The following is a 60,896-nucleotide window of genomic DNA, read 5'->3' as shown; positions in this document are numbered from 1 at the left end:
CAAGAATGCTTAAACCTAGGATCATGAAAGTTAATAAGAACGTTAGTTATAAGCAGCAGATGACCCCTTTTGATTCTGAGGTCAGTAGGTAAAAGGTCAAGGTCACAGTGACCCAGAACAGTTAAATGATTTCCGGATGATAACTCAAGAACGTTTGGGCCTAGGACCACGAAAGGTAATAGGAAGGTTTATCATGACTGGCAGATGACCCCTATAAATGTTGAGGTCAGTAGTTCAAAGGTCAAGGTCACAGTGACCCGGAACAGTTAAACCTTTTTTTGACGATAACGTCAAAATGCTTTTGCCTAGGATCGTGAAAGTTGATAGGAAAGTTGGTCATGATCAGCAGATGATCCCTATTGACTTTGAGGTCAGTAGGTCAAAGGTCAAGGTCACAGTGACCCGGAACAGTTAAACGGTTTCCGGACGGTAACTCAAGAACACTTGGGCCTAGGACCATGAAAATTGGTAGGGAGGTTGGTCATGACCAGCAGATGACCCCTATTGATTTTGAGACCAGAGGTCAAGGTCACAGTGACCCGGAACAGTTAAACCATTTCCAGAAAATAACTTGAGAATGCTTGGGCCTAGGATCGTGAAAGTTGATGGGAGGTTAATCATGACCAGCAGATGACCCCTATTAATTTTGAGGTCAATAGGTCAAAGGTCAAGGTCACATTGACCCAGAACAATAGAATGTTTGTGTACAATGACCAAATAATTTCTGTTCCTTGTGCAATAATGAATGCATCAATGGGGGCATTTCGTGTTCTACGAGCTCTTGTTTAAAAGATATTTCTTGTTATAATTTTTTCCACCTTAACTAACCAGTGCATCTCATGTACATAAAACTCAAAAGAGACGTTGATAATAATCTGTAGGTAGGTAGGTATGTAGGGAGGGAGCGAGGGTGGCTCAGCTAAAATGTTACTGTTCATGGGGGTGATGCTAAGCTAAAGTGGTATTTGCATGGGGAGTTTAGATTGTATTGTGTGCGTGACTGAGATATTAATATCAGGTTATAAGTGTTTACATATTTAGGTATGTTACATTGCTAGTTAGTAGTATAGTCATAGTTGTCAACACTTCATCTTATCTGACTGCCCGCTTACCTCAGGAGGGACAATGTAGATCTACGGATTGTGGGATCGCGAGTTCGATCTCATGACGAGGCGTGTGTTCTTGGCGATTCGATAGATGACATTTTGTCTGAAATTATTCATCTTCCACCTCTGATTTATGTTGAGAAGTTGGCAATTAATTACGGAGAACAGGCTAGTACTTATATAGAATCCAGGCTCACTGCCGGTCGTTACATAATTGAAATACTGTTGAAAAACGGCGATAAACTCAAAACAAACATCTTAGTCTATTGAATTTAGTGTTGGAGTCATTGCCTTTAAATAACAGAGCGCTAATAAAAAAAATTCTTATGCCTAACATTTGCACTTCTTTTGCAAATAATTTGAAAGAATACATGTAAACATAACATTTTATACAAGGACGTTGATGCCCATGTTTTATGCAAACAACTGTTTGATTTACAAAATCAAAGTATAATTCGTTCTGTGGCTAAATCTGTAACAGTATTCTGGCATATTACTAGAAGAAATACATACATGCTGTAGCAACATACACAGATTTTATGCATCTTGAGTCTGTTCCGATAACAAAACAAATAAAATGCTATATTGTTATCTTCAAACAAGATTCAATTCTCTCATCAGTGCTTCAGATGAGGCAAATTTTGTGTGCTATGTGTGAGTGTTTTACACATTTTCCCTATTTTTTTTTTTAAAGAGTTACATAGAAATCAATTATCTTTGGGTCTCCGATTCGTTTCTCATTGAATTAAAAGTGATATACATGTAATTAAAGAAAGGGTGATTTATTGCAATTTATTTTATTTTGTTGGGTTTAACGTCGCATCGACACAATTATAGGTCATATGGCGACTTTCCAGCTTTGATTGTGGAGGAAGGCCCCAGATGCCCCTCCGTGCATTATTTCATCACGAGCGGGCACCTGGATAGAACTACCGACCTTCCGTAAGCCAGTTGGATGGCTTTCTCAGATGAAGAATCCAACGCCTTGATTTATTTCAAATTTGTGATGTAGTTTTATTAACCACCCTTCAAAGAATCAGACTGTAAAGGAACTGAACATTTAAAAATGTTGTGAATTTTGTTCTGAGAAAAAGAAGAAAATGTATATATAAACTTTATCCTTAGGTTCCTCCTTTATCATCGATTGAACTTCCTTTATATTTCTACCAATGAATCAGACTACCTATGTATTGACATGTCGTCAGTTTGAACATTATTTACACCTCTTTACAAATAATTAGTTGGTGAAAATCAGGTTATATATTTGAACTTTAATGTTCTTTTTTTTTTTTTTGGGGGGGGGGGGGGGGGGGGGGGGGGGGGGGAGCATCTGATAGAGAAACGTATTAAATTTTTATATAAAATAAAAACAAAAATGGTCCTAAAATGCTAATTCACTCCTTAGTGTGTCCTTAAACTAAAGTATCTCATTATAACAAAACACCAATAGATGCAAATCTTATAGTGAAAAAGAAGAAAATGTATAAATGAAATTTATCCTTAGGTTCCTCCTTTATCAACGACTAAACTTTTTTATATTTCTGCCAATGAATCAGACTACCTATGTATTGACATGTCGTCAGTTTGAACATTATTTACACTTATTTACAAATAATTAGGCATCTTCACCGAGACAGCCAGTCAAAATATTTACTTGGTGAAAATCACCCATTTAATTTCGGTTACACCAAAGCAATATAATATCCATTTACGCTCCCTGTAGAGCCTTTGATGGTTGCATTATGATTATCAAGGTTCAGGAAACCATATGGTAAGCTAATGGTCGAGAAATACCCTGATTAAATTTATAGCCTGGCTGCAGTTCTTCTCAGAAAGGTGTTATAGTAAACATGATGTCCAATGTTTACCTTTTTACTGCTAATGCATGAAATAGAGGTTATATATTTGAACTTTAAAGTTCCTTTTTGAGGGCATCTGATAGAGCAAAGTATTAAATTTATATAAAGTAAAAACAAAAATTGTCCTAAAAATGCTAATTCACTCCTTAGTGTGTCCTTAAACTAATGTACCTCATTAAAACAAAACATCAATAGATGCAAATCTTTTTTTCGATGAGGTTATCAGACATTAATAAAATCTGTAAAAAGATCCTTTGCAAGCAAAGAATGCAACCAAGCAGAATAATAGCAGACTCGGTTTGATTGAGTCTGTTCATGAGAGGTAATGAAATGTGCAACAACTCTCACGCCCCCTGGCATCGGCGTAAGTGGAACTCTGTTACACATCAACTGATCCCAAAGGACCAGAAAATATAACAACACTGAAAAAATAGAAACTTAAGGTAATGGACCAGTACTCTCGGCAATTTCCGTGTGATTAATTACTCTCATTCAAAGCGATCCGGCATTCTTCAGACGCAAAGAAGCTCAGCGCACACATGCCATTCCAAAACAACTGTTAAAGGCCGAAATTGCATACAGAGAAAACATAATTTTTCCAATTGTCATTATGGATCCTCGACATTAAAATAAGCTTAAAAAGAAATTAACATAACAGTTTTGTAGTATTAAATAATTTAGAAAACAAACGTTCAAATTCATGGAAACTGACTAATTTAATTTGTATTTCTTGATGAGAAAGGCCACCTTGTAATTTCCTGTTAATTCCAACTGTCAGGTCCTCTGAAATCATTCAAACAAGTGAAAAAATCAAATTCACCTTTAATATAAGAAACCTATAAATATTGCATTACTTGATCAAAATGGTAGACATTTTGTTTCCACGGCACCTTATAACAAAATATGTTTAGATATTCATTATGTCTCCCATATTCAAAAAAGTACAGGGAACTTACTGGGAATGAGGTAAGTGTATACCTGGGAATAAGTTAAAGTATGTACCTTCTGGTTGGTCAGTCATGTAAACAAACCCAAGAAGTGATTTTTTTTTCAAAATTGATATTTTTACTGCATTTACAGTATTTTATCATACATTTTGACAAAATATGCTACATTTTATGTGTATTGAAAAAAACACAACGTTTTATCAAACGAATTTCTCCCGCCATACCAACGATGTAAACAGGGGGTCATCTCATTCACACGAAACTTTACTTAAATAAAGTATCACTCTTCATATGGTTTTTTGTACGATATTTTGGTAGAACTAAGATAGTTCTTGGAAAACATGTAATCAGATATACATGTTTCGATTTACGGAAGGCCGTACACGCCGTATATCTATGTTATACTGCTTATCAATCGTTTATAATAGCAGGCGCGTTGTCAGGGATAGCTTTTAAAAATAATAATAATACAGAGATGATGTGCATCTCAAAGATAAAGTAAAAGAACTATTTTACAGGTCAGGTTAAAAATTAAAAGCAGGAAGTTGAGTTAGAACTGATAGATGGGTGGTAGCTGCCCAGCAAATACTTCTAAGCTGGGACTAGCTTGCAAAGACACAGGGAGACTGTTCCACAGACGTATGCTTCTGGGAAAAAAGAAATTTGCATGATAATGTGTCTTTGAATACGGTATCAAGTAGTTCAAGTTTCTAGTAGGTCTAAGGTAACTGTGGTCAACAAAAACAAGGTGTTGTTGGATCTTTTACAACGTAGTAACTGTGCTGATCTTACGGCGTTGTTCTAGGGTTTGCCAGTTTAGTTCATTTATCATTTTGTAGACACTACTGGTGTAAGTGTAGTCATTATAGACATATCTTGCTGCAGATCTTTGAACTTGCTCGATTTTATGGGTTATGTATTTTTGCCATGAATGCCATATGGTGAAACAGTACGCTAACTGGGGTCTAACATAGGTTTTATATGCAACCTCTTTGACTCTTTTATTTGGGGTTTTGACATTTCGTTTGAGGAATCTTAGGGAATTTTTTGCCTTGGATGTTACGTTGTTGATATGATTGGTCCATGATAGGTCTTTACTAATGGTTACGCCTAAATATTTGGCAGAATCAGCCGATTTTAACTCGATGTCATGCAGCTTATAAGGGAATATTACAGGGTTTCTTTTGCGACTGATTCTTAGAACTTCGCACTTATCTGGATTGAATTCCATGGACCAATCAGACTCCCAGGTTTCGAGACTGAAAATGTCTTGCTGTAGAGCATCACTGTTTGATTTGACCGTAACACAGACTATTGTATCATCTGCGAACAGCCTCACCTTGCCCATAACACTTTCTGGCAGATCATTTATGTACGAGAGGAAGAGGCAAGGTCCAAGGACCGAGCCTTGTGGGACACCAGAAAGGACGGTGAGATTGTCTGAATTGTGACCTTCGACGACAACCTTCTGAGTGCGACTCTGAAGGAATATGACTTGACCCAAGAAGTGACCTGTGGATTGACACCTAGTCTTTGTAACTTGTGGACCATAATGTTATAACCGACTATATAATACGTATATGTTAACAAAATGTAAAATAGATACAAATAAGAATACATATATGAATAATTTAATGTTTGTAGATTTTTAATAATATTTTTTAACGGTTTTGGGGATATTTTATTCCAATAATTCTTATTAATTTACATACAAGCTCTACGACTTTTCAAAGTCTACATTAACATATTAAGACGTGAAACTACTTTTACAACAGTCCATTCAGCTGGCTGAAAAAGAAAATGAATTGGTTCGTTGGAGTACTGTACTAGTATTAATTATACAATGCGTTCTAAATATAGTCTTAATTTTAACAGTTTAGCCATTATTATAATTTATACTAGGAAAAATTCATATTCGAATTAATTACATTTTTGAAGCCGATTAATCTTACAACAACTGTAGAACTTATAACGAGTCAGTATTAAGCCGACGTAGATTTTTAATATTGGGTGTTTTTAGCAGCATCTTCTCTGGATTATGTTCCTCGAATTGGGGAAAGCTTATAATCAAGCACAACCAAAACAAAAGCGCTGAATTTCATTTTACACATATTTCTTTCATTTACAGGTATTTTTGTTAGTAAATCAGAATATTTTTGCAAAGAAGTAAAGATATTTTAATTTTTCTAAATGATTAAATAATAGTTTGTCAGTTTAATTCATATTCAAAGGTGTAAAATTTTTACGCAATATATTTTCGCGATGTATGTGTTGTTACACAGGGTGGTGAAAAACTGAGTCTTGCTTTTAAGGTTCAATCACAGGTGCTAGACACATAATCAAATATTTTACTTAATCAGGCCTATATATGTATATAAGGTCCTTATCGGAACAAAAACATCATGCTGAACAAACAAGAACACTGCTGCAAGAAACGACCAGATCACGGTTTTCTCTTTGTGGTCGCCACTTGAAAGCATCAATCCAAGTGTTAACACTTTTTATTTCATTAAAATACCACGATTTTCAATCTGTGTCGTTTCCGACATCCATTCTATACATGTATACAAAAATGATTTCTGGTCGATTCCTACAAAATAAATAAAAAACGGCTACAACTTCCATATACTTTCAATAAATGAACTCTTCCAGTCACCCACGAAGTCTAAACTGAAAGGCAACCCTCTACAAACATAATTCATCTGAAAATATCAGCCGTGGAAGCGCAGCTCAAGTAATGCTCGCCATTTTGATTCTGAAGTGACAGGAAAATTATGTGAAGTAATAAAGTTATACGATTGGTCAATAATGAAACAGGTAAATAATGACTCTCGTCTTAACCAATCAAGTCCTAGCATAATATTAAGTGCAGAACAGTATTCATGGTGATAAAATACCGTTACAAGTGAGATAACTTCGTACTTTTTCAGATGAAAGTATATGGAAGTTGTAGCCGTTATTTGTTTATTTTGTAGAAATCGACCAGAAATCATTTTTGTATACATGTATAGAATGGACGTCGGAAACGACATGGATTGAAAACCGTGGTATTTCGTGAAACTTTTCATCATTTATTTTGCTATTTGAGGGATTTTAATGAAATAAAAAGTGTTAGAGCTTGGATTGATGCTTTCAAGTGGCAACCACAAAGAGAAAACCATGATCTGGTCGTTTCTTGCAGCAGTGTTCTTGTTTGTTCAGCATGATGTTTTTGTTCTGATAAGGACTTTATATCTTATATACATATGTAGGTCTGATTAAGTAAAATATTTGATTGTGTGTCTAGCACCTGTGGGTTCAATGAAGTGTTTTGAAACTGCTCGATATGAATATTTGTTCTATGTCTTTATGTCTCGCTGGCCTTTATTAGTCCCCTACTGGTTGAAAACCAGTTTCAGGGACTATAGGAATGCACTTTTCCGTCATTCCGTCCGTCCGTCCGTCCGCAATTTCGTGTCCGGTCCATAACTCTGTCATCCATGAAGGGATTTTAATATTACTTGGCACAAATGTTCCCCATGATGAGACGACGTGTCATGCGCAAAACCCGGACCCCTAGCTCAAAGGTCAAGGTCACAATTGGAGGTCAAAGGTCAACAGGGCTTTTTTCCTGTCCGGTCCATAACTCTCCCATCCATAAAGAGATTTTAATATTACTTGGCACAAATGTTCCCCATGAAGAGACGACGTGTCATGCGCAAAACCTGGACCCCTAGCTTAAAGGTCAAGGTCACAATTGGAGGTCAAAGGTCAACAAGGTTTTTTTCCTGTCCGGTCCATAACTCTCCCATCCATGAAGGGATTTTAATATTACTTGGCACAAATGTACCTCATAATAAGACAAAGTGTCATGCACAACTTTCAGACCCCTAGCTCAAAGGTCAAGGTCACACTTAGCAGTCAAATGTTAACATAACATGAACAGGGTCTGTTTCGTGTCCGGTCCATAACTCTGACATTCATTAAGGGATTTTAATATCACTTAGCACAAGTGTTCCCCATGATGAGATGACGTGTCATGCGCAAATCCCAGACCCCTAGCTCAAAGATCAAGGTCACAATTGGGGATCAAAGGTCAACAGAGTTTTTTTCCTGTCCCGTCCATAACTCTGCCATCCATGAAGGGATTTTAATATTACTTGGCATAAATGTTCCCCATGATGAGACAACATGTCATGCGCAAAGCCCAGACCCTTAGCTCAAAGGTCAAGGTCACAATTGGAGGACAAAGGTCAATAAGGTTTTTTCCCTGTCCGATCCAAAACTCTGTCATCCATCAACAGATTACAATATTACTTGGCATAAATGTTCCCCATGATGAGACGACATGTCATGCGCAACACCCGGACCCCTAGCTCAAAGGTCAAGGTCACACTTTGAGATCAAAGGTCAAGAGGATTTTTTTCCTGTCAGGTCTATAACTTTGTCATGCAAAGCAGGATTTAGATATCAGTTGGCACAAATATTCCCCTGGATGAGACAACATGTCATGCGCAAGAACCAGGTCCCTAGGTCTAAGGTCAAGGTCATATTTAGAGGTCAAAGGTCAAATTCAAGAATGACTTTGTACGGAACATTTCTTCTTCATGCATGGAGGGATTTTGATGTAACTTGGACAAAATGTTCACCACCATGAGGCACCCTTGTTTTTAGAATTACGTCCCTTTGTTGTTACTAGAAATAGATTCTATTGTAAAAATCAAGACCACTTTTCTGTGGTACAGCATGCATGTTACATCCAATTTTTAGGTGTATTTTGACCTATCTCTACCTGGTAAAGAGTTTCTTGTGGACTTACATGTGTATATTATATAGATTTTTTTTTTTTTTAAGATTAATTTCCCTTTGTTGTTACTATAAATAACTTACATGATAACATTTTTATAATCAGCCAAAAAAATTCAATATGAAAACAGCTGTGGGTTTTTATATATGCACAATTTAATCCAAGTGTGTTGTTATAACAAATTGTATATGTAGTACAATATTGTTTATACATCATTGACAGATATCAGTTCATTTATGTTATACTGCAGTAGAGAAAATTAGGTGCCTTCCAGTAGGGGACTTTGTATTGCATGGCAATACTTCATTCACTTGTTTTTCATAAAATGTACACTGAACAGTTTGGAAGAAATAGAAGTGTCTTTCAACAGTTCAGCAGGGACCGTTCAGCAGATGTTGTTCTGTTAGGAATAATAAATTGGCAGTGGCTAGAGAACCGGAACCGGGCACGACTTGCTGAATTGGTAAATTTAATTTAGACAGTAACATGCATGATACTTACCAAAAGAAATGATGTGAATTTCGGCAGCTTTATGCATATAAATAAGCTTTCACCTGTTCCGGTTACCTAGCCAGACACATACTTCAGCCATGGCTAGAGAACCGGTTCTGGACGAATAAGTTTGCTGTCTAGGGAACTGGTTCCAGTTTTGTAGCCATTGCCAAATAAATTTCCTCATAAATCACATGCTTTGATACTGTTTTATATATGACAGTTGCTAGAAGTCCGATGTCTAGGGGTCAGGTTTCTGGACGTCTAGACAACCCGTATAGGGCTGTCTAGATGTCCAGTAATCAGTATGCATTTGAAAATGGTATTTGAAGAAGGAGACTATAATTTATCCATCAAAAACTCGAGATCATTTTTTTAAAAAAATGCTGTCCTTTTTGTTTGTTGTTTTATTGCAAGTGTTAGGAAACAGGAGACAGTGCACCCGTGCGAAAAAGGAACAGGAAATCCTGGGATTATCCCTGGAAGTCCCAGGACTATCCTGGGATAATGTCCTTAAAATATCTCAGGAATTCCTGGGATAGTCCTGGGACTTTTCTCGACGTTAAATGGGAATGGGACAATCCCAGGATTTTCCTGTGAACAGGAAAAAAACAGGACACCAGAACACCAAGAAACCTTTGCTGTCCTGCTATCCTGAAAATCCCAGGAATGTCCTGGGATTTCCTGATGTCAGGAAATAAAAGTATATATTGTCCTGTTCTCAGGAAATCCCAGGAATGTCTTGAGAATTCTTGAAGTCAGGATATCCCAGGACAATTGTTCTGTCTTCAGGAAATCCCAGGAATTCCTGATGTCAGGAAATTTCAGGAGAATTGTCCTGTCTTCAGGAAATCCCAGGAATTCCTGTTGTCAGGAAATCTCAGGACAATTGTCCTGTCTTCAGGAAATTTCAGGAGAATTGTCCTGTCTTCAGGAAATCCCAGGAATTCTTGTTGTCAGGAAATCTCAGGACACTTGTCCTGTCTTCAGGAAAGTTTCCAGGACATGTAATTGAATACGTTGTAAACACGATTTGAAATTCTCTTTGGCGGGAAATACAGTTAACAAATTGAATGAATGTTAAATTTCAATTGTATTTACAGTAAGAATAATAATTAAGGATTATCATTTCCCAATATTAAAAATATTTTCTTGTTAAAAAGTAGACATCATGTACATTGAAACATACAACCTGTCATAGCAGAAATATCAATTTATCAGTTCAAATATGTGCAAAAACACTAGGTGTAATATTTAGTCTAGAAACATCAAATTATGAGCTTCATATTGAGCAAAAAGTTCTTATCATTCTATGATCTGTTTACTTTTAAGAGTGAAACTGCCTTTGATCAAACATGTACAGATAATCTAAACATTACTAACATATTTCACTCTTCAACGCTCTGGTTGATTTTAAAGAAAAATACTTTTCTAAATAACTTACTGGTATTGTTTTGTAAAATCATTAAATGTAGGTATATATTAAGTATTATTTCTAAAAGTTTAATACAGAAATAATTTGCTAACTTACCACAGATATAGAATATATTCCTGTTACTCCAACAACACAACAGCACAAGTGCTTAATGATACAAAACACGGGTCTTCAACACCAGGATGTAATTAACTTACTAGACCATTACAATATCATGTTTCAAATTAATTACCATCTTCCAGTCTGTATCTTTTAGAAAAAGTCCTGTCTTTTTCCTGTGAACAGGACAATTTCCATCAAAAGTCCTGTCTTTTTCCTGTGAACAGGACAATTTCTATCGAAAGTCCTGTCTTTTAGTGTTAAAGTCCTGTCTTCAAGACTTTTATCAGGATATCCCAGGATAATCCTGGGATTTCCTGAGAACAGGAAAATATTTCTGCACGGGCAATTAATTTGTTTGCTGTAATCAGACTTAGCTTTATTTCTTGGGACTGAAGGATTAAAATAATAAACTTACGCTTTTCTTTAGTATTTTAGACTTTGATTGTGTTCTTGAATTTATAAAATCTTGTACTGATTGTGGGAATAAAGGTCACTTTTCCAGATATTTATGGGCTATTTACATCTTTAACTTGTTGAAAATGAAATATCAGATATTAGATTTAATCAATATTCGATGAAGACTTGAATCTAAATGGTTTGCAGAAAGCCGCTTTCTCTGATAGTTTATTTTGCTTTCGAAATGTTAACAACCAAGGTAAATTTGTACACAAAATAAATTACAAGGAATCGAAATGGCACAAACAGAGTAGACAGGATGATGTTAATTCACTTACCCATAGACACTTCCAGTTATAAGACAACAACTTCACTATTTAAAAAATCATAAAAATCTGCCATTTTCATATATTTCAGCCCACTTGCAGGAGTTTTGTTTTGTCCTCCTTAGCTATCATCACACGTTATGTAATATTATGTGCCATACCAAAATTCTGGCTAAAGCTAACACTGGTACTACTCACAGTCAACTTTTTTTAAAGGCATTAAAAATCATAAAACAAAAATTATTTTTTACTTACTTCAGACCAAAAATTTATAACATAATAAGATTATAAGTAAATATTTCATTATTTTTTCTTTGCAGTTCTAGTAGATCATGGGTCGCAGAAAGTCGAAGAGGAAGCCGCCACCCAAGAGGAAAAACATTGAAAAACTTGATGTCTATTTCAACTGTCCTTTCTGTAATCACGAAAGGTCATGTGAAGTCAAATTGTAAGTTTATTTTGAAAAAGATATAATGGTATTACTACTCAGTATTAAAATGTTGCTTTGTCACATTAATTGATTTATATGTTTTTCAACAGGAAATATATTTTGATGTTAATTGTTGTATTGTGTAGTCCAATATTTGACACTGTTTGGGTTTATGCTATGGCAGTTTCCATGTTATTGTTAGAACTTTGATTTGGTTGAATTTCAAGTCTGTCACCACTTTGGAGAATTTGTCTTGATATGTGACAGTAAAGAATGGCAAAGAAATCTTTGCTTTAATGGACTATGTATAGAGGATATTTGTTTGTTTCAGTGTAAGATTGAAATATCTTTCACAAATGAACACCAGATGTAATATTTTTTACGAGTGCCTGTGGCATAGCTGCAGGGGAAAATGTAAGATATGGTCTTTGTGAGTGAAAGATATATTGATCTTGAATGTAAAATAAACAAATTTATTTCATGTTTTGACAAAATTTACACATTTTACAGTTTCTGACCAGTAAAAAATAAAGATTTATTTGATATTTTTCACTGTGGAAATACCAAATATACTTCACTCTAATACTTTGATAATTCACAGAAAAACGTGTAATGTAGCTTCATATTACATTACTTTCCTGTCAATTTAATCACAGGTGTTTGAAGCCCTATCAATGAAATATATGTGCCGTTAGATCTCTTGAAGAGATCGTAGTATATTAGGTGGGTGGGATATGGTGATGCATATATTTATTGATAGAGCCTCAAGCGCCTGTGATTTAACTTATAAAGTTATAATAATACTCTGCACCATGAAAATATCTAACTGCAGTGGTATATTTACAGAGATCGGCAGCGGAATACAGGTATGATATCGTGTGGGGTATGCATGGAGGATTACCAGACAACTATTAATTGTATCCTTTGTAGTTAAGGAAGACTTCAGCTAAAATACAATTTTAGGAACTGTAGTTAAGGAAAACTTTAGCTAAAAAACAATTTTAGGAACTAGTTAAGGAAGACTTCAGCTAAAATACAATTTTAGGAACTGTAGTTAAGATATTAGAAGCGTAATAGAGTACCTCCTTTTTGAAGAATATTCAGTTCCTACAATAAACCTACTTTTACTGCAATTCTCAGGGGGGCGTAGGTTCAAGCCCTATTGAGACCAAATTTTTTTCCCTTATTTTCCTTTTTTTCTAGTAAGGTTTTACTTCTTTCATGACTTACAATTGATTTATTGTACAAAAATGGAAAAAAAAATAATTTGATGAGTGATTTTTTGCTGTTCAAAGTGAATTTACTACTTAAACAGAATGGGTAGAGTTACACATCTTTAAAAATATTGAGTTACATGCGGTAAAAGTTCTCTATTTTGCTTTCACTCTTTAGATTACATATCGTGGGAGAAATTTAGGTAGGTTTTACGTCTGCCCCAAGGTTATTTTTGAATGAAGTAAGCAAAATTCAAAACAGAAACACAGGATTCGACCTTATTTTTTCAATGTTGAAGTAAGAATTCTGTCTCATTAAATCCGTTTACATGAGGCACCCTAGAAAAAATGATATTGACATTTTTATTTTGTGTTTTATAATTGTTTACCAATAGTTTGATGTTTCTTTTATTAAAATTAATGGTCAAATGAGTTTTCTGCAAACGTTTTGGATAGCGGCCATCACTTTGAAATTTGTATCTACTTGAGCTTGAGGAGATACCATAAGTTATACAAAATTTATAAAAAACGGCACAGTAAAAGTTGTTTAAAAATTGCAAAACAGTGCAAAACTCGGTCACATTTAAGAATATACCAAGCAAATTATGCCATTTTGTAAACATTACTATTAGGCATCTAATACCTTAAGGAAAACTTCAGCTAAAATACAATTTTAGGAACTGTAAATACAATTTTAAGAACTGAAGTTAAGGAAGACTTCAGCTAAAATACAATTTTAGGAACTGTAGCTAAGGAAAACTTCAGCTAAAATACAATTTTAGGAACTGTAGCTAAGGAAAACCAGCTAAAACAAGTGAATGAAGTATTGCCATGCAATACAAAGTCCCCTACTGGAAGGCACCTAATTTTTTCTACTGCAGTATAACATAATGAACTGATATCTGTCAATGATGTATAAACAATATTGTACTACATATACAATATGTTATAACAACACACTTGGATTAAAATGTGCATATATAAAAACCCACAGTTGTTTTCATATTGAATTTTTTTGGCTGATTATAAAATAGGTCAAAAAACACCTAAAAATTGGATGTAACATGCATGCTGTACCACAGAAAAGTGGTCTTGATTTTTCTCTACCGCCAGTAATAAAAAAGTTACAATAAAATCTATTTATAGTAACAACAAAGGGACGTAATTCTAAAAACAAGGGTGCCTCATGGTGGTGAACATTTGGTTCAAGTTACATCAAAATCCCTCCATGCATGAAGAAGAGATGTTCCATACAAAGTCATTCTTGAATTTGACCTTTGACCTCTAAATATGACCTTGACCTTAGACCTAGGGACCTGTTTTTGCGCATGACATGTTGTCTCATCCAGGGGAATATTTGTGCCAACTGATATCTAAATCCTGCTTTGCATGACAAAGTTATAGACCGGACAGGAAAAAAATCCTCTTGACCTTTGATCTCAAAGTGTGACCTTGACCTTTAAGCTAGGGTACTGGGTGTTGCGCATGACATGTCTTCTCATCATGGGAAACATTTGTGCCAAGTAATATTAAAATCCCTTCATGGATGGCAGAGTTATGGACGGGACAGGAAAAAAACTCTGTTGACCTTTGACCACCAATTGTGACCTTGACCTTTGAGCTAGGGGTCCAGGATTTGCGCATGACATGTCGTCTCATCATGGGGAACACTTGTGCTAAGTGATATTAAAATCCCTTAATGAATGTCAGAGTTATGGACCGGACACGAAACAGACCCTGTTCATGCTATGTTAACATTTGACTGCTAAGTGTGACCTTGACCTTTGAGCTAGGGGTCTGAAAGTTGTGCATGACACATCGTCTTATTATGAGGTACATTTGTGCTAAGTAATATTAAAATCCCTTCATAGATGGGAGAGTTATGGACCGGACAGGAAAAAAGCCTTGTTGACCTTTGACCTCCAATTGTGACCTTGACCTTTAAGCTAGGGGTCCGGGATTTGCGCATGACACATCATCTCATCATGGGAAACATTTATGCCAAGTAATACTAAAATCCCTTCAAGGATGGGAGAGTTGTGGACCGGACAGGAAAAAAGCCCTGTTGACCTTTGACCTCCTGTTGTGAAATTGACCTTTGAGCTAGGGGTCTGGGTTTTGCGCATGACACGTTGTCTCATCATGGGGAACATTTGTGCCAAGTAATATTAAAATCCCTTCATGGATGACAGAGTTATGGACTGGACAGGAAATTGCGGACGGACGGAATGACGGAAAAGTGCATTCCTGTAGTCCCCGAAACTGGTTTTCAACCAGTAGGGGACTTATAATACAATTTTTGGAACTGTAGTTAATGAAGACTTCAGCTGAAATACAATTTTAGGAACAGCTTAGGAGACTCGAATTTCTCTAATAAAACAAGTAAAAAAATAAGGGAAGAATTTGTTTTATTGTAGTGTAGACGTAGTAAAAATAGTAAAATCTAAGATATATGACAAACTCCCTGCCCAGTCGTGACCTATATTTCAACTATAAGTGAATGAACTTTACAGTACAAAGCCATGAAAGAAATGATACATAAAATATATATTATTATTTATTTATTTATTTACATCTCATCAATGTACATGCATTTATAATTATAGTATTTATAATTATAGTAAAACGAGGTTAACATCATAAAAGTACAATGATATATATGATACATCAGAAATATTTGCACATTATATTTGACTAAAGGTTATAATTTTTCAAACATTGATATTTTAAAATAAAAAAAAATGTTAAACTGTTGGGACTGGTATATTATTGTCATATCAACTTTATAATTTCTGTTCATGTCTCACGATTCAGTAACTTTCACAAGCTTTTTCAGCTGACTCTGACTAGAGAAATTTTATGGGCAGTGTGAATTTATTGAAGCTCTGTAAGGTTACATGAAGACTATCAACTACAAATTATAGTTGTGTTATTAAAGAATGAATAGTTGTTAATCTGTACTATAAATGATAAAATAAATGACCTTGACATTATTGCCAGATTTATCGGAGCCTATAGATGTCTACAGTGACTGGATTGATGCGTGTGAACAGGCAAACCAATAGCACATGGACCAACTCGTTTTCATTATTGTGTTCATAATTAAGAACTGATACAAACAAGGTTTTTATAAACAATGAGTTAAATTGACGGAGTTACCAGTTTGTTTTATGATTAAACCATTTTACTGGAATAATGATTATATATATAAGATAAAGGCGGACAAAAAGTTTTTAGAGTACACTAATTGTGAAAGAGAAAGGTTATCTTAGCATTTAAATGTGATGGGATTTTAGTTATTGTGGATTATCAAAAAAAGTATTTTGATACTGTTATGCACTACAACATAAATATCTTGTTTAAATGAAATATTGAAATTGTAGTGTATAGCAATATCTTGTGTTGGACTAGTATTATTAAAAAAAAGTGTTGTTGAAATGGATGTGATATTTGAACATATAAATTTGACTTTGAAAATTTTATAATAATCATGTAAAATGAAACTTGGTAGGATGTAAAATGGTATATGAGTTTATGCCTTGTATGTTTGCAAAACTGAAAGAAGTTCCAGAAGACTTTGACCTTGGTGATACTGATGCATAAACAATAAATTCAGCAGTGTTTGAAAATAGAAAGATCATATTTTAAACTTTTTAAAGTGTTACAAAATGTACTGGATATCTGAAAATCTGCTTTTCATTTACTTATTATTTTACATTTTATCTTAATGTGATTTAGTCAAATCAAAATTTCATTCTTTAATATAGAAAGTACAAAAACTGAGGAAAATGCAAACTTAAGATTTAGTAGCATTTGTAGTAGCATTTGAAAAAGGTTCACAGTCGTTAGTGATTTTAAGGGGTTAATTTCATATAAACAGATGAGGCAGATTTTGTGTGTGTGTTTATTTTAAAGTGCGCAGATGAATCATTGTTTAATGTAGCTCATAGTTTAGTTTAATGGTCATTATACTTTGGCATAGTACAGCTTACAAAATCAGTGAAACTCAGAAACACAAGCTGTTGTAGGTGATAATACTTGCTATCTTCCATTTCATATTACTACAACAGTGTGCATGAAAAATGGAAGTTTCAGAGCTGAAGAGTTTGCTTGAGTTAGATATGCAGATGAGTTCATGAAAAAAAATTAAGAAGTTAGGGTTTTTATAGCAGTTGAGTATGTTCGTTTTAAAGCTAGGGTAGTATTCGAGTCGAGTTCACCAAAACTGGGGGCTGTAAACATATTGTATGAATTAGATGCCTTTATTTAGTTCATGAAATGTTTAAGTTTTAAGTCAGGGGTTTTGTTGTTAAATATGCATTTAAAGTTTATAAAAAGTGGAAGTTTCAGAGTTAGAGGTAAATAATGTGTCAAACAGACATTTAAAATTTCTAAACTGGGGTCGAATACGAGTTAAATACACACTTCTAGTCATCAAATCTAAAGATGCAGTTTCAAAACTAGGGATTTTTTATGGGTTAAACATTCATTTCCAGTTCATGAAAAGTAGGGAGTTTCTGAGGTAGAGATTGTATGTAAGTGTCACTGTCACTTCACATTGGTACCTATTGTTTTTAATCACAAGATCAGGTCTGAGAAATGTTTTATGTATGTGTACATCTAAATTTGGGTTTATTAGCAATGTTTTCAATTTTGACACCATGTATGGTCAGTGCATTTACATTGTAATTTTTAATTGAGAATCACCTCTGCTGTACATGGTATATTTGTCAGTTTGTCTCATGCATCATTTTAATATTTAAGTAAATCTTAGTTAAATAGAGCAAGCTTTTATTTTTCATTGCAAAATCAATCATGTTTATTAGAATAATGAGTTATATTTAGTGTATGACTTAATGAGTTGGGAACACAATGTTAGTAAATGAGTTCCGTTCAAGTTCCTGTGATTTTATACCTCACCAAACTGCGGATGTGTGGGAGGCTATATAGGAATCACTTTGTCCCATCTCTGTCCTGTCCCATAACCGTCTGTTGGACAGATACAGGTATTATATATATCATTTTGAAACTGGCAGTGTTTGTAGGCTCATAAGGCATGTTCACATACGAGGGCTTATAACTCTGGACTCGCTTTGACAAAATTGTCTCCCAATTTGGTCTTCATGTACATTTCCTTTTTCATATTTGAAACCTATTAATGTTGACAAGTGACAAGGTGAGCTTTTGTGATCACCCTTTGTCCGTCGTCTGTGCATGCGTGCGTGCGTCAGTCAACAATTTCTTGTCTGCACGATAGTGGTTTCATTTATGATTTTTTTTTAACCAAACTTGCACACAACTTGTATCACCATAAGATCTCGGTTCCTTTCTTGAACTGGCCAGTTCCTATGAGAGGTTCCAGAGTTATGGCCCCTGAAAGAGCCAAAATTAGCTATTTTGACCTTGTCTGCACAATAGCAGCTTTATTATGTCTCCCCCAGGAGACATATTGTTTTTGCCCTGTCCGTCCGTCCGTACGTACGTCACACTTCGTTTCCGAGCAATAACTGGAGAACCATTTGACCTAGAACCTTCAAACTTCATAGGGTTGTAGGGCTGCTGTAGTAGACGACCCCTAGTGTTTTTGGGGTCACTCCGTCAAAGGTCAAGGTCACAGGGGCCTGAACATTGAAAACCATTTCCGATCAATAACTAGAGAACCACTTGACCCAGAATGTTGAAACTTCATAGGATGATTGGCCATGAAGAGTAGATGACCCCTATTGATTTTGGGGTCACTCTGTCAAAGGTCAAGGTCACAGGGGCCTGAACATTGAAAACCATTTCCGATCAATAACTAGAGAACCACTTGACCAAGTTTGTTGAAACTTCATAGGATGATTGGTCATGAAGAGTAGATGACCCCTATTGATTTTGGGGTCACTCCATCAAAGGTCAAGGTCACAGGGGCCTGAACATGGAAAACCATTTCCGATCAATAACTAGAGAACCACTTGACCCAGAATGTTGAAACTTCATGGGATGATTGTACATGCAAAGTAGATGACCCCTATTGATTTTAGGGTCACTCCATTAAAGGTCAAGGTCACAGGGGCCTGAACATTGAAAACCATTTCCGGTCAGTAACTTGAGAACCACTTGACCCAGAATGTTGAAACTTCATAGGATGATTGCTCATGCAGAGTAGATGACCCCTAACAATTTTGGGGTCACTCTGTGAAAGGTCAAGGTCACAGGGGCCTGAACATTGAAAACCATTTCCTGTCAGTAACTTGAGAACCACTTGACCCAGAATGATGAAACTTCATAGGATGATTGTTCATGCAGAGTAGATGACCCCTAACGATTTTAGGGTGACTCTGTTAAAGGTCAAGGCCACAGGGGCCTGAACATGGAAAACCATTTCCAATCAATAACTTGAGAACCTCTCGACCCAGAATGTTGAAACTTCATAGGATGATTGTTCATGCAGAGTAAATGACCCCTATTGTTTTTGGGGTCACTTCATTAAAGGTCAAGGTCACAGAGGCCTGAACATTGATAACCAGTTCCGATCAATAACTTGAGAACCACTTGACCCAGAATGTTGAAACTTCATAGGATGATTGAACATGCAGAGTAGATGACCCCTATTGATTTTGGGGTCAGTCTATTAAAGGTCAAGGTCACAGTGGCCTGTTCATGTAAAATCATTTTTTGGAAATAACTCAAGAACCACTTGACCTACAATGTTGAAACTTAATAGGACGATTGGACATGCAGAGTAGATGACCCCTACTTATTTTGAGGTCACTTGATTAAAGGTCAAGGTCACAGGAGCCTGAACAGTGACTTGAGAACCACTAGGCCAAGAGTGTTGAAATTTAGCGGGATGACTGGACATGCCAAGTAGATGATCCCTATTGCAGCCAACCGTCAGTGTCTCTTTGACTTTCGCTCCTGACCCCTATTAACTTCTTGCCTATAGGACTTTGCATTGGGGGAGACATGCGCTTTTTTACAAAAGCATTTTCTAGTTTATGATTTGAGTTTTACCAAACTTGCACACAACTTGTATCACCATAAGATCTTGATTTCTTTCTTGAACTGGCCAGATTCCGTTATGGGTTCCAGAGTTATGGCCCCTGAAAGGGCCAAAATTAGCTATTTTGACCTTGTCTGCACAATAGCAGCTTTATTTATGATTTGCTTTTTACCAAACTTGCACACAACTTGTATCACCATAAGATCTTGGTTCCTTTATTGAACTGGCCAGATTCTATTATGGGTTCCAGAGTTATGGCCCCTGAAAGGGCCAGAATTAGCTATTTTTGACCTTGTCTGCACAATAGCAGCTTCATTTGTGATTTGAATTTAATAAAATTTGCACAAAACTTGTGTCACCATAAGATCTTGGTTCCTTTCTTGGACCAGCCAGATCCAATAATGGGTTCAAGAGTTATGGCCCCTGAAAGGGCCAAAATTAGCTATTTTGACCTTGTCTGCACAATAGCAGCTTCATTTGTGATTTGATTTTAACCAAACTTGCACACAACTTGTATCACCACAAGATCTTGGTGCTTTTCTTGAACTGGCCAAATTCCATCATGGGTTCCAGAGATACGGCCCCTTTAAGGTCCAAAATTTGCTATTTTGGCTTTTGCAACCACATAGAGACTTCATTTATGGTTTGATTTGATACAAACCTCTAAAATATCTTCAGCAACAATAAATCTTGGATTCCATGACGAATCTGTCAGATCCAATTGTAGGTTCCAGAGTTATTTTATATTTGATTACCTCCCCTGATTGTAATCAAACTGGATTTATATCAGTAAGTACTTATAGGACTTATTTGAAATTTCATTATTGTCATTAGTTGGACTGAGACAATCAGGGTAGCTAACTATGGACTGATTTTATGTCAAATTACCTCCCTTTATTTCAAATTTAAATGGTTATATCTCCATAACTAATGAAGATACTGATCTGAAATTTCATTTATGTCAACAGATAGACTTGGACAATCAGTGAAGATACATATTGACTGAATTTATGACAAATTACCTCCCTTTATTTTTTATCTAAATGAATACACCTTAGCAGCTTCTAATGAGATTGGTTTGAAATGTTATTTATGTCTTCCATGGTAAGAAATAGTCATATTAGATAATTCTTGATTGAACATTTATGGATATGAATACTTTACTAATATATTGTTGTATAGGCTTGTACTCTGTATCTTCTACATGCATATACCAATGCATGATTACCTCCCCTGATTGTAGTCAAAATGGATTTATCTCGATAAATATTTATAGAACTCATTTGAAATTTCATTATTGTCTTTAGTTGGACTGAGGCAATCAGGGTAGATAGCTATGGACTGATTTTATGTCAAATTACCTCCCTTTGTTTCATATTAAAACGGGTGTATCTCAGTAACCAATGAAGATACTGATTTGAAATGTCATTTGTGCCATCAGATGGACTCGGACAATCATGGTAGATAACTTTTGACTGATTTTATGACAAATTACCTCCCTTTATTTTATGTAAATGAATATATGTCAGCAGCGTCTAATGAGATTGGTTTTAAATGTTATTTAAGTCTTCCAGGGTAAGAAATAGTCATGTTCGTACAAAAATGCAGCATTTGAGCCTAGGACCCTCAAACTTGGTATGGAAATTGGCCCTGACTAGGTCAAAAGGGACTGTTACAAGAAAATGTTTATCCTGATGATATTTAATGTGTATGCCTATGTGCACTATGTCAAAACTTTCAAGATCATATCATTTTGAGCAATGGTACTCAGGTGAGCAATATAGGGCCATCATGGCCCTCTTGTTAGAGTTATGGCCCCAGAAATTGTAAAAAAATGCACATTGTCACCTTGTGACACGCCTAGCTCAAAAAGCATTTGATATAGATTTATGAAACCTTGCATGAGTCTTAATCATGATATGAACTTGCGCATCTCCTATTTTTAATCTGGGTCTGCGCCCTATTTCTAGATTTATGGCCCCTGAAATAGTCAAAAATGCACATTTTCACTTTGTGAAACGCCTAGCTCAAAAAGCATTTAATATAAACTGATGAAACCTTGCATGAGTCTTTATCATGATATGAACTTGTGCACCTACTATTTTTCATCTGGGTCTGCACCCTATTTCCAGAGTTATGGCCCTGAAATAGTAAAAAATGCACATTTTCACCTAATTATGTGCCTCACTCAGAAAGTATTTAATGTAAATTCATGAAACGTTGCTTGAGTCTTTATCATAATGTGACCTTGCACACTTGGCATTCTTCTTGAGAATTTTAGCATTTATTACAGAGTTATGGCCCTTGAAATAGCCAAAATAGTGGATTTTTTGTTTGTGATGCTCATAGCTCAAAAAGTATATGGTATAGAATAATGAATCCTTTTCATATTTTTTTTGAGGCTGTACCCAATTAAGACTGCAAACATTTTAATTATTTCCCCTTTTTTGTGACAAATGTTCCAGCAGGGGGGTTGGTGGGGGGCACACCCTGTGTCCTACAAACACATTCTAGTTTATTGAAATTTTACACAAACATCTGAGGTCATAATATAAAGTTACACATTAAATTCTATTACTCAGGCTTTTATTTTGGCACAATTATTCCCCTTTCTGACTAGAAAAATGTGGCAAAATTAATGTTTTCTTTGAACATCACTTCAACTATTGTAGATATTGCACTGGAAGTTCAACCAGGTTGAAAGAGTTGTAAGTCGAGTTCATTTAGCAGGTCCCGTAACTGTGACTTCTGCTTCAACAAAATTATTCCCCTTATTCACTTTGAAAACATGTCCGTTTGATATTTCAGGAACCTCTTGATATATCTTAGACTTCTTCATGTATCACACAAACCTTTACGACTATATGTTAGTTTAGATATCAAGTTCCATAATTCTGCTATTTATTCTGACAAAATCAGTCTCCTGTTTTACTTAGAAAGTAAGTTTTTATGCAAGAACATGCTTTTTTGTCCTTCTTTCCAGTAATTTAATGCAACATCTTTAACATGACTAATGTTAAATTAATGCTACTGCATAGTGAAAGATGACAATGGAATGAATTTAAAAACAGAAGAACCCTTACTGTCTTACTGCTTATTTACGGCGCTATTGCTTTTGTTATTCTGCACTTTTTCACATGAATTTAAACAATAAAGCAAATGAATTCCATGTTACTTGAAAAATGATGGATAAACTGCAAAGCATAAGACCTTTATTCATTTTTGTTCTGATTCGTTAAAAACACGGCCGCCAGAAGACGTGGTTTTTTTTCAACAATTTCTTTAAACAACATCTCCAAAACCACTGAATGGATTTTGATGAAACCTTACACAAACGATCTCTGGGTACCCTTCTTTCAAAGTTGTTCAAATGGTTCCGGTTCATCAAACATATGGGTCGTTTTGGTTAAAAATAGGTTATCAGCTATCACACTTTAAAAATCTGTTTCTCTTGAGCTTTGATATTTGGCATGTGATATAAAAGTTTAACTCGCTACAATAATTGACCAAATTATTTCCCTAAAGTCAAAAATGGCCTTACCCCTGTATGTGACATATGCTTACTATAGGCTTTTATATAAGAAACTTTGAAAAATCTTCTTCTCTGAATCAGTAATAGCTAGAGCCTTAATTTTTGGCGTATGATATTGAGTTGTACTGTCTTACTATTGCCCTAGGTTAAAGAATGTGTGTGACGGCTAACATAGAAGAAACCTATCAATACTGGTACCACTACGTTATACAAACACATTTAAAGCCTTAAACACAGGTGAACGCTTTAGGGTCAATGACCCTCTTGTTTATATTATACATTTAATGGGGCATGAATCACATTTTGTGATATCTCTCGTTATAATACTGTAAAAATATGATCATTCCATTGTAGATACTATATATACCTAATAGCCTTGTGGTAGAGCGCCCACTTTTCGTGTCATATCAAAGACGTGAAAAATGGTAGTCTAGTAGCGTTAGGATCCTCGCTTGGCGCTCAGTATTGTATTAAGAGGATAGTTCTAGGACTAATCAGCCTAGTGTCAGTATAATGTGACTGGATGTGCCTGTGCAATATGATTGTCCTCCATAACGACCTGACAGTAGTCAAAACACCAGAAGTCATCTGTTGTTTCTTGGAATATTGTAAGTTACGCCTAGAAAGTTAAGTGACCACTGCACACTGCCATTAAATGGCATTTCTAAATGTTGAAAAACGGAGCCTTGTATTTCAATGTGGTTGCGGCAGTGCCTCCCTGGGAATGAAATTAATGCTTTATCACTTTGATGGGTGGGGGCGGGGTGTTTTGTGATTAAAAATTTTAGAACAGACCGAGCTAGTAATATATATATTTTAATCTCTCGTATATAAATACACAACATAATATAAATATTGCACAAATGTAAAATCCACATAACCATGCTGATGAAAAATTACAAGAACATCACAAATAACTTGGTTATCACAAGAACGCCTATAAAATGAGCCGCACCATGAGAAAACTAACATAGTGAGTTTGCGACCAGCATGGATCCAGACTAGCCTGGTCAGGATCCATGCTGTTCGCTAACGGTTTCTCTAATTGCAATAGGCTTTGAAAGCGTCATTAAAAATATAGCAATAATGCACTAGATTTCAAATCGGAATAATTCTAAAGTTAGAGTGGGTTTACTTAAAGTCATTTCTAAATATTAGTAATTAGGATATAAAACACCCTTATTCAGGGAAAACTTGTTTTCTTTCTATATACAAAACATATACATGTAGTGAAATTAAATACGTGTAGTTAAGGACTATACTATATAAAACGTGGTCCTAAACTAAATCTTCAGAATAAAAGTCACTGCTATAAGGTGTTCCTGAAAATGTATAAATGTATTATTAGAGATAGGTCACATTTTTTACATGATACTGCAATTTTTCTTTGTATTCACGACATGCCTCGTAGTTGCAGGTCGGTTATACTAAAGCACTCCAGCTGTTATTTTAGATGTAGACTCCATCGTCGTCCGCCAACATTTATATTTTGTATATACTATTGAAACTTTTCGTCGGAATGAAGAAAGCTTTCTCCAATCTTTACATGGATATATCTACACTAGTTCATTGTAAAGAATCTTTCATAGAAAATTCGTAGAAATCATTTTATTTCTAATTGTGGAGAATAGTAAAGTTACTGGTGATAAAATAATCTCCATGAATTTTCCACGCAGACTTGTCTGAAGCTTGTCCGTTGTGTTCAGTTGCATAACGAGACTGTCGGATGGAGTAGACCACCATCACACTTAGCCAGCGTCAGCTATAATAAATATGGTCGCGGTTGTTCGCATGTGTCCTCTTTATATGCTGAACTATCAACAGCCGGAGCTACACCCAGTTTTGTCGGAGGTAAGTACTGGGTCGCCAGAGGTAGATGTCGCAGATGGCGGATTCATGAACAACTCGTGTTTCCATGGTGATATCAGGATGATATATGGTGATTACTTCATAATGTTTATTCTTGATTTCGATGGAACATGTTCGAAGCATGATAAGCTAAAAATAGTGTATTTCCATTTTTGTTTTTGGTTAGGTTTAGAGCCACACCGATATAGTTGCCATATAATATATTTCTGTTTATAACATTGTCGCTTATATACCCGGGAGCGTTTATCTGCATTTTGTTAATGTCCAGTTACGCGCAGTCTACAACATTATACGATATTTAGTGGTACGTTGACAAGTTTAATAATTTTTTTCAAGCGGACTTTTGATCAGATTCTATTCTCTCTCTTACAAGTTTCACCATCAGTAAAATAATCATAATACACCCAAAAGCGTACACTGTCACGGCAGATACAAGGTCCTTTCCATTAACGTAGTGGCATGACCAGGCTGATCCGCCATTATTCAGTCTACCATCTTCTTGGGCAGCCTTGAATTGTAGAAGTGCTGTAACTGCCTGGAATACATGAAACAACTGATGACCCTGCCCAATAAAATCAAACTTTCCTGGGGCTCTCTTTTCTGGCAAATGACTGGAGAAGAAAAACAGACATAATACCATAGTTGCCATCCATAGAAAATGACTGCAAAAGGTACTAATTTTGCAATCTTTGTCAATAAAGCAATAGATTAATCTTGAAACAAGAGGTATGCTAGCGAAAGAGGCGTGGATACATCCTGAGGCAAGTTGAATCAGTCGTCGTTTGAACGGATAAGGGCGCCTGTAAAGAAGTTTAGATAAGCAACCGCCTAACGTTACCACCCACGATAAACACACATTCACGGGTAGTGATGTCCGTTCCAAATATTCATACACGTTGTTGGGACATAAAATGTAAAGAAATAATATGCCTTGGCCTAAACTGTAAAACCCAACTCCCGCGTAATCGAGCAAAAAGCAGATGTAGTGGCAGAATGGCGACTTCGAATGAAAAGTATGCGCAAACGCACTCAGAAACGAGTTTGTAGATACGCAAACGGCAAAGAAAATCAATGGCAATGCCTCGCAATCAGTTTGAACATCAGTTGTTTCTAGAATATATAAGATTTTTTGTATGAAAATGACTGTTGCTATTGTATGTGTCCAAATATTAATTGTCTCATTATGAAACTGCAATACGCTCACAACATAGTACAGCCACGACATTCCCGGAAGTCTATATCCCGTAAGTATACCAGGCTCCCTGTATATAACCGGAATATCATGATGATTTCCGAATGATTGCGCTTGGAAAAGTAGTTCCTGCCATTCGGTTTCTTTGAATGTTACCCGTCTGAAAGCTGTTAAACTCATATTACTACAACGTTACCCTAATCATCACAGAAAGCTTCCAGATAATCCCAGCAGACCATCCGTTTCTGAAATAGAAAATATTGCTTTTGATGCTTATTTAGGTAATTTTACCTGATCTCCGTATGTTTTTCAGGTGTTTCCCGGCGGGTGTTTGTTTCAGCAACACTAACAGTCGAAGTATACAGAGGTAGGATACGGAAATTATGTAATCGCACGAAATTTCCCGAGCGTCATTACGGTTTTTTTACCTTAAGAAGATGTATTCGAATACATTTTATATTGTTATTTTCTCTTCATTACATTCTGACTGTGTTTATGTTTCTATAGATAGATTCTTTTATCAAGTGCATAAAGACTGCGATATTCGAGCTGATAATTGTGAAAATAAAAAAAAATGTTAATTGTGAAACCAAAATATGTAGGTTATAATAGAGGTAGTTTGTAAGTTTAAATAAAGAATAAAAACAGATATTTTTATATTATTTACACCAAATGTTAATTAATCATATATATATATATATATATATATATATAAACTTTTTTTCCAAAAATGATATCTTGAAACTTTTTATGAGACAAGTGTCTCATTTTATTTGATTGCCAGTTACTGAACTTTTAAGTAAAATATTTACTTACCTGTGTTATTAAGTCAGTTTCACCCTACTTCCTCATACCCTCTTGTAAAAACTATATGGTCTGAAAACGAGACACCGTGACGAGGTATGTGTGGTTATAACTTATTACGTATTTATGAGCTTCAATTAGAGGCAAAGATTTTAATTTATTAATGAATTGATTTACCCGATAGAATGTATTCATTATTGATCACGATCGATGTCTCCTTTCAGATGGACGTAAGACCTATATTTTCAAACATTGATTTAAAGTTCCATATGAACTATATTTGATGAAACCTACCGATCCATCCGATCAAAGGATACGGCCTGTTTAAACGTCCATAAAAATGTTTGTACTGTTGGTGGTAAAACATATCATTTGTTGTAGCAACAGAGACAGATGCCTATTATCGTTTGGAAATGAAAAAAAAAAGAAATAATCACAAGTAAACTGAAACATTTTAAGCACACAACTTAACTTGAAAAATGTGATTATTATATCCTTTCTACAAGAGGAATCAGCTAGGCAGTCGATTTTTTTAAGTTATTTAAGAATCACAGCACTTCGTAATGAGTCCAAAACTGAAATGCACTATTCCTTTTGTCTACTCGACTTGGGGCAAATAAACATCCATGATTAACAAAAGATAAACATAGTACTAAATGTTGTGAATCATATAGACATTATATCACATGTTTTCTAAAGTTTCATTGATATTGCGACTATACCTTATATTATGTAGCTTAACAGCTGTCGAATAGCTTTCAAGATCATTGTGACAAAAATATCAATGTGTTGTGTTAACTGTGCAAATCCATCTGTTCCTCACTGCGTATTTTTTTTTTTTTAAATATTCGTTACATGTCTTTGCTTTTTTTCCTTTGATAAGGTGTCTGAGATGAAAGGTAGCCTAGTGAAAGAATCTATGTCCCAACGGCAATTCGGAAAAATAGATTCACCATATACATGTATGTCTTTTTGTGAAGAACGACGAATTTATTTAATTCATATACGATGCAAATACCATTTTTACCGAAATTGCTTTCTTCTTCCTTTGTTTTTTTTTTTTTTTTTGGAAAAACGCTGGAATTGTGGAGTTTACGTATTTCTCAGCGTATGGTTATTTCCCAGGTGTATTGAATTGTAACTGATGCATTTATGTAGATCAGAGCATTTAACGTCAAAGAAACGGAGAATGAAATTTTTGTCAAATTACAACAAAATTTATACAATTTCCCAACTGCAATATCATCGATGATCTTGAGTAAGCTTAATAAAACACAAGAAAACTCGTTTTTGGTTGTGCAGAAACTGGTTTAATTTTGGTGTTTTTCATCACTTTCTATTCTCTTTCTTACGTATTTTCTTAAGAAGAGTATGATAACAATACAGCCAATACAATACAAAATAATTGCTGCAAAAATAGTGACGCCATTAGTTTCTTGACATGACCACTTTTTAACATCACGGTGTATAATATCATGATGGGCAGATCGGTACTGCAGCAAAACTGTGTAAGAAATTATTACATGAAATAAACTGTGTCCTTGACCAAAATAGTCAAACAACCCTGGGAATTTCTTTTCAGGTAGATGACTGGAGAAAAAGAAAAGTGAAATAATCATAGTGACAATCCATGAGAGGTGATGGGCCAATGAGCTTATCTCACAACCAGGATCACTGATACAATACATGAAACGTAAGGTCATTGGTATACCACCAAACACTGCATGCAAGCCTCCTGCGCCTAGCTGAATTAATCTCCTCTGAAATGGATAAGGCCGTTTGTAAAACAGTTTTGCGACACAGCAACCTGTCATTACAACCCAGGATAGAAAGACATTATAAGGGAGATAGATCCAATCCAAATATTTATAAATATCATGAGGACTGGAAATGAAGAAGAATAAAATACATTTGCCTAATCCGTATATTCCTACACCAGCGTAATCCATCAGTAAACACACATAATGACATAGTGGCGACTTGGAAAGAAAAGTATGTGCAACGACGCTAAGAAATGTACTAATGATCACGCATGCGCTAAAAGCAACCAATGGAAGGGCTTCACAGTCCGCTTTGAGTTCAAACGTGTGCAGAATGTCATATAGCCTAAATATAAAAATGCAACAAGCTACTGTATGTGTCCAGATGTTAACGGTCTCATTATGTAGTTGGAATATACTAGCTATATAGTAATGCCAAGGCTTCCCCGGTTGTCTGTATCCACTTAAGATGCCTGGTTCCCGGTATAGTGGAAGAACGTCTTGATGGCTTAATGTCCGCTGCTTGGGGAACAGTTTCCTAAACCATACGAACGCTGCCATCGTCGATTTTCTCATCCTGTATATAACAATAAAAAATATAAATATGACAAAAAGAAGAAGCTCTGAATACACATAAAGATAGAATGCATTATCATTTGCCAGCCGTATCCATGGATACTGCTTCTACGAATGTTTACACATACACACATGATGCTATCTTCTTTGAGATAGAAAAAAAACATGTTTTGACGAACCTAAACAAAAACGTTCAAACTTAACTATATGACTAATTTGATATCTTACCTTTATATGTTACTGCACTCCATTCTTAACTTTGTTAATGCAAGTAAACTTTGTATTAAATATGACTGATATATAGTTCATTTAACGATAGGAAGTAGCACACGTACATTGTGTATAAAACTATATGAAAGTATTTCCATGTATATTACATCAGCATATCAATACTGTCACTAAGATTAGGTTCTAAACATTGTTCACGAAATTACATGTTCAAGATCAGGTATTTATTAAAATCGATCCCTTCTCCTCTCAACTGTGCAACTTTAATATTTAAATTAAATACTAAACCGCGAAACATTTCCTTTATAAATTACATGTAGGTCATGGTCAAGTGGAATCGATAACTATTTGTATATATACATTACTTAATAGAGGGCTTAATCATTCTATCATTTTTTTGATCACAGATCAATGGAAACAATTTGAAAAAAAAACCTTTTGTTTCGCGAAAGCCTTTAATAATTTTCTATCCACTGACCTTTTTTTCTCAAAAGTGAGAAATTTATCGCCATGTTTCCAAATAAAATCTGCCGGTTAGGACAACGAAGAAAACGTATTTAGCGTGTTCACAGTGTTTAAGTATTGTATCTTGTTCTTTATGTATATACAGTTACAACAGTTTCGCGCTGAGCCATTGGGAGCTGTTTAAAAAAAAAATCTGTAGAATTAATGTATAACGCCACCGGGTTTTCGTCTTTGTAAATTTAACAAAAGTTCATACGTTTTATTCGAATCTCTATTATCTATTTTGCAACAAGTTGCAGTTATAGAAGTCTGTCTTTATCATCATAAATGCCTATAATTGCACGCGTACAGTTTTAGACTTCCTTACATAATAGTATGATTGCAACTACAATGTATTTAGTTTTAGTCATTATGGTCACCTGTGCGTATGATCTTAGACTAAAATCACCATCAGTGCCTGGAATTGTACGGAATATTACCACCAAATGCCTACATTTGCCTGAAGTCTTAGGCTTTTACTTCACCAAACTTGTACTGAATTATCACCGATTACTACATATGCACGCCTAATACTTACTCACCAATGCCTATAAATGCACACGCACATACTTAGACATTCTTATCACCAACGCGTACATGTACGTTGTCTTGCGTTTTGTTGTCAACAATGCCTATAAATGCACGCAAACAGACATCGACTTTATTGTCTCGGATGCCTACAGACTGTGTGAGACTTTATTAACACTAGTGCCTGTAATAGAACGCCAACAGACCAACACATTTGTACTGAGTAGCCTACATTGTATGGTATCTCTGAAAAAGGATTATCCGTGAAGGAATAGCTTATAGAACATTACATAGGTGTGCAGGTAACATTGCAATCAATATTGAATTAATTTTAACTAAAGCATCTTTTGGTTTGTTCATTCACGCATTGCTATGCATACATTAGTATATTTTGTTCCTATATCGATGGATTGTACATGTTGAAGCTATATCAATAAATTACTATTCTGTTCTGTTCTGTATCAGCAATGCCTACAGTCCTATGTTTTTTTAACAGGTTGCACTGTCTGGGATACACACACATTGTGACAAACCCCAGCAACAACGCTTTTTACGTGATTTTGCCGTATTACTGGTTCCATTTTACTTCCAGAAAAATATGGATACTGTTTAATTATATTTCAATTAAAAACAAATCCTTACCCTTCCGGCAGACGCATTCATGTAGAATACAATGCTATTTACATTGAATTATTATTCAACTCCGAGAGCGTGTGACAATCAAGCACGTAAAGAACAATCGATAGGACAAAATCGATTGTAGAGCAATAAATCGGTACATTTAAATATTTAAATAGTGCTCTGTATTGTGTATTGTACTTGTTAAACACAGTACATTGTAACAAGAATTCAGTTAAATACTTTTAAACAATTTTAACTATGAGACGGATATGCACAAAGGTATTGTTTTCTTTGTAAAAAAAAATGTTTTAAGATCAGATTTTATTACTGTCATGCCATGTTTATCTATGACTTTTGATATCTTTTAACAAGGACGTCGATTTTAAGCTCAATATGTTCTCTGAATAAAAGGCGTTTATTCTCTAAAACGGTGATCTGTTGCATGTTTTTTTTGTCGGGTTCAAAACTTAGGTCATATGGTGCCCAGCCAGTTAGCTTTAATAATGCAGGAAGAACCAAACTTTAACTCTTCCTCGCATGAGATAATTTTACCCTTCAAGCTGGGGAAAAGGGCAAGTAAGTCAAAGTCAGCGACGTTCAAGCTAGAAATATATTATTACAGTGGTAGAGATAAGCATAGATTTTTTTTCAAGTCTTTTTCCTGTTAATACTAGTATATATGTTGTTTTAAGATAATGTTTTATCAATCAAATTAGATAAATTATTTCAGATATGTGTATATCTGTGCAACAGTTGTCTCCACAGAGCTTCGTAATGTAATACAATCTCGTACAATTATTATTATTAATAATAAAATAATGATGATGATGATGATGATGATGATGATGATGATAATGATGATGATATCTTTATTTAAGGGGATAACATATTTGGCTATAGCCAGTCTAACGTATGGTGCTCTAACATAATAATGTAAAGATTCATCCTTAGTATGTAACATAGACAACGAAGTGAAATTGAATATAGGCCTAATGCTGAGGAATACAGTCACATATCAACTGTCCCTTTTATCAAAGACACGTGGCAGTGCACTTCTAGTTTATACAGTCCTCTGAGATACATCCTCATTCATCAGCGGTTTAAGATAAGTTGAGATTGAAGGGCTGGTCACTTAGCTGGTGTTCTAATGTCAAGTCTCACATCAGTTGCAGGATGGATTCATTTCATTTATCCTTAAAGTGCTTGTGCTCCAACCTCATAGTTTTTGCACAATGTTGTCCATTTTAGAAATCATTATTTACAGCTGTTGCAACTTTTTATCTCATACGTCCGCAATAAACCTTTATGACAGGAACATCAGAGAAAACGTCATTCTAGCTTATTTAGTCTTTTTCATAGGCGGAATTTCAACGGGAGCTAGAAGATGCTGGAGACCGGCTTGTTGCCGTTGATTTCACTGCTGATTGGTGTACAAAAAATGATCATGTGACGAAAAGACTCAACAACGTCATGTATCAGCCGGAATTCTCAGAAGTCGTTTTTCTCCAGGTAGACGTTGATGATAATGAGGTAGGTGTAAAGCATATTAAACCTTTTATTGTAACTTGCAGGCTGCTTCCTATCATTGTTCCGAAATAATTATATACTGGCAAAACGTAAGACTCAAAGCAGTAAAATCAATATAAGGAACTTCAAACATGTTGTGACCAATTTAGCAGTAAGAATTTTTTTTTTTTTTTTTTTTTTTTGTAATATATTTTTATTTCCAATAAATACAGCACATTTACAACAAATACATCAGTGACAGTTTATTTCTTTTCAATATTGATAAACAAGTACACTCTCAATTAATCTTCAATATTCATTTTATTTTTATTATATATGTCTATATTATTGGAAAAATGTGATAAAAAAGGAAGAGAGTAAAAAAAGTAAATTAAAGGAGAGAAAGGAAAAGAATGGGGGAAAAAGAAGAATAATTATATACTGGAAAAACGTAAGACTCAAAGCAGTAAAATCAATATAAGGAACTTCAAACATGTTGTGACCAATTTAGCAGTAAGAATTGTTTGTTTGTTTTTGTTTTTATTTTGTAATATATTTTTATTTCCAATAAATACAGCACATTTACAACAAATACATCAGTGACAGTTTATTTCTTTTCAATATTGATAAACAAGTACATTCTCAATTAATCTTCAGTGTTCATTTTATTTTTATTATATATGTATATATTATTGGAAAAATGTGATAAAAAAAGGAGGAGAGTAAAAAAAAAGTAAATTAAAGGAGAGAAAGGAAAAGAATGAAAAAAAAAGAAGAATAATTATATACTGGCAAAACGTAAGACTCAAAGCAGTAAGATCAATATAAGGAACTTCAAACATGTTGTAACCTATTTAGCAGTAAGAATCGTTTGCTAAATTACTGAAACGATTTTCTGCAGCATCAATTGAATTTTTCATTGTTCTTAAGCCTACCCCCGTACCATCTAGGTTGTTGCACTTGTTTCAGATAGACCATGACCTTAATCCTTATTTTCACAATCATGTCCCTAAACCTTAATTCATTTTTATTAATAGCATTGCTACTGTCTTATTTAGTTATTTACATATTGCAAAGTTTGTTATTGATTTGTTTCAATTTTTATTGCATTTGTTGAACGCTTTCTGTGAATGATACAAAAACAGGAGGGTGTTTTTAAAATGCAAATTCAGCATTATGTATGTCCACTTCTACATGTACCTTGAATTCTCTGAAACGCTTTATTTCAGGACACACCTGCATTCTGCAAAGTTGACTTTCTCCCGACAGTCCAGTTTTACAGATATGGACAAAAGGTGATGTTAAACATATACATGTACATTTGTTTTTGGGGAACTTAATGGATGCAATAGATCTACACTGCAAGAACGTGCTTACTTTTAACTAAATGAGTCCATGCGACCGAGTGAAATGTCAACACTGTTTATAAGTCAGTGTACATTGGTATCTCAGAAACACACATTTTTTAGTTTACTATATATATGTGTATGCAATTATTATTATCTCGTCACTTCCATTGATTCAAACACGGTCTCACGACAAGGCAGATAAAATGTCGTGGGGCCTCCCTGGCCGAGTGGTTACGGTCGCTGACTTGAAATCACTTGTCCCTCACCGATGTGGGTTCGAGCCTCGCTCGGGGCGTTGAATTCCTCATGTGAGGAAGCCATCCAGCTGGCTTTTGGAAGGTTGACCCGGGTGACCACTCGTGATGAAATAATGCACGGAGGGGCACCTGGGGTGTTCTTCCACCATCAAAGCTGGAAAGTCGCCACATGACCTACATCCCAACAAAAAAAGTCATATTGACTCGTAGGCGGAGCCAAAACACTTATTTACCTCCAGCAGTGACACCTCACTGTTGTGGTGTCATCGTACACAATTCCAGACCTAAACCGCGGCTGCAATTTTTTGGATTTGATTATACTCTGTTCCCCAGGTCGAAATAAATTGTAAAGAAAATTGCTCGATATCAAGGGCCGCAATGGAAATACGAGATAATTTCTATCTCTTTTTTTTTGTTTGTTTTATTGTATATGACATGGCTTTATTTAACATAATACTTGTTGGTTGTTATATATACTGCCACGAATGTGTAAATTGTACACAGAAATAAATCTATATATCTATCTGTTATCCGCATATCAACCGAAACTAGAAGGTACAAGCTCGTTTAAATGGGTCAACCGTGTTGATGTACTTATAAAATCGACTGGCCCCGTTTATAGGTTGGTCAGGGCTACGATATGTATTGTATTTTGCTATCCAAATATTTCTATAAAAGGCTTCTTCCCCTTCCGTTTGGGTCCGTCTATGTTTACAAACTCGTTTGTTTATTTTATGGACTGTATTATATTATAATGATTGTGTATGTTTCAACTACAGAAAAATGACATGCGTACCGATTTTCACAAGAACTATAACTCTTTCTGTGTTAATCAACTTTTTGTAGCATATAGACTACAGTGATTTGACTTCGGAAAAAACAACGATAATAATAATACCTTTTATAATGCTTCCACGCATTCCCTGTGAACAATGTAAAGCCATAATTTGATACAAATCTTTACAGTAGTACATTATATCCAACTGAATAGATCTAGAAGAATGTCATACGCTTTCAATACCGGTATTTTTCAATGATTACTTTCATACATGTAGAATAATATGTATGGGCTCAATCAATTATGTGGCTTTTATGGGTGAAATAGTTACCCCGTTGAATACTTTTGGCAACTTTCGTTTAAAATGTGGACTAAAATACTCTTGTGTTATTTGATATAAGTTTTTTTATTTCTCTAAAAGTCTAATTTGTTCAAATTTCTGTTTTAGGTTTCAGAGATATATGAAGATACCATAGACAACCTTACATCTGTTTTGCGGCTTCACAGATAACGTAAATGATCGTTACTTCGTCCACAAGCTGAGTGGACAATAGACATGAGCAACGATTTGTTCAGTTTTGATCATAGTCGTGATCATTCAAAGAACTTGTGTACTTCAACGGTTTTTTATTTGTTGATTTGTTGATTGAAATCTGTATTGTTTGTAAAAGTAAGTGCGTTTTATTTTACGACTGAAAGCATGTTTGATAACAACCAATTTGTATAATATATATCTAATTAAACCGGGTTCATAATTATATTTGGAGTTTATTTTATTTTTCACTTACATAATTTAACTAGAGTTATATTGTTTTGATGTTAGTAAGGGTTTTCCCTTTTGAGACTTTGATTACTAATTTTTTTGTACGACAGAGCATTATTTATTTATTACTTCAAAATTTCCACTTTCTAACAAAAAAAATACAATCTTGATACTTAACTCAAAATTTGAACTAAATATTTCACTCAGTATCTGAAAATGTTTTTACCTGGTTCGAGCCGTTAAGTTCGAAACATAAAGTACCCGTACAATGTAGGGATAACGCATGTTTTTTCATGTTATAACGTCTGCAGAATCCCGAGGGATTGGTTGGTGCCCGAGCCCGTAGGGCGAGGGTACCTTCGTATCCCGAGGGATTCTGCAGATGTTATAACATGAAATGAACATGCGCTAACGCTATTCTAGCATAAAACGCGGAAAAAATACTAATAAATGAATAATCCTACCTCAACGTCATGAAATTTCCATGAAATGTGCGGGAATGTCTGAGTTGTTTTTTACGTTGACGTCATTTTGTTTTGAATTATCCGTTTTGGGACCGAATGACGTTTACGCTTTGCCACGGAACTCGCATATATAAAAAGGTGTTATAACAGCACGTGAGCGCGAGAATCTCTCTGTTACACGGCTACTAAACGCTAGCGCCACCACCAAATTATGGTGATAAGGAAAAGAGCTATCGACATTTCCGTGGTGCAGCTATCGCCCGTTTCTATTTGTAAACACGTGAGTAAAATTTATATTTTATCTTATATTTTTATTGATAGAACTTTTTTCGAAAATCGGAGAATGTAGTTCCGTGTAACAACACTTTTACTACAGGTTGGCTGTTATTTCATTAAAATATTATGCAAATTGTAGTGCCAGGAGCTTTTCTCCCGAATCTGACAGTGGCATATTTTCATATCGGTCAGTATTCGAACACCATTCCGATGAATAGACACACTATAAGAACATACCTGCGCATGCAAATGGTGTAGAAATGAATTACACGTATTCCCATACATCAAAGAATTACGAAAAACACAGTAAAAAGTTAAAACACGACTTTTTTCGAAAGTGGTGGCGTTATCACTCAAGTGGTGGCGCTATACTGTAGTGGTGGCGCTGTTGTATATGACTAGTGGCTAATATATTTAATTTTAATATATGAAAATGTCTGTCTGCAAGCCACGGAAATTTCTACAATAATCGATGATATCAACCTATCCCACACTATACTAAAATTACGTTACACAACAAAATACATACATAAAATAATCTACATATATATTGATTCAGCTTGTACAACTAAGCTCTATTGATTAATCATATTTAATCGATTGGAATTGAAAATGTACTGTATTCACTTTTCAGAAAGAATTTTGAAAGTAAGGTCTTTTGTTTACAATGACATGCAAAAGACGTATAAAAACAAAGGGAAGTAATTTTCAGAATATTAATATAAAAATAAATTCTACAATATCTTCAAATTATTGCCTGGATACAAATCTTCGTTTGAGATAAAGGTATTGCTACTATTTTTCTTGACCCGAATTTAAAGTACACTTACGTTTGTATTTAAGTACACTATTTAAAGGTAAGAAATAATTCTACATTAACATTTTAAACAAAGGAAAATATTTACTTTGACTACACGAGTCCCAAGGGTCTGTGAGTATTTTTTTTTCTTGGATAGAGAATGTTTCATAAAGGTATATAAACTATGATCGTGTTTTTCTTTCTTTAATAACATAATTATTTGCAGGAAAATTATCAGTTAGAAAAAATATTGTGTTTGTTTTGTTCCGGACGCGTCAGCAGTTCGTGTTATTGAATGTCGTAACAGCACCACCACTACTGTATAGCGCCATCACTAGAGTTATAGCGCCACCACGTTTAAAAATCCTGGTATATTTCTTCCAACCCGAGATTCTATTATTCATGGTGTGTGCGTATATAATTATTTATCATTTCTGCAGCATTTGCATGCGCAGGTATGTTCTTACAGTGTGTCTATTCATCGGAATGGTGTTCGAATACTGACCGATATGAAAATGTGCCACAGTCAGATTCGGGAGAAAAGCTCCTGACACCACAATTTGCGTAATATTTTAATGAAACAACAGCCAGCCTGTAGTAAAAGTGTTGTTACACGGAACTACATTCTCCGATTTTCGAAAAAAGTTCTATCAATAAAAACATAAGATAAAATATAAATTTTACTCACGTGTTTACAAATAGAAACGGGCGATAGCTGCACCACGGAAATGTTGATAGCTCATTTCCTTATCACCACAATTTGGTGGTTGCGCTAGCGTTTAGTAGCCGTGTGTTAACACACGTTTTCTCTCCTGTTAAAACACCCCCGAAATGTGACAATAACAGCAGTTTTATGCTAGAATACATAAACATGCAGGTATATATGTTCTGGCTACAGTCTGAAATCTGGAGTAGCTTTAGCGGCCAGTGAAGGTCAAACATGGATGTTAGGTAGGGTAATTTTTAGTATATATAGATAGCATCCCTTGCGGTGAGTACCTACGAGTACCAAATATGAATGCCTAGGTAAATGAATCCACATACATTTTCCACTAACGACTTCCAAGCTCAGATGTAAAGCAGAAGTACGATTTACTAGCCGCCATTATATTGATACAGATGTTTAGATCCTGGCCAAGATTAGTTGTATTTGGTGATCCGTGGATAGCATCAGAGGGTCTTATAAGATGACCAAACAGCGTTCACTTGTAGAGAACTAAGTGCACTACTGTGTAATGTTGAGCTTTCCTGTAACGTCGTCTTCACGTACTTTTATTACAACATCATATTATTTTGGATGGTGTTATAATGTAGGGATAACGCATGTTTTTTCGTGTTATAACGTCTGCAGAGTCCCGAGGGATTGGTTGGTGCCCGAGCCCGTAGGGCGAGGGTACCAACGTATCCCGAGGGAGTCTGCAGATGTTATAACACGAAATGAACATGCGCTAACGCTATTCTAGCATAAAACTCGGAAATAATACTAATAAATGAATACATCCTATCTCAACGTTATTAAATTTCCATGAAATGCGCGGGAATGTCTGAGCTGTTTTTTACGTTGACGTCATTTCGTTTTGAATTATCCGTTTTGAGGCCGAATGACGTTTACGCTTTACCACGGAACTGGCATATATAAAAAGGTGTTATAACAGCACGTGAGCGCGAGAATCTCTCTGTTAACACACGTTTTCTCTCCTGTTAAAACACCCCCGAAATGTGACAATAACAGCAGTTTTATGCTAGAATACATAAACATGCAGGTATATATGTTCTGGCTACAGTCTGAAATCTGGAGTAGCTTTAGCAGCCAGTGAAGGTCAAACATGGATGTTAGGTAGGGTAATTTTTAGTATATGAGCCGCGCCATGAGAAAACCAACATAGTGGGTTTGCGACCAGCATGGATCCAGACCAGCCTGCGCATCCGCGCAGTCTGGTCAGGATCCATGCTGTTCGCTAACAGTTTCTCCAATTTCAATAGGCTTTAAAAGCGAACAGCATGGAGCCTGACCAGACTGCGCGGATGTGCAGGCTGGTCTGGATCCGTGCTGGTCGCAAACCTACTATGTTGGTTTTCTCATGGCACGGCTCATATATAGATAGCATCCCTTGCGGTGAGTACCTACGAGTACCAAATATGGATGCCTAGGTAAATGAAACCACATACATTTTCCACTATCGACTTCCAAGCTCAGATGTAAAGCAGAAGTACGATTTACTAGCCGCCATTATATTGATACAGATGTATAGATCCTGGCCAAGGTTAGTTGTATTTGGTGACCCGTGGATAGCATCAGAGGGTCTTATAAGTAATAGTTATAGTATGTGTGAGAGTGTGTTACCAGGATATATCAGAGCTAGGGGTACATCGAGGGTATTTTTCTCTGCACATATCGTCGAGGCCGGTAGGCCGAGACAGATATGTGCAGAGAAAAATACCTCAACGTCATTAAATTTCCATGAAATGCGCGGGAATATCCGAGTTATTTTTTCACGTTGACGTCATTTCCATTTGAATTTTCCGTTTTGTGGCCGTAATACGTTTACGCTTTGCCACAGAACGCGCATATATAAAAAGGTGCTATAACAGCACGTGAGCGCGAGAATCTCTCTGTTAACACACGTTTTCTCTCTTGTTAAAACATCCCCGAAAAGTGACAATAACAGTACATACAATGTATTTATACGTATAAGCATGCGTGTGCTCGTGTGTGTAAATGCATGTGTGCTTGTGTGTGCTTTTGTGTGTGTGTGTGTGTTTGTTTGTGTGTGCTTGCGTGTGTGGGTGAGTGTATGTCCATTACTTAAAAAAGTATACCGACAAGTGTAAATGTGTGTGTGTGCATGTGTACTTGCATGTGTGCGTGTGTGTGTGTGTGTGTGTGTGAATCTGGTAAGATAAAGTTACCTCAAAGTGTACTAATATACTAAGTGTGGAAGTCAAATCCATATTTAATGAACACGTGACAGTCACATTCCATAAAATATCAAAAAACCATTTATATAAACCGTACTCTACCAATGATACGTATTTATTATAACAGTTGGTACTAAAAACCATACTAATAGATAAAGTTGGAACTAAAAACCATACTAATAGACACATGATAGATTTGTGAAGTTGGCACTAATCCTGCCTGGTTCATGTCTAAAAAGGATGTACTAAGAAAGTTAAAGAAAAAAGAATACTAGTAGCATACAGGTGCATTAAAAAAATATTTAAGATAGTGGATAATTTAATACTTCAGATCAGACCTAGAGCAACATGGTTAATACCAACTTCCTAAAAAACAATTTACCCTCATAGCATTTCAGAAAGTGATTAAAAGTAATCAAATTTAGTAGAAAAAAAGTCTAAAATTCTATTCTAGAATGTTAGTTAAAATAAGTGTCATATTGGACGTGGCCATCCCACAGTCAAAGCAAATGTTTAATTCGTGTAAACGCTGGCTAAGAAGAGGAACAACTTTGAAATAATTAATTGAATGCATGTTAGTAAGAGACACTTCTGTGTTCATTATGTATGCAATAGTTATGGTTTATACACAGCAGTTGCATATCATTATTTCACGATTTCTGCTTCATGATTTCACGATTTCCACTTCATGAATTCACGAATTCACGATTTCTGCTTCCTGATTTCACGATTTCCACTTCACGAATTCACAATTTCACGAATCCACGATTTCACAATAAAACTTCACGATTTCATGATTTCACGATTTCTGCTTCATGATTTCACGATTTCCACTTCATGAATTCACGATTTCTGCTTCCTGATTTCACGATTTCCACTTCACGAATTCACGATTTCACAATAGAACTTCACGATTTCATGATTTCACGATTTCCACTTCATAAATTCACGATTTCTGCTTCCTGATTTCACGATTTCCTGATATCACGAGTTCACGATTTCACGACAAAAACTTCACAATTTCTTGATTTCCACTTCTTGAATTCACGATTTCACGATAAAACTTCACGATTTCATGATTTCTTGATTTCACTTGTTCTATTTGGCCAATCCATTCCGTTACTATCCATTCAATGAAGTGTAAACGTAATGAATGGTCTGGGTTACAGAGGATGAGTTTATACTCCTGCATACGTCTGTGTGGAGGTTGGGGAGGGATATTGGTGCCTGTACCAACACAGTATTGGGTACTTTCAACACTAAAACATGTATGAACAAAATAAGATGCCCAAGTAGCTTTACTGTTTTAGACAATTCCAAAATATATAAGTATGTTTATTATGCCCACGCCATTTATGGCGACGGAGCATGAAGCCTTGCAGTTGTCCGTTCGTCAGTCCTATTTTGGAATCCGTCATTCCGTCCATAGACACATTGGTTTCTGTTCATTTAAAAGAGAATGCTTGCATGGATTGAATTTATATTTTGTATGTATATCCTTTCCACGCCTGTAACGTCTAAGCCGCTTTTTTAAGTTTTAAACGGCCCTCGTGGTAAGGCCGTACTCTGATCAACTCAGTTTGCATACCATTTACACAGCAGATGGCAATAGCTTACAGGTGAATAAGATGCATCGCTTTTTATTTAATAGCACAAAGATGAGGAGCTTACTAAAACCGAAAAAAAGGGTCTGGAACAGTTTCACATTTTAAGCAATAGTGCATTCTAAAAGTATTGTTTGTAAGTCTATTTCCTCATCAGTTGAGGCATTTTCGGCCAGTTTTCACTTTCAGTACCTAAACCTGGTTGTACATTTATATAACACGCCATCTTACATGTAGCGAATATGGTGAAATCGTGAATTCGTGAAATCGTGAATTCATGAAGTGGAAATTGTGAAATCGTGAATTCGTGAAGTGGAAATCGTGAAATCGTGAATTCATGAAGTGGAAATTGTGAAATTGTGAATTCGTGAATTGGAATCGTGAAATCGCGAAACCGTGAAATCGTGAAGTTTTGTCGTGAAATCGTGAATTCGTGAATTCATGAAGTAGAAATCGTGAAATCGTGAATTCGCGAAACCGTGAAATCGTGAAGTTTTATCGCGAATTCGTGAAGTGGAAATCGTGAAATGAGGAAGCAGAAATCGTGAATTCGTGATTACATGAAGTGGAAATCGTGAACATGAAGCAGAAATCGTGAAATAATGAAGTTGAAATGTCACCACGGGTTTTTCGTAGTACGTGTGGTGACTGACTTCTGCCATGTTAGCGCGTTTAAAGAACTAATTAGCCCGCTAACATGTTAAATTCTTGACCTGGCGTGTTTACGTCCTCACAAATATCTCATATGTCGTAATTTCGCGCTAAATTTATCCTTCTCGTGCAACAAGCTAAATGTTGACGGACGACAGACAGACGACAGACGACGGACGTCGGACATCGAGCGATCAGAAAAACTCACCTGAGCATTGCTCAACGTCTGTCGTCTGTCGACCGTCAGCATTTAGTTTGTGTATGCGAAAGAGACTGTATTTTTCAATTGATCTTCATGAATTTTTGTCAGAATGGTTACCTTGATAAAATCTAAGAGGAGTTTGAAAATGGATCATCTGAGATCAAAAACTAGGTCACTAGGTCAAATCAAAGAAAAACATTGTGTATGCGATAGTGGCTGTATTTTTCAATTGATCTTCATGAGTTTTTGTCAGAATGATTACCTTGATAAAATCTAAAAGGAGTTCGAAAATGGACTATCTGGAGTCAAAAACTAGGTCTCTAGGTCAAATCCAGGAAAAAGCTTGTGTATGCGATAGAGGCTGTATTTTTCAATTGATCTTCATGAATTTTTGTCAGAATGATTGCTTTGATGAAATCTAGGATGAGTTTGACAATGGGTCATCTGGGGTCAAAACCTTGGTCACTAGGTCAAATCAAAGAAAAATCTTGTGCTTGTGTATGCGATAGAGGCTGTATTTTTCAACTGATCTTCATGAAATTTGGTCAGAATGATTACCTTGATAAAATCTAGGCCGAGTTTGAAAAAGGGTCATCTGGGGTCAAAAACTAGGTCACTAGGTCAAATCAAGGAAAAACCTTGTGTATGAGATAGAGGCTGTATTTTTCAATTGAGGTTCATGCATTTTTGTCAGAATGATTTTCTTGATGAAATCTAGGCAAAATTTGAAAATGGGTCATCTGGGTCAAAAACTAGGTCACTAGGTCAAATCAAGGAAAAACCTTGTGTATGAGATAGAGGCTGTATTTTTCAAATGATCTTCATGAAATTTGGTCGGAATGATTACCTTGATGAAATCTAGGCCGAGTTCGAAAATGGCATCTGGGGTCAAAAACTAGGACACTAGGTCAAATCAAGGAAAAACCTTGTGTATGCAATAGGGGCTGCATTTTATACCGTATCGTCATGAAATTTGATCAGAATGTTTGTCTGGATGAAATCTAGGCCAGATTTGAATATGGGTCATCTAGGGTCAAAAACTAGGTCACCCGGTCAAATTAAAATAAAACCTTGTGTACGCAATAGGGGCTGCATTTTACACTGGATATACATAAAATTTAGTCAGAAAGATTGCCGTAATGAAATCTAGGTCAGATTAGAATATGGGTTATCTGTGATTAAAAACTAGGTCACTAGGTCAAATCAAAGAAAAACCTTGTGTATGCGATAGAGACTGTATTTTTCAATTGATCTTCATGAAATTTGGTCAGAATGATAGCCTTGATGAAATTAAGGTCAGTTTTGAGTACAGATCATCTGGGATTAAAAACTAGGTCGCTAGGACAAATCAAAGAAAAAGGTTTTGTATGCGATAGGTTCGTGAAATTTAGTCAGAATGATTGCCTTGATCAAATCTAGGTCAAGTTCGAATGTAGGTTACCTTGGCTTAAAAACTAGGTCACTATGTCAAATTGAAGAAAATACTTGTTTACACTTCAAAAGACCACATTTTTGGACCAATCTTAATGAAAATTGGTCAGAATATTTGTTTCCATGAAATCACTATGTCAAACATGTATACACTGTTATGGTGTGTTTCTCAGGTGAGCGACCTAGGACCATCTTGGCCCCTTGTTTCTGTTCTAGTGCCGGTGGTATTAGCGAGGAATATCATACCAAATATCACCTGTGTTTGCACAACTGTTGTCCACTGACTTTGGGGCACTGAAATGGTAGTGCACATGCGCAATATTCATTATTTTTAGGGGTACTAAGTAGGTCTCAAACAATTATAGCACAGATCCCTTAAATTGCAAACCACAGTTTTCTTTTCACAGGCAAAAGAAAAGTTAGTCTGTATATTGGTAAAAGTACTGTTTTTACAAAATGAATCAACGTCTGAATCATTTATTTGGCCATGTTTTGAATACTGAAATCAAAGGCCTGAGGGGCCTGAGAGTCGGCTAATGATTGATGCACTGGTAGTATAGTCTACCAGTTTCAGTTTGTTTTTATTTATTTTTTTTTTCCAACTTAACAAAGATTTTGTTACAATAGATGAAACTGACATTCAATCGATGCCCAGTAAAACTTTGATTGACATTATACAAGTATTTAAACCCAATATATTTCTCTAAAATTGAAGAGAGGTTCGCAAAAATAAAAATGTTGAAAGTACAAACTACAATTTTACAGCTGACACTAAGATACTGCCCATGACTATATATATATTTTTCCAGTAAACATTTGCCTCCGGCATTACCAAAACAGGCAATTATCGGCTGGTATATATTCGCACACGGTAAAATTTGAATATGACAATTTATATGTTAAAATCAATAAGTTATAGCGCGGATTGTCACATACAACTTGTAACGGATGGACGAAAGAACTGTTCAGATATTTTAAAGATAACTGGCCTGGCAATAACCGTGTCACACGCTAGGTATTGTTCAATGATATTATAAGTGATGTGAATTTAAAGTAAACTTACTTTTGCGTTTAAAGATATGTAATTGCTGCTGAGTGTCAATATATAGTTTCATGAATGTTTACACTGACAGAAAAATTGCGCATTCGAAACTAAGGGAAGTTACTCGGAGTAGCTACCAATTTCGGAAAAGATAACCGATATAAATAAATGCAGTTCTTTTTTAGTCAAAACCATCATTTATTCTATTTCAGACCTGTTAACCCCTTCAAAACCATGTCAGTAGTCCCCAAGTCCATGCACTTTCAATTATCCATTTTGATTCATGTAGACAGGCAGGCCCAGACTGGGCTGAAAAATGTTTGAGCCATTTTTACGTGGTCGGTAGCAGGGTGGGTGTGGGGAGGGGTGTTGCTTCCCGCTTTGAACTGCAGTCAGATTTTGAAATGGGCATTGTGGCAGGTGGTAAAAGGGAAAATGTATCAAACTGTAAAGTGGCAATATGGGGGAGGGTGTGGGAGGATACCCCCTCCTGCAAGTAGGGTTTTGGGTATCACCACAAGAAAAATTTGAAAATGTAGACCCTGAAAATTTTATGTTTCACTTTCTAAATACATTTTTATAACCTAGATTCTTTTTAGTATTACAATATCCAAAGTATGAATGACTGTCACTTCATATTTTTACTCTCAGATCATGCCTCAGGACTAGAATATAAGTCTGATATAGATTCTATATATGTGTTATAAAAATAAATTCTAGAATCATTTCTGTTACAATAATATCTATCATGTCTGTTACTTGAATGTTAAAATTTCATAACACAGCTCGATATTTACCCAAAATATTATATCCGGATACGATTACACTTTTCTTTATACCGCCAAAATCTCCAGTATCAACAATATGTTTTACAAATTGTGATGACACGAAGACAGTTTAGCAGCAATTGGCAGTATCTGACATTGAAGTTTACGGTGATATTACCTCTTATTTAAATTATTTCATAAAACAAAATTGTTTCGTTTCGTCAAAGCAGTCTAACATAATGATTCGTCGATTTGTTTATTTCTCGAAAAATAAGAAATAAAATCGTTTTTAAAATCAGTAGTAATAAAACAAACCAGTAAAAGCTTCTTTTCCGACAATTTATCCGCTTACTGACTGCAAAACTCAACCCATGTGTCATCATGAAACGCAGAATGGGTGACGGTTTCATTTTTTCGCGACCTGAATCGTAAGCAAATTATCCGAACCAGTCAAAATTCCAGAAAGGTTACGATTTAGAACGAAGTTGTATGCAGACGTTTGCATTTCTCGCCACTCTCGATTTTGCATCATTTCGATCTGGCCGATCTTCGTAGTATTTTTTCGGTGAACCGAAGTCCGTATTTTCAAGCGCAAAGTCGTAGAAGCGTTTGTTATAAACAGGTCACGTGTGTTCGCCGACAAGTGCCCAGAATGTAATTAGGATTCATCCTTCGGTCTCGGTCACAAACAATCCCGCGGGCTTCTGCAGACGTTAATACACAAAAAACGTGTATTATCCCTACATTATTAATCTTCCAAATATGTGGCCGGTGACTATTCCGCCATGTTCATTAATGAAGTGCGTTTCATTACCCCTTTTGAGCTTTAAAATGTCCAATGTTTCACGTTCAATTGTTTGAGTGTTTTAATTTTCAAATGACAAATGATCTGAAGATTTAACGGGGCAAATTTCATCCGATAATGCATCAAGATTGTAATAATGCAGTCATCCTACAAAGGCAAAAGTCTCATCAGAAGTGACAAGGGATGTTTGTTTAAATGTAGGCAAGATAGCTGTTAATAATTTTTATTAGGAAAGTCAGATCAAAATTATGAATAAACAGTTGTTGTTGTTTTTTTCACAACACTGGACGTTTGAAAGATATGCCGAAAGACAGCTACGTGATTCCAAATTTTTTATGATTAATACACAGATAATTAAAAAATGAAAGAACAGTCAACTAAAATACGTATCATAAAAGTCTGTCAGAGTTATATATTGTCAAGATCAGCACGCATTTGCACATCGAGCCGAACGAATCTCCATAGTGGATTATTTGTGTTCCAAAATCTTTGCTTTTAATGCTTCAACACTAGCGCCAACCAATTCATCCACTTTTCCCTGAAACATTAAAAATGAAATACTCCTAACAATAGACAATGTCTTGCTCAAAAAGCTCACATCTCCAAATATAAGTCAATTTGAAAGTGATTTTATTTGTTTACTGCCAATAACTGTAAATGAAATGTAAAAGAAAAATAACAATGCTAACATTATTTGACACATGTTCTGTTAATGGTTTGATATAATAATATATAAAATAAAAAGGGGGTTACCTTAAGAAAAAATGATCAGACATAAAATTCCTAGGAATAAATTCTTTTGTCGACTCAATGTTGATGATGTATGTGATGAAAGGAGTATACATGGGCAAATAAAGTTGTAACATTGTATGTCAGAAACTGGGGCATAACTAAAGAAAAAAAATCAGTCATAAAAGTCCCAAACACAAATGCCCATGTTCACTTCATGCTGATGAGGCATATCAAAGTTCACCCGACATGAATGGAAGCTGTTGGAGTACACAGGTTACAGATGTTGTTGTGATATTATTAAGCCTAAATAAAAGGGGCATAATTAAAGAAAACATATTCAGACATGAAAGTCCCAAGAATATGTACATATCCACTTCATGTTGTCGACATATATCAAGTTTCATTTGAATTGGAGTATAGTTTATTATATTTGAAAATGTCAAAGTTCATGGCTGAAAATAGAAATGTAACTCAAATTAAGAATGCAAATGCATTACTGTAATAACAGAAAAAAAAAGATTACCCCATTTTTCATGAACTGAAATGTCGGCATAGCACTGATCCCACAGGCCTCAGAAGTTTCCTGAAAAAAAATCTACTGTTAACAATGGACAACTGGAATGTAGGCTTACTACAATATGTACGTCAGTGAAAAAATGACTTTTAAATGGTTACTACATGTAGTATATCGTGCTTACAAGAGTCACTAGCTTTTCGGATTTTAGATTAAAAGTAATTCATCTGTCTTAAATGCATATTAAAAAGTGTGCGCTTTAAGTATGAGTAACATAATACGCTTGAAACCAAACTTTCTTTAGATTTGAAATCAAATTTTGAGCTAAATGTGTTATAACATCTGCAGAATCCCGAGGGATTCTGAAGATGTTACAACACAAAATGAACATGCGTTAACGCTATTCTAGCAAAAACGCCTAAAACTAATTAAGAAATAATTTATAGCAAAACAGTGCTTTATCACTATTTATACACGATGGGCGGTTATACGTCGGGCGTAATAATTTCACGAGGGCGCAGCCAGAGTGAAATTATTTCGGACGACGTATATCCGTCCGAGTGTATAAATAGTGATAAAGCACTGTTTTGCTATAAATTATTTCGATTCTAATATGTTCTTTATTGTAAAATTTATATCAAATATGATGGAACTGTTTGTCCGCGCAAGCATGGCGCCAATAGTAGGTATTTGTTAAAACACACCAGGACCGGAAACGGTATTTATACGTCTTGCGGCAGAATTCAGTTCGAGCGAAAATTATTGCGAATTATTCAACAAAGCGAATAACTAATCCAGTATGTGTATAAATGGATCAAAACATTTGTGCAATGTGACATTTCGTTTAAAACATGTTATTAAGTAAAATATTTCATGACATTTGAAAGCGCTATTTCTCGATGCGTATATGGCGCTAAATATCACGTTGACGTGACGTCAACATAACATCGTTGTGATGATTAAAGCATTGTTAGCCATATTAGAATAAACGAATAAATCATCCCTCAACGTCATTAAATTTCCATGAAACGCGCGGAAATTTCTGCGTTTCTTTACGTTGACGCCATTTCCATTTGAATAATCCGTTTTGGGACCGTAATGCGTTTACGCTTTGCCACGGAGCGCGCATATATAAAAAGGTGTTTTAACAGCATGTGAGCGCGAGAATCTCTCTGAACACACGTTTTCTCTCCTGCTAAAAAAAACCCCGAAAAATGGCAATAACATCAGTTTTATGCTAGAATACATATATACATCTGCAGAATCCCGAGGATTTGAGTGTTACCCGAGCCCGGTAGGGCGAGGGTACCATGCAACGATTCCCGAGGGATTCTGAAAATGGTATACAAGAGAAGAACACGCGCTAACGCTATTCTATAAACCAGGTAAATGAATATATTGTCCCTTAACGTCATTAAACTTCCATGAAATGCGCGGTAAAGTCTACGTTGTTTTTTCACGTTTACGTCATTTCTTTTTTAATTATCCGATTTTGGGCCGTAATACGTTTACGCTTTTTCACGGAACGTGCATATATAAAAAGATGTTTTAACAGCACATGAACGCGAGAGTCTCTCATCATCATATTTAATCATTTCTGCAGTTATATTTTTAAAAAATGTTTTAAAGATATAGGGAACAAAATAACAGACATACAGTGATAAATTATTTCAAATAGCTTATCATTTTATTAGCTCACATGTCACAAAGTGACAAGGTGAGCTTTTGTGATGGCGCAGCATCCGTGCGTCCGTAAACTTTTGCTTGTGACCACTCTAGAGGTCACATTTTTCATGGGATCTTTATGAAAGTTGGTCAGAATGTTTGTCTTGATGTTATCTAGGTCAAGTTCGAAACTGGGTCATGTGAGGTCCAAAACTAGGTCAGTAGGTCTAAAAATAGAAAAACATTGTGACCTCTCTAGAGGCCATATTTTTCAATGGATCTTCATGAAAGTTAGAATGTTCATCTTGATGATATCTAGGTCAAGTTTGAAACTGGGTCACGTGCTGACAAAAACTAGGTCAGTAGGTCAAATAATAAAAAAACCGTGTGACCTCTCTAGAGGTCATATTTTTCATAGGATCTGTATGAAAGTTGGTTTGAATGTTCATCTTGATGATATCTAGGTCAAGTTCGAAACTGGGTCACGTGCGTTCCAAAACTAGGTCAGTAGGCTAAAAATAGAAAAACCTTGTGACCTCTCTCGAGGCCATATTTTTCAATGGAACTTCATGAAAGTTAGTCAGAATGTTCACCTTGATAATATCTCGGTCAGCTTTGAAACTGGGTCACATGCTGACAAAAACTAGGTCAGTAGGTCAAATAATAAAAAAAAACACGTGACCTCTCTACAGGCCATATTTTTCAATGGATCTTCATGAAAATTGGTCAGAATTTTTATCTTGATGATATCTAGGTCAAGTTTAAAACCGGGTCAACTGCGGTTAAAAACTAGGTCAGTAGCACTAAAAATAGAAAAACATTGTGACCTCTCTAGAGGCCATACTTTTGAATGGATCGTCATGAAAATTGGTCAGAATGTTTATCTTGATGATATCTAGGTCAAGGTGAAACTGGGTCACGTGTGGTCAAAAACTAGGTCAGTAGGTATAAAAATAGAAAAACCTTGTGACCTCTCTTAGAGGCCATATTTTTCATTAGATCTTCGTGAAAATTGGTGAGAATGTTCATCTTGATGATATCTAGGTCAAGTTCAGAACTGGGTCACGTGCCTTCAAAAAATAGGTCATTAGATCAAATAATAGAAAAACCTTGTGACTTCTCTAGAGGCCATATTTTTCAATGGATCTTCATGAAAACTGGTCAGAATTTTTATCTTGATGATATCTAGGTCAAGTTCAAAACTGGGTCACATGAGCTGAAAAACTAGGTCACTATGTCAAATAATAGAAAAAACGACCTCATACTCTGTTCAAAACTGCGTTATGTGGGGACAGGTGAGCGATTCAGGACCATCATGGTCCTCTTGTTAGACCTTATCACAGCAACACTTGCTAATTTGTGCGCTTTGTGCTACATCTCAGACTTAAATAGTTTATTATTTCTGCATTTATTGCTACATAAACTCATTATCTCAATTAATGGACCTGCCAGCAATGACAGAGAAGTTAAGAATGTTTGATTTCGAGTTTCACTGTTCAATTTACATTAATAAGAAGTTTAAAAATCAGGAATGCTAGTTTCAACTCAATTTTTCATAACAATGATATTGATATGGATGCACAAAATATGTATAATAATAACTTGTAATCATCAAAACATGAAAGTTCATATTTCTTCTTCTATTGACTTTTGTTTACATTTGCTTGTGAATCATTGAAAGTGAGCTATTTTTAGCTGACAGACAAAACTCCTACAAAACTTACTGCCAGGGTAGTAAAAGTTGGGGCTTTAACACACGTTTTCTCTCCTGTTAAAACACCCCCGAAAAGTGACAATAACAGCAGTTTTATACTAGAATTAAGAAACAATTTATAGCAAAAGAGTGCTTTAACACTATTTATGCACGATTGGTGGTTATACGTCGGGCGTAATAATTTCACGAGGGCGTAGCCCGAGTGAAATTATTTGAACGACGTATTACCACCCGAGTGCATAAGTAGTGTTAAAACACGCTTGTTCTATAAATTATTTCGATTCTAATATGCCCTTAATCTAAAACAGTAGATAAAATATGGAAGCATTTTTATTTGGTCGCAACAAAACCTTTGACGTCACCGCACGTTAACGTGACGTCATTCTGGCGTAAGAGTCTGTAATGGGTAAAAAGACGTTTTTTGATATCCAGGATAAGCTTACATGTGATAAAAAGAATATTACATTTGTGTATTTCCACATGAATTTATTAAACTCGTTGAATAAAATTGATAAAATGCTCGGGCGAGCCTTGCATTTGATCATTTTATTCAACTCGTTTGATAAATTCAATACGAAAAGACACTCATGTAGTATCCTCTATATAGAGCTTATTAGAATTGAAATAATAGATTGCAAAATCGTGTTTAGTTAGATTAATGTTACCTGTCGCTGGGCTATACCCACATGAAATTATTCCGCTTAAAACACGAGCTTTTCTATACAGCACTGATTAAAATAAAGGATATGTGTTTCTTGAATATCTTTCATCGAGTGAACACTATTTCAGATGTAATATTTTCAAGAGTGTTGTAGACACGGAGTAAAATGTATAATATGGTCTATACGAGTAATACATATTTTGCCCTTGATGTAAAACAAACAATTTTGTGTTCTGACTAAATTTCACAGAATTCATAGTTTGTCACAACTGAAATATGTATTTGATATTTATCACATTGGAAATATCTTATGTTTTTCACTCAAATTTTCCAATAAATCCCTGAAAATCATACACGCAATTTTTATAATATTATATAAATTATGCATCATCAAAATACATACACGTTTTTTTGAGAAGAGCATTTTATGCAACAAAAATTGAGATAATCAGTGTATTTGAATATAAGAACATAATCACCGAGTTTTCGTCCACGTCTACCTTGAGGAAAATCACGTTCTGGTTTTCTTCCAAATCCGAAAGCTTCTGAAATAGGTTAGAAATAACCAGATATACCTCTTAAGTTTGTGTATAGGCATTATAGTTGTCTATACGTTTCATACCTTTGCTGTAGTGCATTCATTATATCAAATAGATTACTGAATAAACCCATATGTTTAGTACTTGTATTCAATATAGGTTTAAAATTCTATTAATAATATTATTACGTTCCATTTGTGTTGATATAATTACTGGTGTGATCAATGATGACACTGATGGTGGTGGAAATGAGATAATAAAAGGATGTTACGAAGTTACTTTGAATTCTGGTCCAATCATTTGACAAGGTCCACACCAGGTAGCCGTGAAATCTACGACGATAAGTTTACCGGCATTGCTTTCCGCGTGCAGTTGTTCGTCATATTCAGCCTGAAATAAAGATTTTTTTGTTGGTTTTAATGTAATATGGCGACTTTCCAGCTTTACGTGGTGGTCAAAGACCCCAGGTACCCCTCATTATGCATTATTTCATCATGAGCTGACACGTTGGTAGAACCACTGATCTTCCTTATGCCGGCTGAATGGCTTCCTCACATGTAAATATCTACACCCCAAGTGAGGCTCGAACCCACATCGATATGAGGGGTAAGTGATCTGAAGTCAGCGACCTTGACAATTTGGCCATAGAGGCCCATACATAAAGAGTTATAGCAGCAGTGTTGGACCGTCCAGTAAAGTGGGTTTCGGAGTCTCTCTAAACTGCACTAGAAGCGATTAACCATGTATAAATGTCAACACAAAACAACGTATTGCAGAATTCAACTAAAACGTGAATTTATTTTACAGATACACCTTCCGCTGACTGACCCAAACGGCCTTACCAAAATAGCAAACATAAATAAACAAGAGGAATAGCGCTGGATAAGTAAGAAATAGAACGGTATCTGCTTGATTGCGTTGCACAACGGCACACTCGGAACTGCGTTGCGTGAGGTTATGGACGATTTTTCAGAAACAAACCCGAATAATTGTATGAAAATACGTACTCTTTGTGTTAAGAAGTAGCCCTTTGAATTTGAATTTCAATAGTTACTTGATCCAGATAAACACTGCATATGATGCAATACTTTCTGAATCTGACAAAAATCTCCTTTTCCCGTCAAGAAGAAGTGTTTGAATAAACGGCACAAATCTCAGCTAAATGAACACATGTGCTAAGAAACAGGCCCATTTTCGCTTCAGATGCACCCACCGTTTTCATCTGATTCGGTATATAACGGGTAGAAATTCCTTTAAATCATACAATACCAGAAATATGTCATTTCTTCCACTCGTTCTGTGTTAAGGTAGTTCTGTACGTTTGAAAAACCGGAAGTGATGGCGTAACGTCATTTATCCGGAAAATATGTGTAGAATAAAGCCTGTGTTCGGCGTACGGAAATGAAAATAAATTTATGAATTAATCGAAAGCTGTGAGTAAATTTATTACAATGGCACTGTTGCTGTATCTCTACAGTCAAAATTTGATATTAAAACATATGGCACGTTAAAAATTCCAAATAATGTCTCAAAATTAGCGTGAAATGTCCGGTTCATTCTAATCGTGGTCAAATATCTCAAAAATAAGCGCACGGACATATACATTTTATTGCATCAAATTATAGGCCATATGTTTAGTAACAGCCGTGAGAAATTTTATCAAAATGTACATTGCAGAAACATTTCTATTCCCGAAAATATTATGAAAGTTATAATTTTCCAATAGACTCCCATTATGAAATATTACATGAGGCCCAAATATTCAAATCAGTCTAGGAAAAGGTCAAGCAAACAACCCTATCTTTTTCATTTGCTGAATTTTCGAGGTATATTCTGAAGTTTTGAAAAATCAGAGTTTAATCAAATTCTACATTGTAGAAAAAATTTCGACCAAAAACGTACAGAACCACCTTAAATCTGACCGTTCAGTGTTTGAACCAATTGATCTGATAAATCTATGGCCAGTGTGATTGCAGACCTAACTACATTTGAACGTGAAAGACTATCAGACCTCTATCTGAACATTTGACACCAATTAACATTACATTTGGAACACCCCTCTTATATGTGTGTAAAGCAGCATGCCTCCAGATTTGGCTAAAATTATCTTTCTTTCAAATTGAAGTTTTGGTCATATTATGAACATTAGAATATGAATTTTAGTTTCTAAAATATTTTAAAAATTCCAAAACAAGAAAAAAAAAGATGACCGCGTCGGGAATCGAACCCCGGACCGCCGTGGCAACAAAGACATTTTCCCGTCGTCGTAACTTATAGCGCTATAGATGTAGTAGTGAATAATGACTTCTAAATATAGATACTTATAATCGAGACAGTTTACCTGGAGTAAAAGCGTGACAAACGCTTTTCAATTTTCATCGTAAAAAATAGTAAAAACAGAAAATTTGCATGTGTTTCCGTAACATAAAGTTTGTCAGTAATTAAGCTTCTTAAGAAATATAGCATTTATTTCAAGATATTTTTAAAAAAAATTGTCGAACGATCTGGAGGCATGCCGCTTTAAACTACGCACGGATGCCTTCGGCCAACACACACTTTTAATACACTCATATATTTACTACCCAGAGGTAAATCGCTAAATTGCGATTAATTACTTACTCATGTAGATCTATTTGTTGCAGTAGGCACATTATTACACGACCTATCATATTTTTCTTTGCCAAATATAAGTGCCATTAACCTCCCTTTTATGATATATTATAGCTTTAACATTCATAAACAAAATACAAAATACAAAAAAAAAAAAAAAAAAAAAAAAAAAAAAAAATCGAATATGTTTACAATCAATCTCTGCAATAGTACAATCTTAACAAGAGCTGTCACAGGAGACTGCGCGCCGGACTATTTCGGTGCTTGATAGTGAAATAAAACATTAACTAGGTATAAAAAGGACCTAGCTAATTCATAGAATATTTCTGCAAGAGTTATGCACCATGTTTCGTATCATGTTGCTGATAGTGTGGAACAACCATTTGAGCCATGCCATGAGAAAACCAACATAGTGGGTATGCGACCAGCATGGATCCAGACCAGCCTGCGCATCCGCGCAGTCTGGTCAGGATCCATGCTGTTCGCTAACAGTTTCTCCAATTCCAATAGGCTTTAAAAGCGAACAGCATGGAGCCTGACCAGACTGCGCGGATGCGCAGGCTGGTCTGGATCCATGCTGGTCGCATACCCACTATGTTGGTTTTCTCATGGCGCGGCTCATTTCAAGTTTGAATAAAATCAATTTAGTTATAATTGAGATTCAGACAAAGAGCATCAAATACAATTACCAAATTCTTAGTAAAAGGAGGCATAAATCATAAAATATTGATGCCTGAGTTTTGGCCCTTGTATGGTTGATTGTGTGGAACAATCATTTTAAGTTTGAATCAAATCGATTTATTAACAACAGAGGTATGGTGAAAAAAACATAAATTAAACTGAATTTCTAAGTAAAAAGGGACATAATTCAATGAAATGTTTGTGCAAGAGTTATTGACCTTGTTTCATATCATGGGGAAGATGAGGAAGAAACAACTATTTAAAGTTTGAATCAAATTCATTACGTAGTAACGGAGATACTGTGAAATGCATCAAAATCAACCTGAAATTCTAAGTTAAAAAAAGATAAAATTCATGAAATATCGGATGCAAGAGTGGCCCTCGATTCATGTGATGTTGGATATGGAACAATTATTTGAAGTTTGAAGTCTGTAATTAGAGAAATATAGTGAAAATGCATAATAAAATACCCTTAAATTCTAAGCAAAAAAGGGCATAATTCATGAAAAATTGGTGTCAGAGTTATTGACATTGTATCACATAATGCGAATGATGATGTGGAAAAACTATTTAAAGTTTTAATCAAATCCATCTGGTAACAACCACTGGCTCCAGGCCACTGTACATATTATACCATACCCCTAGGTATACTATAAGAACCATGGTATAACATGTACAGTGGCATTTTCTTTCTGTTCTGGCGCCAGTGGTAACAACATGTTGTCATAATGCTAAAATATGTTTAACGAAATAAATAAATTTAAATAAACTATCTTAACAGATATAATTTTTTCATGACTCAAATAAAACCTAAATCTACAGTATCGGCCATTTAAACCTTTCTTTAAAGAAATATGAAATTTTTTTAAAGCGCGTAACAGAATATGTAAATATCGCATAGGCTGTAATATAAGCCAATTATATCTAAAGTATTTTTTTTCACGTACACAACGCATATTAGTATCCAGTTGCTTAGATAGCGTAAAGTCATACGTTTAAACTTGTTTCATTTTACATATATATACAACAGAGAAAATTCTTACAATTTATGTTAACTACACACTATGTTTACTTCATGGTTTTGGTAATGGATTGTGGTGACCGTTGTCATTTTCCGCTTGAACCCACGACCTCCAGATCAGGAGTCCGACGCTCTGCCCTGCACCACTGTGCTTTTTGCTCGATATGTGTTGAACTATTGTTGACAAGGTAATAACAAAATAAATCAAACTATTATTATGGTGAAATATCAAAGTTTAAATATATCCAGGTTATGAGAACTTGATTATTTATTGATCAAAATGAACAAGAAATTTACCTACCTTTGTGTTGCATACAATAACCGTCATTTTGAAAAAAAAGTTACAGAGAACTACCCGACGTTTCAATGGAAAGACAAACTCGGGAATGTTGTACTAAAGTTATTATTGAATCAATACCCGGATCGTCAATAGTTGATCGCGTGATTCGTTCCGCTACGTTATATACACTAGAGAGTTTAAGTATAGTTTGCGGTTGCTTTTTTTTTTTATCTAGTTTCAGTGTCAATAAATGCGAAGTATACTGTTTCAATACCGAGAATCTCGATAAATGTCGATAAATCAGTGTTGTTTTTTTGTTGTTGTTTTTGTTTGTTTGTTTTTGTAACGTTTGGATCATCACAAATCATCTATTCAGAGTTGATTTCCTCTTGTGCAATATGAAATTACACCATTGCCCGCCGAATTGACGGTCTTTCTGCTAAGAATCTATAGAATACATGTAAGAAAGGTAACGAGTGACATAGTTTTGCTATATGAACTTGTTTTTCGTGCAAAAACAAGTTGTTTAAAAAATTTACATAAATTAATCTTTGCAAAATAAAATAAGCATATGATTTATTATTTATTTTCCACATAACAAGAATAATTGCAAGATGAATTTCCGTTATTTAGTTGAAAGTCACAAGTTGATAAAAAGAAGCAGCAGATAAAGAACGGTAGTAGCCTTTTCGAAAATACTTGTACCGTGGAAAATTATTTGCTGTATTGCAAATTTTTAAAATGTTTTTCTTATAGATATAGGACGATAAGCTGGCACTTGTGAGGAAAGTGAGGATCCAGTGATTATGCAAATAATCACGTGATCAAGAATCGGCTGGCGCTAAGAATAAATCTTAGCTTAGGTTGCCTTTCCTATAGTCAATAGTTGCAAATTGAAACATCTGATCCATTTTGGTTTCACATTTCATTTTTGTGGTATTATTTTGATGACTTCTACAACAATTATTTCCTTCAGAACTTGGTGTATATCAAAATCTAAATACATCATTTATTTATTTTTTTTTTTTCGTATCGTACGTTCGAAGGATTTGTCTGCTAAATTTTTCATTTAGTATTTTTGAAGAAAATAAATATACAGGTAGATCGTAATGTTAGGCTGATTTTTGAATCTGGAGCCGGTCCTTTTTTGGCCGTTTATTTATTTTTGTTTTTTTTTGCTTGGGATGTACAATGCGACGACCTTATGACATTATTCTATCGAAATCTAAATAGCAAAGGGTATTTTTGTTATTTTAAACGACAATTCAAACAGAAAATTATTTTTATTTGAAAAGAGTACTGAAACACTCTCGATATTTTTAAATCTATTAAAAGATTCGTTTGAGCTACAAGCTGCTGTGTGCGTGCGTGCGCATGTGCGCGCGCGCATGTGTGTGTGTGTGTGTTTTGGTAATAGCGACAACTGTTTAGTTTTTGGAAGGTGATTTATCAAAAAAAAAAATCACCTTCTCAATGTAACCGCGCAGAATTTAATCAGGAATAGACTGTCTCACAACTACTTTGTATCTATCCACTGTACAATGTAGTTCAATGCGGAATAATTTACCACCTCTGACGTCATTTTCGTTACAGACCGGAAAATTTGGCCTACTCTAACACCACCTTTGAGGCAGCCGCGGACTTGATCACAAACTTACAAGTACTCATGCACAGTAAAAAAATAGTTAAACATACTTTGAATGTATACCAATGGCGCAGTAATTTACTACGAATAACTATCGGCTGCATGCCTTTACTTAACATCTTTTTACTTTATAGGGGGTTTGAATGCATAACTATTGATGATATTGTTAGCCGAATCAAATCCTATATGTATTGGGGTTTTAACTATCAAAGCGCTGTTAGCGTTTGTGCCATTTTTTTGGAATGGACTCTTTCCATACACATACTAACATAAATCACCTTCCATCAGTACTGTACTTGCAGTACTTTGATTCTTAGTGAACGGTTTTCAAATGTCACTGCACTTACAACGGTTGTACAATCCTGAAGATCAACACAGTTCATAGTTCCTTCGTTGACTTTTATTCTTTCCGTGTCATAATGAAAAAGAGGTTGGAATCAGTGGGCGTTAATAATAATTAGTTGGTTTAAATCATTTCAAACGCCTTAACGTACTCGTGTCTTCGCCCCTCCAGCTTGACAGTAGAATGATACATCTTGTATTTGTCGAGCTGATGTGTTGGCGTCTTCCAGTAGACATGAGTAAAATAACAACACAATTAGTTTCTACTTGAAGGAAGTGACTCTAAGAGCAGAACTAGTGCCGCTGAAGTTGCCTTTTAAAAGAAAGTCTAAAACGAATAGAAATTAAAACACTTAAACCTGTCAGTATGACGTTTTTTTTTTTTGTTGTTTTTTTTTGCAAGTGGACAAATGATCAGAGGGGAGTTGATTATTGTGTGAATCTGGAAAAGATCAACATGACAACTTGACGAATACAGAAAGTGTCGTTCTGCCGTGCTGTCGTGATGACTGAGCAAACTGACACGGTAGTCGACAACTCTACTGGTTTAACATTAAAGCAGCATGCCTCCAGATTTGGCTAAAAATAATCTTTCTTTCGAATTGAAATTTGGTCATATTATGAACGTTAGAATATGAATTTTTGTTTCAAACATATTTTAAAAGTTCCAAATCAAGAAAAAATGATGATCGCGTCGGGAATCGAACCCCGGACCGCCGCGGCAATAAAGACATTTTCCTGTCGTCGTAACCAATAGCGCTATAGCTGAAACTTGTAGTGAATAATGACTTCAAAATATAGATATTTATAATGGAAAGAGTTTACCTGGAGTAAAAGCGTGACAAACGCTTTTCGATTTTTATAGCAAAAATTAGTAGTAGAAACAGCACATTCTCATGTGTTTCCGTTACATAAAGTGTGTCAGTAATTAAGTTTTAAAGTCTTCTTAAGAAATATAGAATTTATTTCAAGATATTTAAAAAAAAATTTGTTGTCGAACGATCTGGAGGCATGCTGCTTTAAGGTTTAGCAGTATATCACAAAATTACAGCTTTTTTTAGTAAATAAACAGCATCTTGACCAACAACTTATCTGTCCAATACATATTTTACTGTTCTGTCCCACAGTGTTGGATACTTAAAATATTCTTAATGAGTTGTCCCCCTTTGAATAAGAATGTCATTTGT

At 35.2% G+C, this 60,896-nt stretch overlaps 4 protein-coding genes across 5 annotated transcripts; 2 read left to right on the top strand and 2 right to left on the bottom strand.

The window, feature by feature from the left end:
- Nucleotides 1-11,763: 11,763 nt before the first annotated feature.
- Nucleotides 11,764-17,876, top strand: LOC123525038 (transcription elongation factor 1 homolog). The gene is made up of 3 exons (XM_045303716.2): nt 11,764-11,897; nt 12,726-12,796; nt 16,094-17,876. The coding sequence occupies exons 1-3, from the start codon at nt 11,782-11,784 to the stop codon at nt 16,156-16,158; spliced, it is 252 nt and encodes an 83-aa protein (XP_045159651.1). The 5' UTR covers nt 11,764-11,781; the 3' UTR covers nt 16,159-17,876.
- Nucleotides 17,877-24,416: 6,540 nt separating this feature from the next.
- Nucleotides 24,417-30,354, bottom strand: LOC123525039 (membrane progestin receptor alpha-like). Of its 2 annotated transcripts, none has more exons than XM_045303717.2 (3): nt 30,040-30,354; nt 27,488-29,812; nt 24,417-26,916 (listed from the first exon to the last, which is right to left on the bottom strand). In XM_045303717.2, exon 3 carries the CDS (start codon nt 26,849-26,851, stop codon nt 25,811-25,813), a length of 1,041 nt encoding a protein of 346 aa, XP_045159652.2. In that variant the 5' UTR covers nt 26,852-26,916; nt 27,488-29,812; nt 30,040-30,354; the 3' UTR covers nt 24,417-25,810. The 2 variants fall into 2 exon arrangements, with proteins under 2 accessions (XP_045159652.2, XP_045159653.2); XM_045303718.2 differs by having other exon boundaries at nt 27,770-29,812.
- A 1,458-nt stretch (nt 30,355-31,812) lies between these two features.
- On the top strand, nt 31,813-36,342 carry LOC123523569 (thioredoxin-like). The gene is made up of 4 exons (XM_045301229.2): nt 31,813-31,971; nt 33,052-33,222; nt 34,428-34,493; nt 36,031-36,342. Exons 1-4 carry the CDS (start codon nt 31,951-31,953, stop codon nt 36,091-36,093), a joined length of 321 nt encoding a protein of 106 aa, XP_045157164.1. The 5' UTR covers nt 31,813-31,950; the 3' UTR covers nt 36,094-36,342.
- Nucleotides 36,343-47,512: 11,170 nt separating this feature from the next.
- LOC123525041 (thioredoxin-like) lies at nt 47,513-57,900 on the bottom strand. The gene is made up of 5 exons (XM_045303720.1): nt 57,744-57,900; nt 53,410-53,520; nt 53,071-53,136; nt 48,561-48,620; nt 47,513-47,843 (listed from the first exon to the last, which is right to left on the bottom strand). Exons 1-5 carry the CDS (start codon nt 57,768-57,770, stop codon nt 47,775-47,777), a joined length of 333 nt encoding a protein of 110 aa, XP_045159655.1. The 5' UTR covers nt 57,771-57,900; the 3' UTR covers nt 47,513-47,774.
- Between the last annotated feature and the right edge of the window lie 2,996 nt (nt 57,901-60,896).

The sequence above is a fragment of the Mercenaria mercenaria genome, chromosome 3 (genome assembly GCF_021730395.1).
Source record: "Mercenaria mercenaria strain notata chromosome 3, MADL_Memer_1, whole genome shotgun sequence".
Lineage (NCBI taxonomy): Eukaryota > Metazoa > Mollusca > Bivalvia > Venerida > Veneridae > Mercenaria > Mercenaria mercenaria.
This window is presented reverse-complemented; position numbering and strand designations above follow the sequence as displayed.

Coding starts and splice junctions, on each gene's coding strand:
- LOC123523569 (XM_045301229.2), top strand. CDS start 31,951: ATGAGACGGATATGCACAAAG. Junction 31,972..33,051: donor TGAGACGGATATGCACAAAG/GTATTGTTTTCT, acceptor TCTTTTTCATAG/GCGGAATTTCAACGGGAGCT. Junction 34,494..36,030: donor TTTACAGATATGGACAAAAG/GTGATGTTAAAC, acceptor TTTCTGTTTTAG/GTTTCAGAGATATATGAAGA.
- LOC123525039 (XM_045303717.2), bottom strand. CDS start 26,851: ATGAGTTTAACAGCTTTCAGACGGGTAACATTCAAAGAAACCGAATGG.
- LOC123525041 (XM_045303720.1), bottom strand. CDS start 57,770: ATGACGGTTATTGTATGCAACACAAAG. Junction 48,621..53,070: donor TAGACGTGGACGAAAACTCG/GTGATTATGTTC, acceptor ATTTTTTTTCAG/GAAACTTCTGAGGCCTGTGG. Junction 47,844..48,560: donor TTCAGTTCATGAAAAATGGG/GTAATCTTTTTT, acceptor TTAATGTTTCAG/GGAAAAGTGGATGAATTGGT.
- LOC123525038 (XM_045303716.2), top strand. CDS start 11,782: ATGGGTCGCAGAAAGTCGAAGAGGAAGCCGCCACCCAAGAGGAAAAAC. Junction 11,898..12,725: donor AGGTCATGTGAAGTCAAATT/GTAAGTTTATTT, acceptor GTATATTTACAG/AGATCGGCAGCGGAATACAG. Junction 12,797..16,093: donor TTACCAGACAACTATTAATT/GTATCCTTTGTA, acceptor CATTATTGCCAG/ATTTATCGGAGCCTATAGAT.